The sequence below is a fragment of the Dipodomys merriami genome, unplaced genomic scaffold (assembly GCF_024711535.1).
Source record: "Dipodomys merriami isolate MVZ:Mamm:240054 unplaced genomic scaffold, mDipMer1.0.p SCAF_286, whole genome shotgun sequence".
NCBI lineage: Eukaryota > Metazoa > Chordata > Mammalia > Rodentia > Heteromyidae > Dipodomys > Dipodomys merriami.
In genome coordinates, this window is record NW_027204337.1 from 359,359 (window position 1) to 431,447 (window position 72,089).

A 72,089-nucleotide genomic window follows, 5' to 3' on the forward strand; every position below is an offset into this window, starting at 1 on the left:
CCACAACACCAGCAGTGCTCCAGAAGAACAAGGGGATGATAATGGAAGAGACAGAGACAAGGCTAATGATGAATCTCTCTTTATTTCAGCAACAACCTTAGCTATAGACACTTTCTATATCTGTCCAGTGATTGCATCGCTTTATTCTAGGACTCAACCTGGCAACAACTGCAGATTATATGCATCCTTCCTCATTCTACTTCAACCTTTGTCCACCAAACTCCTACAGGTAAGGCCCCAGGCCCAGAAGCTAAAAGGAACACTCCCAGAATCAATCAGTTAAGTGTCTGTAAATACCTGATCCTATGGTTTGAACTCTGGGCCTGAGCACTAACCCTGAGCTCTTTCCCCCAAGTTGAGCTCTCCAGAACTTGAGCCACAAGGTCACTTCCATTTTTCTGGTGGTTAATTGGAGTTAGAGCTCATGAACTCTCCTGCCAAAGATGGCTTTAGACTAGCATCTTCAGATCTCAGCCGCCTGAGTACCTAGGATTACAGGCATGAGCTACTGGCACCCAGCTGCAAATACCTTTTTAAACTGAGAGGAGAGATATTCAAATTTTTAAGGCAAAACAGAGACATAATTTATGTTCAGAGGAACATACACTTTGAATAAAAACAAAATCAATAACCATGGAGTCTTATAACATCAATTACATTAATAAACTAAGAATTAAAAAGCCAAATTATCTAATGCTCCTAATACAATTCTATGTTTTGGTTGATCTCACAATGTTTCAGGAGGTAAATGGATTTTACAAGAGGAAACTCACCTTAGTTTCCCACAGTTGGGAGAGAAATGTCCCCAAGCAACCAAGCACACTTAGGACCAAGTCTCTGGTACCAGTCCAAACCCTGTAACAAGCCCACTTCCTCTAGTTGAATGCATGGTATTATGGGAATTGTAGTTTTTATTGGGGCACAGATCCTTTGAAAGTGTGGAGGGGGGCTAGGGTAAGGCATTTGAGTCTCCTTGGCTGCCACTGTTGGTGTTTTTAGTTTGCAAATTCGGGTTTCTTTCCTTTTACCTTGCTGCTGGAAGAGCTCTGAAGTACAGCTTTGCACTCCATAGTCAGAGCCAAAAGGAAGAAGCCCAGTGCCTCTTCTTCATAAGCACTTGGGAGCTGTAACTTGAAGCAATCTGATTTGGGAGCCAGAGTCTGCCCTTAGCATCTTTCCCTAGTCTGGGGTGGATGATATTTTATGGGCTCTTGGGTTTGTGCTGCCATTAGCACTTGTTCCTCCAGCTGTCAGAAATTGGCTCACAAACCTCTGGTCCTGTAGACATGGAGAGTCAGGAGTTGTGCGTTTATACTCCTGAACCTAGAGATTCTGGTACTGACCCATGTGACTTCATAAACTTGCTTTTTGTGTATTGAAGCCTATGAATAGTAAATATTCCTTGAAAAAATGTCTTATATAAACACATTGATCCTCTTTTCACCCTGTGCACTTCCTATGGCTTTCAAAATGCTGCTGGCACAGATATACTCCAATGAATGTGTCTGTTTTTAACAAATTACAATTTCTCCACTAATATAATTAGCCTATTTTACATCACTTAAATTGAGAGAGACTGGCTGGGCAGGTGGTTCAGTGGTAGAGTGCTTGCCTTGCATGAATAAGTCCCTGGGTTTGATTCCTCAGAACCACATAAGTAGAAAAAACTCGCAGGGCACTGTGGCTCAAGTGGTAGAGTGCTAGCTTTGAGTTTAGGAGCTGAGGAACAGTTCCCAGGCTCAGAGTTCAGGCCCAATGACAGCCAAAATAAATGAGAGAGACTTTCTATATATGTATTCCAAATCAATTGTTAAAATATAATTTGAATATAATACAATGACCTTGATATATGTGCTTGTCCTGATTCTAGAATTCAAGGTCTGGAAACTGACTATGAAATTATTTGGCTACTTTATTGGAGATAAGTCTCTCAGACACTCTTGTACCCATGACTTCAATTTGTCATCCTTGTAGTGATCCTTTAGGTCCATCCCAGGGGACCAAAAGCAAGCACAGGAGAAAGATTATTATAAGGTTTACTAGAAAGACAGTATTTCCCAGGAGAGGGAGCACATTCATCTGTCTCTTTTCAGGTAGCAACAGGAGCTGGGGGCAGGAAGTTAGGTAGGTGCATGCTCAGGTTGGTGTGGGTAGAGAGAGGGAGTGGTCAGCAGTATGGAGGGAACTCTAGGTCTGGGAGGAGCTCAGGTCTGGGTGGAGATGAGGAGCAAAGGCGGGGATAATATTAACTTTCCTCAGATCTCAGCCTTCTGAGTAGCTAAGATTACAGCCATTAGACATGAGAGCCCAGTTACAATGTCCTCTTTTAAATTCAGATTCTATTCTAATAAAATAATATGAAATAGAAAACTTGAAAATTTTGAGGCAGGATGTTCAGTCACTAATGTGGATGAGGTTGGTCCAAATCCCAAAACAAACAGCAAATACCCCACCATGAAATTTGTAACACTCCTCCACTTAAGTATTGTGAATGTGAACACTTAGACTATAATAAATTCACTTTAAGTTTTTCAAAGTAAGAAAACATTCTTGTGATGTAGGAAAACCCATTACTAATGTGCAAAACCTGCTTTTAAAGGATTCATATGGTCTTTCCTATCAAAAACTACCTCACTGAAGTAAACAGAATAGATTTTCTCTTTTTGTAAATGGCACTGCAAAGTTTATGTATTTTATGTTATCAATTACCATTGTGGGTAAGTGTAAGAAAAACCAGGATGCTGGATAAAAGAATTTCCTGTATACCAACAATTATGAGCAAAAGTACATCCCTATATAAGTTGTTTCTTTTAAATTTTATGGATCTACATTTTGGGGTGTATTTTCTGTTAATATTGTTTAGTAACACATAAGACTTCACTCTTATGTGGATTTGTCTTTAGTGGAGACTTTAATGCTCTCCTTGATTCAGGAATGTTTCTTCTCCCATAAGAAGGCTTTATGCTTTTCCAGTCCACTATCATGTTCTGACCAGAAACTTCGAGGGTAAAATCACACAGGTTCTTTTCTGACTCTCTCATTTGGCTTCTCTCCAAGCCATGGCTCCAGAATCTTTACTCATTGTCAAAAGCAAGAAAGAATGAAAGGATCTCTGATGAGATTCTTTTATTTCTCACTCTGTTTGACATTCCATGTTATGAATCTAACTGTGTCCAAAATTGAAAAACAGAAAGAAAAAAAAAAGATTCAGCTTTAGGAATATGTTTCTAAAAAAGCTAAGGATGGCTTGTAGATTTAGTAGATGATCAAATCTTGCCTTCTAAGATAAGTGCAGATTTGCTTTAGTGTGTTTCTCATTTTTTAATGTGAGGACAAAGTTACTTCACTTTTTTGTGCTTCAATGACACCTAGGAGGTAAGTTCTCATGGAAGGTAAAGGTTGGCTAGAATCCGGTCAGGCATCACATCCACAAAAATAACATTAGACTATCGTAATAAAGTTTTAATGGATTTGCTGAAAAAGTGTGTTCAAACATAATTTTGACTGCTGTACAGGACTGAGTGTGTTATAAGTAGTTCAATTAATCTCTGAAAATACTTTTGGACTTCTTTGTGGTATTTGTCTTTCTTGAAACTTAGTCCTTATTTGATGGCATTTATAGAAATCTTTATTTTTCTCTAAGTTACGTACAAGTGTAGAAGTGCTGGACCATATTTCTATGTAATTCTATATTCAGTTCTTTTTAGGACTTTTTGTCCCATCTTTGATAGCTTTACATACCTGAGAGAAATGCACCAAGTTCACATTGTTGTCACATCTCTCCTAGCTTTTGTTAGACTTTGGAAGGATTTTTGTTGTTTTGTTTAAAACTATGGCCACATTAACATGTATAAAATGGTTATTTTATTGTACTTTTGATTTGAATTTTCTCATGATTGTTGATACTTTTATATTTTAATCTTCACAATAAATTTTTTAAAAATGCAAAAACAAGAGAAACACAGAGTAAGTTCTCCAGTGGATGTAGGTAGCAGTTGCTGCAGGGAGGGTGAGCAGACATAATAAAGGCGAGGAATATGGTTTTATAAAAGTGTATTTGTGTGTGTGCGTGTGTGTCTATGTGTGCGTTTGTGTGTTGTGTTTATCAATGAAACTTGCTGACATTGGGTTTTTTGTTTCATTTGCTCGTTTCATCTTGTTTTTGTTGTTCTTGTTTGACATTCCTGGGGTTAAAACTCAGGGCTTGAAAACTGTTCCTGAATTTCATTATGCTGAGGGTTACCACTCTACCATTTCAGCTACAGCACCAGTGATTTTAGGGGTATTTGGGGGCTGTTCTTGTTTATTAGCTACTGAGATATCAAACTTAGTATTCCATGCATGCTAGGCAAGCACTTTATCACTCGCCCACATTGCCAGCCCCAACCACACTGTTTTAAGAATGGAGGCAGGGCTGGGAGTGTGGCTCAGTGGTAGAGTGCTTGCCTTGCATACATGAGGCACTGGGTTCCATTCCTCAGCACCACATAAGCAGAAAATTCATTGTGACTTATCACCAATTAAATGCCAGAAAACTACAAGTGACAGTATGGCTAGAAGTGGTAGCCTGCCAGCCTTTAGTGAAAAGATTAGGGAATATACCAGACCCTCCCTTAGTTTAAACCCCACAGCTAACAATTGAAAGAAAAAAGAAACAATCCCAAACAAACAAAAACCTAATTACTTGCTCATTGCCTTTGTTTTACTTTTCTTTGTAGTTATAACAAAATACTTCCTGTCATTCCATTTTCTACATTCTTCCTTTCACTTTTAGGGGTTGAACCTTTGGACATGCACATGGAAAGTGGATACTACATACCAACCTATTCTTTCTTCTTTTAACATAAAAAGTGTGCTTATAGGACAGGGAAGGTAGCTAAGTAGTACAGTGCTTGCATCCCAGGAATGAGGAACTGGTTCCTCAGGTTCTCATACACAGAAAAAGCCAGAAGTGGTGCTGTGGCTCAAGTGGTAGAATGCTACCCTTAAGCAAAAGCAGCTCAGGGACAGCACCTGACCCCTGAGTTCAAGCCTAAAGACCAGCAAAAAAAAAAAAAAAAAAAAGTCTACTCATTTAAATTAGTCAGTGCTTCCTCTGGAATTTAAACGACAAACTTACAAGTGACATAACTTCACTTTCAATAGTATAGTCCTCCTTTCCAGAGAGTTCAGGGACCGCACACAGAAGAGACCTTAGGCCTCTGCTGTCATTTGTAAACTAGCTGTTGTACAACATTAAGCATCAACACATACATTTCTATTCTTATTATTTTGAACACAATGGGATTTGTAAGGGTAGGTAAAAATAAGTGAAGGAAGCCCTTCCTTTTCACCTATTTGTTGTGATAGTAATGGATCTATTTTGCTGTGCACCTAAGTCCCACACTTGTCATTGAAGTTCTCTCTGGGCTGGGAAGGTGGCTCAGTGGTAGAGCGCTTGCCTTGTATGTCTGAGGTACTGGGTTCGATTCCTCAGCACCACATAAGCAAAAAGAAAAAAGCCAGAAGTGGCGCTGTGGCTCAAGTGGAAGAGTGCTAGCCTTGAGCTGAACAGCTGAGGGGCAGCACCCAGGTTCAGAGTTCAGGTCTCATGACCGGACGCCCCCCCCCCACAAAAACATGGCAATCTAAGTTCTGGGGCTGGGAAGGTGGCTCAGTGGTACAGTGCTTGCCTTGCATGCAAAAGGCCCTGGGATCGATTCCTCAGCACCACATAAGAAAAAAGCTGGAAGTGGTGCTGTGGCTGAAGTGGTAGAGTGCTAGCCTTGAGCTGAAGAGCTGAGGGACAGCGCCCAGGCCCAGAGTTCAGACTCCACGACCGGACCCAAAAATAAATAAATAAATAAATGAAGTTCTCGCTGAACTACTTTTCAATTTCTTTTCTTCTTAGGACACACACATTCACACACATCCTGAAGAATATTTCCTAGTTCATCTAACAATGTTTTACTACCAATTCTCTAGTCCACAAGTAATTGTATCATCTACATAGGACAAGACTATTACATTAGGCCACTGACTTCTCTTACAGGTCCCTGTGTCAACAGTCAGCCCTGCAGGAAACACGTGTACACCTTGGCCCATGCTGCAGGTGCCATGCTGTGCTGGTGGTGGACTGATGGGGAGCACATACCCTGCTCTGGGCTTCTTACTCCTGTCCCAAGGGGCTTGCCAGGTTTGCCTATTGCATGAAGACTTTGGCACTGTCCTCCTCTCCTCACCTGGCTCATACCAAACTTTTCTTTTGTGTACCTTCCATTTTGAGTTCTGGCATAGACCATGAGCCCAACCAACTTCCACCACATCAGATGAAGTCTCCACATCAAACTTTTGGTAACAAACATTTAAGTTAGAATGCACATATAAAATTTTGGCTGGGTTTGGTTCAGACCCCATATACAAGTGAGGCAAAGATGGTTGGCTGTGGATGCTCCAGGTAGTCATCTACTCAAAGTACTGAGACCTCTATAACAGGGACTTCAAACAATGGTGTAAGTGATCCAGGAAAATGAAAGAGAGAATTTTAAAAGAATTTCTTAATTCAAATTCATTGCGGGAACAGAAAAAATGTATACTTAATGTTAAGCTAATTATGGGAGGAAAAATTACCTAGAGCTGGACAAACATAAAGATATAAGTGTTCCAGGTAACACAAGGGGGCCTTTGTTGGTCACTGGGAGTCTAGTGAAAATCCTATGATAGCCTTGTTCAGTACCCACTGTGCTCAGTATCCCAGCTTCTGCCCCTTCCAATCATTCTAAGGTGCATCATTCCAGGTTAACCTGAGGAAGAAACAAGGGTTCACCTAACATTGGTGTCAAGAGTGCTTGGGAATTGGAGGTTGTTGGTTAAATACTTAGATCCCTGGAGAGCAGACTCTTCAGGGTCCTGACTGAATCATATTAACTGCCCCTGCTGATGATATCAGAATTTTCTCTAAAATAAATAGGACTTTATTTGTTTTCTTTATCCAGTAACATTCACTGAATGGCTATTGAAAATAATCTAATTTAGAGCTGAAATCTTCATACAAAAGCAGAATTCTTCTAAAGCCTAATTTTGAAAAGGGCTACAGGATGAACTGTGTGGTAGGACCCTTGACATTCTGAAAACTTTTGTAACTTAACCCACTCTTAGTGATTGTGTGTATGGTGAATTGACACTTCTCTTCTGAACATAGCTTTTAGAATGAGCTGAAACTAGATATCCTGTCAATCACCCGTGGGAGTGGCCTTGAAATAAAGTGCAATCAGAAAGGGAAAAACAACAAAAATGCTTAAAAACATCTGAACAGCTCAAACTGAAATGCGTATTTCTCCTACATCTATGTGCACACAGCACAAGACCACAGCCTTCTCGTTCAAATATATTGGTATTCTGGGACCTTAAATCATCACCACTTGATTCCTTCTTTTCTTATATTACTGTTTCAAGTATACTGAAATATTTGGCCACATTTTCTATGTTGAGATCTCTCTTTGAAGGACTCATTCTGTACTTTACAAACATGGACCACATTGTCCTGCATAGTAACTTGAACTTCTGCAAGGACCTATGGACTAGACAGAAACATAAAGGTATGTGCATGTGCATTCACATGAAAAAAGATACGAAACTATTCGTGACAATCTACCATTACCCTGGCTTATAAGATATTTCAATATCAACTTCAATTGAGGACAATGACTATACCCTATGGAAGAGTTTATGCTTATACAAGACTGGTAAATTTTCTGCACGAGGGCCAAAAACCCATTTTAGAAAATATCTTCTCTGGCCTTGGAGTGCTTTCTATTCAGGGCCTGGGTACTGTCCCTGAGCTTTGGTAATAAAGGGACAAAATTGTTGACAGTCTATCAACTTCATTCACAGCACTACTTGTGGGAAATTTGGTGATAATTGGCCATAACACTTTCACAGCAATTCCTACCTAGTTTGCTTTTCAATTGTGATCTTTAAACCTCATACCCTTGAGCAACTAAGAATTCCAATGTGAAGTACCAGTGCCCTGTTAGATCAGGAGATCTTACTTACTTGATCCAAGCAGGACTCATGGTGTCCACTTAACAGGATATAAAATTCATAACATCATATAGCCCTATGCAAAGGTCCTTTTGCAATCACTTAGTAAAGGACTGTTTACCTATCATTGGGTAAACCACATCCATATTCTTCCACTAAATATTTGGAAGAATGTATTGGTTACACGTATTTTATTATGGCTCCTCAGGTTGAATTCAGGGGCAAAAATTTGTGAGGCTTCCTTTACCTTCTATACCAGATGCCCTTTTGTATCACTGATTTTTCACCTTAGGGTTTTGCTTCTCTGCCTGGGCCTTTCAACACACTAATTTTATAATTACATATCACAAGTAGCAAATAAGATAGGCACATATGACCAGAGCCATGCTTTTATTGGCTAAGATACCATTTTCATGAAGCATTTCCATGGGATGGCCTACAAATACTATCTAATTTCAGCTTCCTGAATAGCAAGGATTCAACACATGAGGGAGTGTAATTGCTCATTTTTAATTGCTAGTCTTAAATTAAAAGAAGGAAAGGGTATTTTACGAATTCAGTGAGCATTTAGTCCTTTAAATTCTGAGTTCAAGCAAAGTGTTGGCCAAATGATAACAGAAATAATAAAAAAATTAATTAAATAAGTTATCATCAGGCATACTTTGAATGAATGTGGCACAATGGTTCGTAATTTGAGCTATATAACAAGCCTAGGTAGGACTCTGATCTGTGAACCATCCCTTTTCAGAAAGTATCCAGTCTGTAAACATGGGAGAATGAACTATTTCCAAATGGATGTGGTGTGTGTGTGTGTGTGTGTGTGTGTGCACGCGCGTGTGTGTGTGTGCACGCGCGTGTGTGTGTGTGGTACAAGTAGGAAGGCCAAGGGCACAGGTGCCTCCCAATACCCCTATTTTTTTAAACTAGGCCTCTGTAGATAAGCAGAAGGGTTGGGCTGGGAAGGTGGCTTAGTGTTAGAGCACTTGTCTTGCATGCACGAGGCCCTGTGTTTGATTCCCCAGCACCACATAAGCAAAAAGAAAAAAAAGCTGGAAATGGCACTGTGGCTCAAGTGGTGGAGTTCTAGCCTTGAGCCGAAGAGCTGAGGGACAGCACCCAGGCCTAGAGTTCAGGCCCCACAACTGGACCCCGCCCCCCAAAAAAAGGAGAAGGGTAAACAATGTGAGGGAAGGGGTTAAAGAGCAACTACTTAAATCTTGCAATGTGAACTCCTCTGTTCTTATCTTATAAATAGAATCATAGGCAGGATTAAAGGATTCTATTTTTATTGTGAAAATACCATAAAGAGTAGTTATTATTTTTGAACAATTGAAATAAATACAGAAATTATTGAAGCCACAGGAAGCCTGAGCTGAAGCACTGAAGCAAACTTCCTGTTACCAGAGAGAGATTTCTTCAGAACAGCCCACAGGGCTCATGCTTTGATTCCTAGCTTTTATGGAGGCCAAGATGAGACAATCTACTTTGAAGCCAGTTCAGGCTGGCTTCAACTCAGGTCCTAAGTTCAACAACTTATATTGGCACAAAAACATTCCTTCATGAAAGTGTGAAAGTAGAGCTCTTCATGTAACCAAACAGCTCTGGACATATCTAGAATGACTGGCATTTAAAGGATCTGGAGTCTTGGTCTAGGTTTACTAATTAAGCACTTTCTGATATAACAGATATTTTTTTCTATAGACCTCCAGTATATCTTTAATTACATAACTATACAGTGGCATCTATCTTAGCTCTAGAAATTCTAAATTTAGGTCAACCTTTGTGTTTCTGTAAAAGAAGACAGTATATTTGTTGGAAGCCACATTTTGGAAGATGGAATACTGGAGTCTATTACACAGTTAGATGTCTGCAAGCAGCCTGTTGTAACAAAGACTTGCAGTCCACAAATACACTTAGATAACTTGGAAACAGGACAGAAAGGGGAAAAAAGGATAAAAACAACACCAAGAAACCAATCAGCACCAAGAGAGTGCTGAATTGGGACACTATGATGACCAGAGACAAGCCAGGAGACAGGACAAAGGACATGATTACAGAGACATGTGGCATGGCATCTGGTGCCACTGCTGGTCCAGCCTAAATAGGGCCTAAGCAGGAGACAGCACTACAGGAAATTCCCAGTCCCAGGCACTGGACTATCAGTTTGAGTAACATATCAGCCAAATGCCCATGCCTGCAGCAGGGATCCAGCCACACCCATCATTTGAGAGGCAAGTGATGGATGGGGCATTTCCTTCCCCCTGCATGAAAAAAAGATGCCAGACCCCACCATCTACCATGTGGCCAATAGGGCACCATCCACACCTGACCTCATTACTTAATATTACTGAATTATTAAATCAATTTATAAAATATTACATCCTCTTTATCATTTTGTAAACAGTTCAAGAATTTGCTTTTCATAAAAGCCATTTTTCTTGCGCCGGAGCTCTGAAAGAATAATGCTCACATTCACCAAAAATTAAACATTCTTCTTTTGTTCTCATGTTCTTGCCTCCTAACATAACAGTCTTTACTCATCTATTGTACCCATAACCATGTTGCAGATGATCTGAATCCAGTCCAGAATGGCCAGAGCTAATATTTCTAAGAAGAGTTTTTTAAATTACCCTGACACAAAATTCCTTAGTATAAAAGACACAAGTTAATAACTTCAATCTCTGAATTACTCATTGAGACTGGTTGTTTCTACATGCTTTGGATAATATTGAATGACACCATACCCACTCAACACAATGACAGGATGAGGAATGTTGGCTCAAAGAGAGCTGAAGAGTGAAGAATGATTTCCCATCACACCTAGCTTACCTCTGCCATGAAGGATTTCTCTGTATAATTTACAGAGGTTTTCTGACAAAGATTTTCCTACATTGGGTTTCTTCCCGGGGTGAATGTTCTAATACTCGCTGAAGGTTGGCTTCTTGTTGAAATACTTCCTCCCATGTGTATATTTGCAGAGAGTCTGTCATGTGTCCAGGTCTCGGATACTTGTCCAGATGTGACTTCTGGCAAAATGTTTTTTATACTCATAATTTCTTTCCTGTCTATGCTCTTACATATGCTGAGGACTCAGTTCTGATTGAAAGTCATTTCACATATATTCTATGCACTACTTTCTTTTCTCCTATGTGAGTCAGTTCTCTGATGAACAGGAGGTATTCCTTTCTGATCAAAGGATTTCCAAATTTGTAATAGTTTTAAGATTACTCCATTGTGTATGTCCTATGAACTTGGATCCATGAATACTTCGTAAAGAACTTTCCACATTCGTTACATTTGTATTTTCTCGCCTGTGTCTGTTTCCTGATGCAAAGTGAGTTAGGACTTTTCTTGAAAACCTTTCCATTTATTTTTCCTACATAAAAATTTCCCTCCTCTTTCTGTGTGAGGGTGTGTGTGTGTCTGTGTGTCTGTGTTTTGTGTGTTCTGTGATGAACCCTGAGCTATGTGTCTTGTAGTTCGAGGACTCCATATCTGCTATATCATAAGGTCTCTATCCTCTATTGGTTCTTTATTGCAATTTCAATTTTCTTACAGATCAAAGACTTTCCCATTTGGTACAATCCTAAGTTATGTCATTTGTGTGAATCAACTTATGTGTATTAACCTGTGACCTCCAGGTCTTTCAACACTGGAACACTGGTTGCATTCATAAGGTTTCTCTCCTTGTGTTCTGTGATGGATATTAAGGTGTGCCTTCTAGGTGAAAGAATTTCCATACCTGCTACCTACATAACATTTCTCTCTGGTGGGTTTTTTCTGATGGAAAGAAAGTTATATGTTCTGGGTGAAAGACTTTCCACATAGGTTACAATCATAAAATTTCTATCCTGTGTGTGCTCTCTGGTGGACAGCAAGGTGTACCTTCTGGCTGAAAATCTTTCCACACATATGACATTCATAAGGTTTCTTTCCTGTGTGTTTTCTGATGGACAGTGAGGTTTGACTTCCAGGTGAAAGACTTTCCACACATGTTACATTCATAAAGTTTCTCTCCTGTGTGTTCTCTGGTGGCCAGTAAGATAGTACTTTTTGGTGTAAGACTTTCCACACATGTTACATTCAAAATGTTTCTCCTTTGTGTGTGTTCTCTGGTGAACAGTAAGGTTTGATTGGGTGAAAGACTTTCGACACTCATTACATTCATAAGGTTTCTCTCTAGTATGTGTTCTCAGGTGGACAGTAAGGTGTACCTTCTTGGCAAAAGACTTTCCACACATGTTACATTCATAAGGTTTCTCTCCTGTGTGTGTTCTGTGGTGGCTAGTAAGATATGACTTGCAGGAGAAAGACTTTCCACAAATGTTACATTCAAAAGGTTTCTCTTTTGTGTGTGTTCTCTGGTGAACAGTAAGCTTTGATTTGTGGATGAAAGACTTTCCACACATGTTACATTCATAAGGTTTCTTTCTTGTGTGTGTTATCTGATGGACAGTGAGATTTGACTTCCAGGTGAAGGACTTTCCACACATGTTACATTCATAAATTTTCTCTCCTGTGTGTGTTCTCTGGTGGCTAGGAAGATATGACTTTCTCGTGAAAGATTTTCCACAAATGTTACATTCAAAAGGTTTCTCTTTTGTGTGTGTTCTCTGGTGGCCAGTAAGCTTTGATTTCTGGGTGAAAGTCTTTTGACACATGTTACACTCATTAGGTTTCTCTCCTGTGTGTGTTCTCTAAGGGACAACAGCGTGTGTCTTCTCAGTGAAAACCTGTTCACTCTCTTTTCATTCTTCAACTACAGAAGACACATGAGGACTATATGCAGCACACATCTTACCAGGTTCACTGAAAACACCCATGTTCTGACAGCCAGTGACCTTTTCTATCCTCATCCCTATGGAGTTCCCATTATACTTAATCAGTTCTGACTTCTGTATGGAGCTCAAATGAAAACTTCTTATAAGTCTCACTTTTTCCTCCCCTGGGCTACTAGTCATGACTGCTACTTCAGATAGATATTCATTTTGACTTTCCTGACAGGTTCTAATCACATCCTCCAATTCTGGGACATCTAAAATGAATAATAGATAAATAGACAAAAACATAAATGAGATCCATAGATTCCTTAATGTAAAGATATTTCCTCACATTTCGTTGCAAGATTTTCAAATACGAAAGCATTGCTTTATGCAGAATATATACATTTCTCTGCAATGTAGTAATTAAGAAAGTAGTACTGACATTTTACAATGCAAAATAGCGTTTTTCTGTATTTCAGAGTTTTATATTTTTCTCCAGGAAATATTGACTCATATTATTCATCTACGTACTCTTTTTTTTTTTTTTTTTTTTTGGGTCGGGTCGTGGAGCCTGAACTCTGGGCCTGGGCGCTGTCCCTCAGCTCCTCAGCCCAAGGCTAGCGCTCTACCACTTGAGCCACAGCGCCACTTCCGGCTTTTTTCTTATGTGGTGCTGAGGAATCGAACCCAGGGCCTTGAGCATGCAAGGCAAGCGCTCTACCACTGAGCCACCTTCCCAGCCCCCATCTACGTACTCTTAATGCTTCCATTCTGAATCTCCCTCTAAGCCCAGCACCACTGATAAGAAATTGTCCCAATCAGAGGATAGCAGCCCTAGCATACTTCTATTTTCTTCCTACCTGCATGATACTAGTTTAATAGAAAATGAGATCTTCTTTCTACATTTCTTATTGTCTTTTTCTCTTTAAGAATGACTTCTCTACAAACAAAGAGAATTGCTAACAATTACTAAACTGTTATACCAAATTCAGTTTGTCTCCATGAGAATTCTGGATTGACAATTCCTTGAGACAAAGGATCACCTAGTTCTTTGCCATACATGACTGAGGGGCACTAGGAATACTATTGCTCTGTACAGCTCAAGGCAAACAGAAAAACTGGGCTCTGGACCCATCATCACCATTCAAGATGCTTTAACTTACCTGTGAAATTCTCTTCTGAGCCAACTCTTATCCATGGTTCTGCACCTTGTTCCAGCTTCACAATCAATTTAGGTTTAGGAAGACAGTGCCCTGTGAATATGAAATAGTGGAGAACTATTGCTCTTGCTGTGTCATCATTAATGTAAGGTGGTAGACATCCTGTTCACAAGGTTGCTCCTAAATCTGGTTTCTCAATTGTTTTATTTTTTGGGTGGTGGGTTCTGTTGTGGGGCCTGAACTCTGAATCTGGGAACTGTCTCTCACCTCCTAAGCTCAAGGCTAGCACTCTAACACATGAGCCAGAATGCCAATTCTGGCTTTTTTTTTCTGCTTTTTTGGTGCTGAGGAATTGAACACAGGGCCACAAGCATGCAAGGCAAGCGCTCTACCACTGAGCCACCTTACCAACTGATGGTTTCTCAATTCTTAACAGCTCCATGGTGGACTTTCCCCCAGCTTTGGTTTTTTTTTTTTTTTTTTTTTTTTTTTTTTTTTTTTTGCCAATGTGTGGCTTGAACTCAGCTATTTTGCTCAAATCTAGCATTCTACTAGTTTCTGTCTTGGCTACATTTCTAGTTTTTGAATGGTTAGAGATAAGAGTCTCATGTTCATGTTTCTACAGTTGCTGGCTACAAATCAAAATCTTCAGATTTCAGCCTCCAGGGTATCTAGGATTCCAAGCTTGAAGCAATGTAACCTATGTCAGGTTTGGCTTACAAATATACACTTTCACACTTTCCATTACTGATTTCCAGATCATACTGAGAGTAGTAATGTATATTCTATCTAGACTGTAGATCCACCTATAATAATGACCCCAAGTCTTGGAAGTCAGTTTCCTGTTAGTGGATCATAGTTTAGAACTTTTGTCCAACTACTGATTTGCCTTCTTAAAGAATGAGAATAAACGACTTGGAAGGTGGCTCAGTCATAGAGCACTCACCTTGCATTCCTGAGGCCCTGGGTTTGATTTCTCAGCACCACATAAGCAAAAAAAAAGCCAGAAGTGGCGCTGTGGCTCAAGTGGTAGAGCATTAGCCTTGAGCTGAAGAGCTGAGGGACAGTGCCCAGGCCCAGAGTTCAGGCCCTATGAAGGGACCAAATAACAACAACAAAAAGAATGAGAATAAAATTAGCTCTTGAGTTACATACAATGCAGTTGAAGTTTCCTTTCAAAAGAAATAGCATGTCCCATGGAGTGGAATCCTTTTTTTCTTAGAAAATTTAATGGTCCAAAACTTTACACCCATAACCCTACATTTAGGAGGTGAGATCAGAAGAGGCAGGCTTGAAACCAACCTGGGCACAGAAACCCAGAATATACCCCATAACAAAAGCCAAATGGCTCATGCAGTAGCATGAAAGGCAAACAACACCAAGATCCCAGACCTGAATTTGGCTGGCTTTTATACTAGCAGTTCTTTACCTGAGAATGGACTGGAATCTTATACCTAACTAACATAAACAGTCAAATGTCTACTAAAATGAAAACACTTGATCTTCCAAATAAAAGTGACCTTTGCTCACCCAAGGACATGAGGTTGCTATAGGTCTCCAGCATTACATCTCTATGAAGGGTCCTCTGACCAGGATCCAGATCCTGCCACTCCTTCCAGGTGAAGTACACAGCCACATCATCAAATGACATCAGCTTCTGTAATGGCACATTTCCATCAAGAAATTAGACCTTGGTCATGAGAATTCCAATCTGAAACTCATTATACTACAGGTATGCTTTTGTCTTACATAAAATGTTTGCAGCTTGCTGTGTTATCTATTCACTGGGAAAATTAAATAGCAAATTAGAAATATTTGACAATACATAAAGCTGGCCATTAAAATACACAGATTTGCAGGGCCCTGGTGGCTTATGCCTGTAATCCTAGCTATTGAGGAGGCTGAGGTCTGAGGATCAAAGTTCAAGGCCGGCCCAGGCAGGAAAGTCCATGAGACACTTATCTCCAATAAACAACCAGAAAACTGAAAGTAGCACTATGACTTAAGTGGTAGAGCACTTACCTTGATGTGAAGAGCTGAGGGACAACAACTAGGCCCAGAATTCAAGCCAAAAGACCAATAAAAAGTTACAGATTCCCTAATGCATACAAACAAATTTCTGCTGGTAGCAATAGATAAAAATTCTAAGGATAGGGGCTGGGAAGGTGGCTCAATGGTAGAGTGCTTGTCTTGCATGCATGAGGCCCTGGGTTTGATTCCTCATCACCACATAAGCAGAAAAAGCCAGAAGTGGGGCCAAGACTCAAGTGGTAGAGTGCTAGCCTTGAGCTGAAAAGCTGAGGGACAGTGCCAAGGCCCAGAGTTCAGGCCCCCACGACAACATTAAGTCTAAGGTGGTGTCTAAAAAATTATGTTTTCTGTACAACTCATTATGCTGAAAAATGGACTTTACAACTTTGGTGGGGAGGACCTGGGCGGAGGGGTGGGGGGGGAGGATACGAAGGTATCTGAAGTAGAAACAAAGCAGGAGGCTACAATGCTTGATAAGAAATGTGCTCGTTATGTTACCCATGTAATTGTAATCCCTCTGTACAGTATTTTCACAATAAAAACGTATTTAAAAAATTTATATTATCATGTTTGATAAAATTTTACTACATATCAGGGTAACAATGAATTAAACAAATATTTTTTCTACATTTACATTTACTGCTTCACCATAAATCCTATTTAGACCTTCTATTAACAAGTACTCTCATAAGCAAGCATAACACATTCAGGATATCACAAGGGATACAAAACATATAAGATTACTAAATTAATGAGAAGCAGTGTCCACATGAATGTTAAAAAACAGTAACGGTACTCCAGAAAGTAGCTAATGATTTATTGGGCCCTTATAAGATTTGATTTAGTTATCACATAAAAACATCCTAGGTTAACCATGTTTGGTTTAAATACTAAATAGTGAAATGTGGTCATAGATACCCTGACACTTTGTTCCTATGTAAAAAAGAACTGCTACCATGAACTTTTGTAAACTTTGCCTACATTCTACAATACAAAATATAGGTAGGAGGGGAATAAAATGTTCCCTAACAAGATTTTCATTTTAATAGGCCTTCACAGAAGGTGGAGGCAAATTTATACAGGCTCAAGGAACACTCAAGATGACAAAAATGATAAATACTTATACTGGCAGTGAATGAAAATATTTAAAAGTAGTGGTATGGAAAAACAAAACAGTACCACAACAAATTAAGTAAGACCAAAGATAACAGAATCAGGTGAAATCAAATTTTCTTGTAGTTTATCAACTAGGAGAAGGACGTACTTTTCTGTAAGGAACTCTGAAGTTGAGCTGAAGGGGAAAAGGTTTTAGAGGTTGGAATTCCAGCCTGACAGCATTGAGAGCACTGAGAGCTGGCTGCAGAAGGCTTAAAAGAGAATTCTGGAGAGGGGTAAGAGACTGGAGTGCAGGCCTTTTCCTTACTGTTGGAAAGATAGCATCTGAAAATGAGCTGCTGTTCACCTTGAAGGCTAGATAAGGTGAATTTCATGTCTGCATTTTCTCTGGGTAGCAGTCTTCTGTCTCAGGAGAATAAGGAAACATGCACCCCTCAAAAACTGTTGTGGCTCTGATTGTAATATTAATATAGATATTTCAATTTTGCATGTTATCAATGGTAATCTTCACTGTGTGAACTCAAGGTACTATGCTAGCTTGCTGGGAACCAGAGACCAAGTGCCAGAGAGGCTTCAGAACCCTGGTTTCCCCTAAGTCTATCTGTTTATGTTTTTGTGTTTCTCTAATTTTCCTTGTTTCTGGAATCTTGTAGAACTCTCTAGGCAACAATTTTCCTATACTGTGGGTAAGAAAAATGTCAATCCTAAGAGCCATGTCAGCAAAGTAAAACTAATCACTAAGAAAAACTAGTTCCTAGATAGATCATTGAAGAAAAGAAAAAACTGAGAGACATATGGAGGAAAGAGAGAATGAGAAAAGTAAGAAAAAATGATAAAAGATAGATACAAAGAGAAAGAGAAAAATAACCAATACAAGTGAGTAGAAAATCAAATGTAGAGAGAGATTGTAGAGGAAAGAAGTCTTGTGAGAATACTTTAGAAAACAACAAGATTTTGTAAAAAGACCATAACGTTTAGCAACAAATATAGCCTAAGCTTCAAGTAAGACCAAGACCATGAAGTAGTCCAACAAGTATATATGGAGAGTAATTTAAGTACATATAGGTTAATCATTCCTTAAGAAAACACAAAGGTGCGTATGACCACACTATTTCAGCAATTCGAGGAATGTTTCATTGAGATAGTTTAATGTTAATCATAAGGATGAGATCTCGTTGCAATCTACCCTTCACCTTCCATGAGATGTAACCTGCTCTGTGTCACTATATCACGTAACAGGTATGACTACATGTTATGACAAGATGAACCTAGACATTCTGAAGCCAATCTGAAATCAACTTAGAAAGAATATAACTATTCAATCTGCTAAGCCTACAAGTAATCTTTATCTCCTAATCTATAAGCCATCTTTATCTGATTTATGAATATGTTCCTGAGGCTGAATCTGTGTGGTTGGTATTGTTTTTAATTCTTAGACATCTTTAGGTTCATATAATGGAATGGAAAACAAATGAGAAATAAAAAAACACTCACCAGAGATCCATTCATTCTGTCTTGCTGCTGACAATGAACAGAAGACTCTGGAAGCATGACTGGGATATAAGGCAAATGACATATTCAGAAATGAATCTGTGAGATTTTGGGTCCAGAATTTTCTCTTGCAAACATGAAAAATGGGCAGCAAAACCATAAAGCTGTCTTATAAGAGAAGAATCTTTAATGTCTCAGACAGAGAATTAAAGTATCTAATAAACACAAATCCAGTCCATTTCCTGGTAGATAGCTATTATTAAACCAACTAATTTCTATGTTTATGTACACATTAAATTCAAAAAATTGAATGTTCCCAAAAACTATTGAATAATTGAAAGCAAAAACATATCACATTTCCACTAAAAGTATTTATTACTGAATATACTCGTGGATGTAGGAACTGATTTTTTTAATATAAAGGTATCCTAGGAATCCATTGGAATCAGTGTTCTACCTCATTCATTTACATATTTAAACACCTGGGAAAGCATGTGTGATGGAACTCAGTAGTTTTCACAAAAGTTAGAGAAAAAAATGTATAAAGAATATATTTCTTGTGTTATATTTCAATAGTGATTGTCAAGTGGCACATTTCACTGTACCCATAGCACACCTATGCAATGATTTGCAATTTGCCATTTCACATGCTTTGGCCAAAGGAACATGAGTAAAGATGAGGTAAACCCAGGTTTGAGAAGTCCCTAATGCTCATTTCCCTAAACAGTCTTGGGAAGAACCTTGGCCATCCTAAAGATACAACATAAAATACTCCATATAGGAGTGACACACCTGAAGATAAGAAACACTTACAAAGCATACAACCTTGAGTACGACATATTACCTCACATTTTCTTCAGTGATTTTTCTTTTAAGGCCAAATGTCCCTGACCAACCCTTTCTGCACTACCAGGCACAACCAAACAATAAGAGCTAGCATTAGCAAATCCTTACATGGGACATTTAACATAAGTTTACATGATGACATACTAAAAATCATAGTGGTAACAGGCTGAGTAAATTAGCAAGAAGAGGATTAGGGATTACAACATGAATAGATACTTTCAATCATAACAATTACCTCACCATCCCAAACCACAGCCTCAGGTACCCTCTCATAACTATGCTCTGGCTTATTCCTCAATACAGCGCATCACAATTCCTGGAAATTAGTTCAAATCTTCAAACAACACAAAGTAATTGAGAGTGGTGTAGGAAAGAGTACCACCTGAATCTGGTGCTCAGGGAAGTAGCAACAATTTTTGCATAAGGCAAAGGAAGCTAGCATCTTCTCCTTCCTGTGCTTTTCTGCTTCTTCCCTTTAGGGCTTCTCAGAATTGACAAGGTCTGTCCATTTAAGATGGAGATTCCTATTCATAGGGTGCTCTGCTTCAAACATTGCTAGGCTACATTCCTAAAAATACAGGACCAGAACTCCCTACTCCAATATCCCATGTACAACTGTCTCTAGAAACAGTGTCAAATACAAACACGTGTGAACTCAAGCCAGGAGATTAAAAACTCAAGAGAGCTGGGCGCAGGGCTCCTGGCTCCCACCTATGGAAGGCCAAACTGTACTTCAGGGCACTTCCAGCAGCAAGGCAAAGGAATAGAATCCGGAAGAGGCAGACTTAAAACGCAGGTGGTGGGCGAGGAGACGCATGCGCAAAAGCATCTTCTGCCCCACCTCCACCCTCCAAAAAACAAAAACAACCCAGGACTTTCAAAGAAAATATCCTCCATGGAGACTACAATTCCCACAATGCTTGGTGCCACCCTGCTACATACCTGGGAACAAGTGTGATCTTGTGCATTGGGACTTTTCTCTGCCTTCTGTGGAAGTTAAGCTCAGTTTCTTCTTGAAAACCACTGTTTCCTCTTGAAATACATAAGACCAACCAGAAAATGGATATATATGGAGAGAACTGGATACATTGGATTTTTGATTCTTAGTTCTAATAATGAACTTGAGGTAATGAGAGTGTGTTGCTTATACCTTTCTGTTTATTCAATGCCTACCTTCTGCTGAATGTAAATTATATCTCTGTTTTGTTTTAATTATTTTTAATATATCCCCTCTTACTTTACAAAGATGTTGCCAGGCGCCGGTGGCTCACGGTTCAAAGCCAGCCTGGGCAGGAGAGACCATGAGACTCTTATCTCCAATAAACCACTAGAAAACCGGAAGTGGTGCTGTAGCTCAAGTGGTAGAGCACTCACGTTGAGATGAAGAGCTGAGGGACAAGCACCCAGGCCCAGAGTTCAAGCCCCACAACCGACAAGAAAAACAAAACAAAACAAAGCAAAAATATTCCCAACCACTAAACTTATACCTGTGTCATTTCCCATTGCTGTAATGAAAACACTGGCATAAAATAGTGAGATTGTTAGGTAAATATGCAGTATAATACTTCTGGTGATTTGGATTTCACAAAATCTATCAATTAATTTTCCAGAAACTTCCCAATTCTATCTATTGAATCAAATGAGTTTTTGTTTTTTTCTAAATTTTGCATTTCATTTAAGGATTTTATGTTTTGTTTTGTTGTTGGTCCTGTGGCTTGAACTCAGAGCTTGGGCACTGTCTGTGAGCATTTGCTGAACTCTATGTGCATTTCCTTTAAAACTTTGTTGAAGTAACTAGTGAAAAGTTTCCTCACAGGGATTCTTATGAACATGGCACATCACCTCCATTTCCATTCAAAGAGATAGTGGTTTAGGGTGTCAGGAATGAATGCAGGAGGGATAGAAGAGTGAAGTTTAGGCAAGGCTATGTTGATGTGAAGCTTAATCACTTGCAAACCAGGCTGCTTTTGTCTTTTCATTTTGCATGTGAAAATCTCTTTAGACTTCTTACCTCGTCTCTGATCCTAACAGTTCCTCTCAGTAGCTTTAGGCTACATATCTAAGGGACCTCAGACTTGTCTTCTCAGACCTTATCCACTAAACTGTGGAATAAATCTTTTGTCTCCTGCAGCAATGCCATCAGAGCACAAGCAAGGCTCTGAGAGCCAATGGGATGATAATTAAGGAGACAGAGAGATGGCTGATGACACAGTTCTGCTATATTTCTCAAATGCTTGAGTAATATTGGTCTAGACCCACTGTGCCCAAAAGTGCAAACAGCACACATCTTTCCTCATTCTGTTTCAATACATCTTTTCCACCCAAGCCTCCTGTCAGTTAAAGCCCCAGGACAAAAAGCTAGAACACCCACTTCCTCAAACAAATAAAGGGCAAGTACTTGCAGCCCTGAGGGTGGGAGTCAATGGCCCTGAAGCCTTTGCTCACAATTTGTCTTCTCCTGGCAGGCACCCCAGAGTCTACAAGAGTCTCCCTCTCTCTTATCAAAGAACCTACCCTTGTCTCTTACATGTTTATTGTGATTTTTTGTAATCCCTTCCATAAAAAATAATTGGGAAAGACTGGATTGGAAACTTTCACATTTGATTTTAGTGTATGGGTTCTCCATGTCTCTATTGTGGACCATAACTGTTCCTCATGAAAATGGGAATCAAAGAGCATATTTGAATGTATAGACTTCAACTTAAAAGCACCTCTAACAATATAAACAAAAAATAATTTCATTCTTTAAAACTAAATTCCTGGGAAGTGGCACTGTGGCTCAAGTGGTAGAGTGCTCGCCTTGAGCTGAAGAGCTGAGGGACAAGTGCTCAGGCCCAGAGTTCAAGCCCCACAACCAAAAAAAAAAAAAAATTCCTCCCTAAAACTAAATTCCTGTGAGACATAGAGATAAAACTGGGGTGCTTCCAAGAGTACCTATGAAATGTTGTTTTCTTTTCTTTTCTTTTCTTTTCTTTTTCTGTTAGTCATGGGGCCTGAACTCTGGGCCTAGGTACTGTTCCTCGGCTCTTCAGCTCAAGGCTAATGCTCTACCACTTAAGCCACAGTGCCACTTCTGGCTTATTCTGCTTATGTGGTGCTGAAGAATGGAACACAGGGCCTCATGCATGCAAGGCAAGCACTCTACCACTGAACCACCTTCCCATCCCTGAAATATGGTTTTCATTGTTCAAGCATACATTTGTGATGAATTTCTTTATTCTTTTATCCTTTTGTTTTGTTTTGTTTTGGGTCATACCACTTAAACTGTGAGCATGGGAACAATCCCTTAGCCCCTCAGCTCAAGTCAAGTGCTCTACATTGTGAGCTAAAGCACCAATTCCGGTTTTCTGGTTTTTATTGGAGATAAGTGTCTCACAGACATTGCTGCCCTGGCTGACTTTGGATGCAATCCTCAGGTTTCAGTCTTTTGAAGAGCTAGGATTAAAGACATGAGGTACCAGCACCTAGCTTGCATTTCTTTTCTTTTATGTCCCAGCCTTGGGGCTTGAACTCAGTGCCTGGACACTGTCCCTAAAGTTTTGCTCAAAACTAGCACCCTAGTACTGGAGCCACAATTTCACATTTGGCTTTTTCTATGTATGTGGTACTGAGGACTTGAACCAGGGCTTCATGCAGGTTAAGTAAGCACTCTACCACTGTTTCAGGACAGCCACAACACCAACATTGCTCTGGAAGGACAATGGGATGATAATGGAACAGACTGAGAGAAGGACAATGATGAATCTCTCTTTATTCCAGCAATAACCTTAGCTATAGGCACTTTCTAGATCTGTCCAGTGCTTGCATCACATTTTTGAAGCACTTCCTGTGCCAACAAGTGCAGACCATATGCATCCTTCCTCATTCTATTTCAACCAAGAACAATTCAAAAATAATGTACAAAGTAAATTCTATTTAAACTAGTATAATAAACATAATACTTAGAAATAAATGTTTCAAAAATGTAACCAAGAACAATGACAACTATGGGACACAGCTAGTCCAGGAAGCACCCATTTTTACCTGATCCTTATGTCTTGCTTCTCAGTAACTTACTTTTAACTTTTACAGAAAGAAAGCATTATTTTTACTTCATATTTTATAGGTGTTCCAATGTTGCCGTCTATTCATCCAAAAGTGCCTCACAATCTCCATTTTCATGAGGAAAAGCTCAGGTCCACTAAAAGAGGGATGGAAAACCCTTACACTGGAGGAATGAATATCAGGCATGAAAATTTCCTACACAATCCTTCCAAATCATGATGTGTGGAAAGGATCATCAACAATCACAACAACCCCTTAAGAGACAAGCTTAGAATGTCTGATATGAGGGAGGGAGGCAAAAGATTTATTCCATAGTGTAATGGATACAGTCTGGGAAGACAAGTCTGAGGACCCCTAGATATGTGGCCTAGACATGCTGACAGGAGCTTCTAGGTTCAGAGAAGAGGTAGAAAATCAAAACAAAATAGGATATGCAAAACAGAAAAGTAAAAACAGACTGGTTTGGAGCAAGTAATCAAGCTTCACATAAACATAGACCTGCCCTGAACTCTACCTCCTCCCACATTCATCCTGATCTACCTAGACAACCATTTCTTTGAAGAGTCTTGGAGGAGGAGTACCATTTTCTAAGAAACCCCTGAGAGGAAAATTTTCACTAATCCCCTGAATCAATTAATAAAAGAAAGGCAAGTACAGCACAGCAAATGCTCACAGACAGTGCCCAAGCTCTGAGTTCAAGCCACAGGACCAACAACAAAATGAGGGATAAACTTTATAAGGAAAGGCAAATTTCAGACACAAATAACCAAAAACTCCGTAAAATTTCATAGATGGAATTTGGGAGTTTCTGGGAAAGAAATGAGTAGAATTTGACAAATCAATTTAATTCAAAGATTATGAAGTATATCTGTCTGTAAATTCTGTTATTTTATTCCAGTATATATATTAGAGCAGGGGAAGATGATGCCAGAATCAATCAGTTTACTGTCTCCAAGTATTTTTTTTTTTTTTGGTTGATCTTGTGGCTGGATCCCAGCCTGAGCACTGTCCCTGCGTTTTTCAGCTCAAAGTGAGCTCTCTACCACTTGAGCCACAAGGCCACTTCCATTTTTTTGGTAGTTAGTTGGAGATAGGATTTATGAACTTTCCTGCCCAGGTTGGCTTTGAACTGGGATCATCATATCTCAGCTTCTTGAGTACCTAGGATTACAGGCATGAGCCATTGGCACCCAGCTGCAAATACCTTTGTAAAGTAAGAGTAGAGATATTCAAAACTTTAAGGAAAAACAGAGACATAATTTACATTCAGCAGAATGTACTGTTTGAACAAAAACAAAAATAAAAACTACGTAGTTTCATAACCTCAATTATATTAAAAGAACTAAGAATTAAAAAACCAAAATATGCAATGCTCCTAATACATTTGTGTTTTTAATTGGTCTCATAATATTTATGTTGGTAAACTGAATTTTCAAGAAGAAACTCACCTAAGTTCCCGCAGCTGGAAGAGAAAGGTTCCCATTCATCCTTGCACACTGAGGATCAAATGTCTTCTGCCAGTCAAAACCCTGTAACAAGCCCACTTCCTCTAGGTGAATTGTGCATCGCATTCTGGGAATTGTAGTTTCCTGAATGTGGGCGGGGAGGGTGGGGAGGAGTATTCGGAGTAGGGGGGGGGGAAGAGGCGCCAATGCCACCTTGCCCACTGTTGGTGTTTTTAGTTTGCAAATTCAGCTTTCTTTTCTTTTGCCTTGCTGCTGGAAGTGCTCTGAAGTACAGGTTTGCACTCCATAGTCAGAGCCAAGAGGTAGAAGCCCAGCTTCTCTTTTTCAGGGGAACTTGGGAGCTGAAACTTGAAGCAATCTGAGGCTCCTAGCCAGATTCTGCCCTTCCCATCTTTCCCTGGTCTTGGGTTGATGATATTTTAGGGCTCATGGGTTTGTGCTGCCATTAGCAATTGTTCCTACAGGTGCCAGAAAGTGGCTACAAACCTCTGATTTTCGAGACAAGGAGAGTCAGGAGTTGTGCGTTTATACTCCTGACCCTAGAGATTCTGGTACTCACCCATGTGATTTTATAAACTTGCTTTTTGTGAATTGAAGCCAATGAATGGTAAACATTCCTTGAAAATGTCTTATATAAACCATACTGATCCTCTTTTCATTATCTGAATTTCCTATGGATTTTGAAACTTTCAAAATGCTGCTGGCACAGATATACTCCAATTGATGTGTCTGTTCTGACAAATTACAATTTCTCCACTAATATATTTAGCCTATTTTACATCACTTAAAATGAGAGAGACTGGCTGGGCAGTTGGTTCAGTGGTAAAGTGCTTGACTTGCTTGAATGAAGCCCTGGGTTTGAGAGCTCAGAAGGAAAAAGCCAGAAACAGCCAACAGTGTACTGTGGCTCAAGTAGTAGAGTGATAGCTTTGAGCTGCAGGTCAGAGGGACAGTGCCCAGGCTCAGAGTTCAGGCCCCACAAAGACAAAAAAAATGAGAGAGGTTTCCTATACATCTACACCAAAAGCAATTGTTAAAATATGATAATTGTTAAATATAACAAATGTTAAAATATGTTAAAATTTGAATACAATACAATGCCCTTGATATGTGTCTGCCTGTCCTGATTCTTGAACTCAAGGTCTGGAAACTGACCTTGAAATTATTTGGTTCAATGATAATGTTCTGCCTCTTAAGCCGCATTTGCACTTCCCACTACTTTGGTATTTTATAGGACATAAGACTCTCAGACTTTCTTATCACCCTGGCTTAAATCAGTGAACCTTGTAGGGTGTCTTCATGTCCATCACAGGGGACCACAAGCAGGCACGGGAGAAAGATTATTATAAGGTTTATTAGAAGGACCATATTTCCCAGGACAGGGAGCACAAGCATTTGTCCCTCTTCAGGTTGCAACACAATCTGAGGGGCAGGAAGTGAGTTAAGTACATGCTCAGGTGTGTCTGAGATGAGAGGGAGTGGCCAGCTGTAGGGAGGGAACTCTAGGTCTGGGAGGAGCTCAGGTCTGGGTGGAGCTGAGCACTAAAGGTTGGGATAATACTAACTTTCCTCAGATCTCAGCATTCTGAATACCATAGATTGCAGCTATTAGACATGATAGCCCAGTTACAATGCTCTTTTTTAAATTCAGATTATATTCTAATGCAATAATATGAAATAGAAAACTTGATAATTTTAAGGCAGAATGTTCAGTCACTAATGTGTATGAGGACAGTCCAAATCCCAAAAGACAGAAAATGCCCCCACCTTGAAATCTGTAACACTCCTGATCTTAAGTATTGTGAATGTGAACACTTAGTCTATAATAAATTGTTTTAAGTTTTTCAAAGTAAGAAAACATTCTTGTGACAGAAAACCCCAGTAGTAATGTGCAAGTATTGCTTTTAAAGGATTCATAGTGTCTTTCTGAGCAAAAACAACCTCAATGATGTATACAGAATAGATTTTCACTTTTTGTATATGTCACTGTAAAGGTGATGTATTTTATATTAACAATTACCATTCTACATAATTGTAAAAACTACATCACTACTCGATAACAGAATATCCTGTGTAATCAACCAATAAGTACAAGCAAAAGCACATCGGGATATAATTGGTTGGTTTTAATTTTGATGGATCTACATTTTGGGGTGTATTTTCTGTTAATGTTGTTTAGTAACACATAAGACTTCAATTTACTAGTGCCTTGGCTGGGGATGGTTGACTGGGATTTTGTCACTCCTCTGACCAGCATTTTATGTTGCATCTTTATTAGGCCCTGTATCTCCAGCAGAATGGACATGATTCTTAATATGACTACTTAGGAAAGTGAGGGAATTCTCAATGTGTGTTTATATCATCATTACTGAGGTACCTTTGGCGAAAGCAGGTTCAAACTCAAATTGCAAGTCATTGTACAAGGTATGCTAATTATTTGCATAAAGGATAATGTGCCATATGACAACCATTACTGAAATATTATAAAACAAAAAAATATGTGTTGTATATATTTTATCTCTATAACTTTGTGTGAAAATACTGTTCATAACATACATGTGTTTGAATATGTAAATAAATGAGGTAGAGTACAAATAATCAATGGAATCCTAAGATACCTTTACCTTAATAGAAAAATAGTTTATATATCCCTAGATGTATTTCAGTGGTAATTACTTTTAGTGAACAGGTGGCATGTTTTCCTTTTTTGGGTTCAATTTTTCAACAATCTTTTGTAGGAGCTTTAGTTTTATTTTCTGTTTTTTTGGGAGGTGCGGGGGTCTGGTGGTGGGGCCTGAACTCTGGGCCTGGGCCCTGTACCTTAGCTCTTCAGCTGAAGCCTAGCGCTCTACTACTTGAGCCACAGTGCCACTTGCAGCTTTTTTCTTTTTGCTTATGTGGTGCTGAGGAATTGAACCCAGGGCCTCAGGCATTCAAGGCAAGTGCTCTACCACTGAACCAACTTCCCAGCCCCCTTGCATATGTCTTTAGTGGACACTTTAATGCTCTTCTTAAGACAGGAATGATTCTTCTCCCATAGGAAGGCTTTTCCAGCCCACATATCATGTTTTGAGCAGGAACATCTAGGGTAAAATCTCACAGGTTCTTTTCTGACTCCCTTATTTGCCTTCACTCCTAGCCATGGTTCCAGAATCTTTATTCATTGTCAACAGCAAGAAAGAATGAAAGGATCTCTAGTGAGATTCTTTTCTTTCTCACTTTGTTTGACATTCCATTTTATGAATCTAAGGGTGTCCAAGATTGAAGAAAAGAAAAGAAAAGAAAAAAGAATCAGCTTCAGGAACATGTTTCTAAAAATGCTAAAGATGTAGCTGGACACCAGTGGCTCACACCTGTAATCCTAGCTACTAGGAGGCTGGGAGCTGAGGATCAGGGTTCAGAGCCAGCCCAGGCAGGAAAGTCTGTGAGACTGTTATCTCCAATAAACCACTAGAAAAGCAGAAGTGGTGCTGTGGCTCAAGCTATAGAGCGCTCCCCTTGAGCTGAAGAGCACAGGGACAGAACCAAAGCCCAGAGCTGAAGCCCCAGGACCGACAAAAAAAAAAAGAAGCTGAAGATGGCTTGGAGATTTAGCAGATTATAAAATCTGTCATTCTAAGTTAAGTGCAGATTTGCTTCAATTTGTTTCTACTTTTTCTAGTGTGAGAGAAAGTTGTCCCACTAGTTATGTGATTTAGTGACACCAAGGAGATGACTTCTCATAGAAGGTGAAGGATGGCTAGCAACTGCTCAGACATCACATCCTCATATGTAATATTAAACTATCCTAATGAAATTTTACTGGATTTGCTGAAATAGTGTGGTCAAACATAACTTCAAATATTCTACAGGACTGAGTGAGCTATAAGTACTTCAATTAATCTCTGTAAATACTCTTGGACTGCTTTGTGCTCTTTGTTTTACTTGAAACTTAGGCTGAGCTTGATGGTATTTATAGAAATCTCTGTTGTTCTCTATGGTGTTCTCATAGGAGTTCTCTTTCCTATTTTCCCAATTCATTCTATTTTTCATGTTTATTAGCTTTTTTTCTTTCTTTTGTATTACATTTATTTATTGTGAAAATACCATAAAGGGAGGTTACAATTACATGGGCAACATAGTGAGTACATTTCTTATCATGCATTGTTGCCTCCTCCTTTGTTTCCCTTTACCATCCTTCTTTCTTCTTTTTTTTTTTTTTTTCAGTTGTAGGTCTGGAACTCTGGGCCTCGTCGTTATACTTAAACTCTGCAGCTCAAGGCTAGTTCTCTACCAGTGGTGCCACATTGCCACTTCCAGGTATCTAGTGGTTAATTGGAGATAAGAGTCTCACAGATGGTCCTGCCTGGGCTGGCTTTGAACCTCTATGCTCAGATCTCAGCCTCCTGAATAGCTAGGATTACATGCATGAGCCACCAAAATGTGAATTCACTAGCTTTATTTCTCTCTTCTCTTGTTGTCTATTTTTCTCTGTCTCTTTTTCTCTTTCATTCTCTCTGCTTCTCTTTCCTCCACTTGTCTCTTAATTTTTCTTTTCTTCAAATGTTTTATCTGGGAAGTAGCTTCTCTTACTGATCAGTTTTCTTTTGGTGACATGGCTCTTAGATTTGACATTTTTGTTATTCATTATACAGGAAAATTGTTGCTAAACATAAAATAATTTGAGTTTCCAGATTCTATTATCTTTCTCTGGTTTAATCTCATTTGATGTGGTTCCTGCAGTTTTCCTTTTACTTCTTGCTCTGCTTGAATATTTGCATTCACTGATATTATAACATAGAAGCTTGTTGTGAAAATAAACATACAGTGACTATGGTTTTGGTATTGGAAATATCACTAATGGAAAATTCTGACATACATTTGCTAAGCAGTAAACTTTAATCTCAGGAACTTCAATACTAAATAGCATGTGTGGCAATGTATCCTTGGGAATCTAGTGGAAGAAATGGTTCAGGAATATGTGACACACTTGAGCAATAGTGAAATCATCTGCAAAACCTACACAGATTATAATAATTTGTATTTTTGTCCATGTGTGTTTGTTATTAATGCTATTTGTAGTGTGTATTTCCAACTAAACACTGTTTGAGCATGTGTTCAAACACTTTCAGTTTGTTTATTATTTTAGTAGGTAAAATAGATATGTTTGTCACCCATATGTCTTCACAGAATCCAAAATTTGATTTTTCCATGTTTCTTTGGAAGATAGGTCTAGCTATGTAGTCCAGCAAGCTCTTTTTTGTTAAATAAGTTTATTTATTGTGAAAATACCATACAGAGGGGTTACACTTACATGAGCAAGATAATGAGTACATTTCTTATTAAGCATTGTTGCCTTCTCCTTTGTTTTTCCCCTACCATCCCGGCCCTCCCATCTCCTGGACTACACTCCCCCACCCACCTCCAAGCAAGCTCTTCATCTTTTTATGTAGCCTAGGCTGGCAAATAATCTTTCTTGAGTTTCCCAAGTCCAGGGAGAATAGTTGTGTTTCAGACTGTGTGTGGCTACATTAGCCATTCTTATGTGTACAGTTCATTGATAAAACACTGGGCCACACTGTTGTGAAGCCATTCCATCCATCCAGCTACAACACTTTTCATCTTCCATCTGTGAAGCTATTTGATCATTGAATAGGCAGCCCCTGTTCCTCTCTATCCCAGTCTCTGGAATCATCCTACATTTGGGCTCCACAAGTTTGTTGATCCTTGGAAGCTCAGTAAGGGAAATTATACCATGGCTGCTCCTTTATGATTGGTGTGTTTTATTTAGCTTATTTTACTTAAAGTTCATCCCTGCCATAAAATGTAGTAAAGTTTTCTCCTTTGAACACATTTATTGTTTTACATGCTTCAATGTTTTGCTTATTGTGAGTAGATTTTGAGAAGTGATTCTCCAAGCATTTGTTGTACTCCCTGCTTTATCTGCTGTTGCACACAAGCATAGAAATGCTGGACCATATTCCTATATAATTCTATATTTAGTTCTTTTTAGGACTCTTCCTACCATCTTTGATAGATTGTTTGTTTGTTTGTTTGTTAGGTCGATCAAGGGGCTTGAACTCCGGGCCTGAGCCATACTCCCTCAGCTCTTTAGCTCATATCTAGCGCTCTACCACTGGAGCCACAGCACCACTCCTGGTTTTCTGGTGGTTTTATTGGAGATAAGAGTTTCACGGATTTTCCTGCCCATGCTGGCTTTGAACCATGATCCTCAAATCTCAGCCTTCTGAGTAGATATGTTTACAGGTGTGAACCACAGGTACCTGGCTTCATCTTTGATATTTTTATATACATGACAGAAATGCACCAAGGTTCACATCCTTTTCACATCTTTCCTAGCTTTTTTGAGACTTTGGGAGTATTTTTGTTGTTTTTATTTAAAACTATGTCCATACTAGCATGTATCAAATGTTATTTTATTGGGATTTTGATTTGAATTTTTCTCATGACTACTGATATTAAACTAATTTTATATTTTAATGTACTACATGTGTATATCGTTTTTAGAAAAATCTCTTCAATCTTTTTCCAACTTTAAAATTAGATTTTGTTGTCTGGGTTACTTGAAGGATTTTCTTTATATTTTCTAATTCATATTGGTTAGCAATCCATTTAGAGATATATGCAAATATTTCTCACATACATGCTTTTTTCCCTTTATTGGTAGTGTTTTTCAATATACAAGGTTTTCATTTGTATTTATTTATTAGTTATTTATTTATATATTGTAGGTCATGGGGCTTGAACTCTGGGCCTGAACACTGTCCCTCAGCTCTTAAATTCAAGACTAGCACTCTACCACTTTGACCACAGCACCACTTCTGGTTTTCTGGTGACTTACTGGAAGTAAGAATTTCACAGCTATACCTGCTCAGGCTGACTTTGAGACCCGATCTTCAGGTCTCACCCTCTTGAGTACCTAATATTACAGGTGTGATCCACCAGAGACTCACATTGTTTGTTTGTTTCTTTGTTTTTTCCAAGAGGTAGTTTTGGAGTTTTATTTATGGGATTACTGTCAAATCTTGCTTTTTTTTTTTTCTTTTCTTTTCTGTTTTCTCAGCAGTGAGTCCTGAACTATAGGCCTGGGTGCTGTCACTCAGCTCTTCAGCTCATGGTGAGTACATTACAGATTGAACCAAAGGAACATTTCCAACATTTTGCTTATGTGGTACTGAGGAATTAAACCCAGGGCCTTATGCATGATAAGCACGCGCTCTACCATTGAGCAATCTTCCCAGACCAGTTATTGTCAAATCTGCTGCCATGAAACTTTCCTCCCCATCTCTCTTCTCTTCTTTTCCCTTTTCCTCTTTTCCCCTCCACTCCACTACTCTCTTGTCCTCTCTTCTTCCTTCTTTTTCCTGACCTTTTGCTTCCCTTCTCTCCCTCCTCCACTCATCTTCTTTTCCCTTTATATCTGAGATGAAGACTTGCTAGTATCACTACAGTTAGGTTTCTAACTTAGAAACACAGTAATAAACATACCTCATGGTTTTCTTGAGCTACTTTTGGAGCTTGAACTGCAGGTCTCATAGTCAGTCAACTTCCTCACTCACTGTTGGCATTATCAATTGAGCTATACCTCTAACCTGTTCATTATCTGCTTAGTTTGAGTTGTCTATCCAGGCTGGCTTGCAGACCTCAGTTTCCTCCTTAGTAGCTAGGCTAAAATGACAGTCTGAGCAAGAAGTACTTGCCTTGATTTTTCTTACTTCAACATTTAACATTAATACTTAATTGGCTACTACAATGAAATAGTTTGTTGTTTCTGGTTTATGTAGAGTTATTTTGCAACCTAAACTGAAATAGTTTATCTTTCAAATTAAGTGTTGTATTGTTTTTCTAACAACTGTACCTGTTCTACCTGTGGTAGATTTTCTTCACTAAGCAGATCGTTTATGCTGGAGGTATTGTTTTATAATTAATGTAATTTAATCTTATTATGGAGGTGATGTATAGAGAGATATGTCATGAGTGAGGTAAAAAATACCCTTCGTTTCATACAGTGTCTTCCATGCCTTCATTCTCTCCCAATCTCTCCTTCTTATCTCTACTCTTGACTTGTATATTTTATTTCATCACCCTATTTCCCTTACAATCTATGACTCTGCCACACCCACCAGAAGATATACATGTGATTACATGGTGGGTTTTTTTCTGATGGGCAGAAAGGTGTATGTTCTGGGTGAAAGAATTTCCACATAGGTTACATTCATAAAATTTCTCTCCTGTGTGTGCTCTCTGGTGGACAGTAAGGTGTAGCTTCTAGCTGAAAATCTTTCCACACATATGACATTCATAAGGTTTCTTTCATGTGTGTTTTCTGATGGACAGTGAAGTTTTACTTCCAGGTGAAAGCCTTTCCACACATGTTACATTAATAAGGTTTCTCTCTTGTGTGTGTTGTCTGGTGGCAAATAAGGTATGACTTCTTGGTGAAAGACTTTCCATAAGTGTTACATTCATAAGGTTTCTCTCCTGTGTGTGTGTTCTCTATGGCGAGTAAGCTTTGATTTCAGGATGAAACACTTTCCACACAGGTTACATTCATAAGGTCTCTCTCCTGTGTCTGTTCTCTGGTGGCTAGTAAGATATGCCTTGCAGGTGAAAGACTTTCCACAAATGTTACATTCAAAAGGTTTCTCTTTTGTGTGTGTTCTCTGGTGGACAGTAAGGTATGCCATCCTGGCGAAAGACTTTCCACACAGGTTACATTCATAAGGTCTCTCTCCTGTGTGTGTTGTCTGGTGTCTAGTAAGATATGCCTTGCAGGTGAAAGACTTTCCACACACGTTACATTCAAAAGGTTTCTTTCCTGTGTGTGTTATCTGATGGACAGTGAGGGTTGACTTCCAAGTAAAGGACTTTCCACACAAGTTACATTTATAAATTTTCTCTCCTGTGTGTGTTCTCTGGTGGATAGTAAGATATCCCTTGTGGGTGAAAAACTTTCTGCAAATCTTACATTCAAAAGGTTTCTCTTTTGTGTGTGTTCTCTGGTGGACAGTAAGCTTTGATTTCTTGGTGAAAGACTTTCCACACATGGTACATTCATAAGGTTTCTTTCCTGTGTGTGTTATCTGATGGACAGTGAGATTTGACTTCCAGGAGAAGGACTTTCCACATAAGTTACATTCATAAGGTTTCTTTCCAGTGTGTGTTCTCTGATGTCTAGTAAGATATGGCTTGCAGATGAAAGATTTTCCACAAATGTTGCATTGAAAAGGTTTCTCTTTTGTGTGTGTTCTCTGGTGGACAGTAAGATTTGATTTCTGGGTGAAAGACTTTCGACACACGTTATATTCATGAGGTTTCTCTCTTGTGTGTGTTCTCTGAGGGACAACAGGGTGTGTCTTCTCAGTGAAAGACTTTTCACATTGTTTATATTCTTCAACTACAGAAGACACATGAGGACTATGGGCAGCACACATCTTACCAGGTTCACTGAAAACACCCATTTTCTGACAGCCAGTGACCTTTTCTATCCTCATCCCTATGGAGTTCCCATTATTCTTAATCAGTTCTGACTTCTGTATGGAGCTCAAATGAAAACTTTTTATAAGTCTCACTTTTTCCTCCCCTGGGTTACTATTCATAACTGCTACTTCAGAGAGATATTTATTGTGACTTTCCTGACAGGTCCTAATCACATCCTCCATTACTGGGACATCTAAAATGAATAATAGAAAAATAGACAAAAACATAAATGAGACCCACAAATTCCTTACGATAACGATATTTCCTCACATTCTGTTACTAGATTTTCAAATATCAAAGCATTGCTTTATGCAGAATATATACTTTTCTCTGCAATGTAGTAATAAAGAAAGTAGTACTGACATTTTACAATGCAAAATAATGTTTTTCTGTATTTCAGATTATTATATGTTGTCCCAGGAAATATTTCCTGAAATTATTCATCTCCATACTCTTAATGCTTCCATTCTGAATCTCCCTCTATGCCCAGCACCACTGATAAGAAATTGTCCCCATCAGAGGATAGCAGCCCTAGCATACTCCTATTTTCCTCCTACCTGCATAATACTAGTTTAAAAGAAAATGAGACCTCCTTTCTACATTTCTTATTCTCTTTTTCTCTTTATGAATGACTTCTCTACAGAAAAACGGAATTGCTAACACTACCTACACTGGCACACCAAATTCAGTTTGTCTCCATGAGAATTCTGGATTGACAATTCCTTGAGACAAAGGATCACCTAGTTCTCTGCCACACATGACTCAGGGGCACTAGGAATATTACTGCTCGGTACCGCTGAATATAAACAGACCCACTGGGCTCTGGATCCATCATCACCATTCAAGATGCTTTAACTCACCTGTAAAATTCTTGTCTGAGCCTTCTCTTATCCATGGTTCTGCACCTTGCTCCAGCTTCACAATCAATTCAGGTTTAGGAACACAGTGCCCTGTGAATAAGAAATAGTGGAGAACAATTGCTCTTGCTGGGTCATCATTAATGTAAGGTCACAGACATCCTGTTCACAAGGTTGCTCCTAAATCTGGTATCTCAATTGTTTTTGTGGGGTCCGTCGAGTTGTGAGGCCTGAACTCTGGGCCTGGGAGCTGTCTCTCAGCTCTTAAGCACAAGGCTAGCACTCTATCACTTGAGCCACAACACCAATTCTAGCTTTATTTCCCTGCTTATGTGGTGCTGTGATATCGAACACAGAGCCTCAAGCATGCAAGGCAATCACTCTACCCCTGAGCCATCTTCCCAGCCCATGGTTTCTTTATTCTTAATAACTCCATGGTGGCGTTTCCCCCAGCTTTGAGTTTATTGTGTCCATTGTGTGGCTTGAACTCAGCTCTTTTGCTCAAAGCTAGCATTCTACCTGTTTGAGTCTTGCCTACGATTCTAGTTTTTGAATGGTTACTTGGAGATAAGAGTTTCATGGTCACTTTTCCACAGTTGCTGGCTTCAAACCAAAATCTTCAGATTTCAGCCTCCAGAGTATCTAGAATTCCAATCTTGATGCACTAAACTCTGTGTCAAGTTTGGCTTACAAATACACACGTTCACCTACTGATTTCCAGATCATACTGTCAGTAGTAATGTATATTCTATCTAGACTGTAGATCCACCTATAATAATTACCCCCAGTCTGGGAAGTCAGTCTCCTATTATTGGATCATACTTTAGAACTTTTGTACAACTATTGATTAGAAATGTTAAAGATTGAGAATAAAATTAGCTCTTGAGTTACATATAATGAAGTTGAAGTTTCCCTTACAAAGAAATGACACTTCCCATGGACTGGAATCTTTTTTAGTATTTTTGTTTGTTTGTTTGTTTGTTTTAGAAAATGATATGGTTCAAAGGCTTATAACTTTAATCCTTCATTGACGAGGTGAGATCAGAAGTGGCAGGCTTGAAACCAACCTGAGCATGGAAACCCAGAATATACCCCAAAACAAAAGCCAAAATGGAGTTGTGGTTCATGCTGTAGTGCAAAAGGCAAAAAACACCAAGCACCCAGAACTGAATTTGGCTGGCTTTTATACTAGCAGTTTTTTACCTGGGAGTGGACTGGAAGATTATACCTAAATAACATAAACAGTCAAATGTCTACTAAAAATAAAAGCACTTGATCTTCCAAATAAAAGTGACCTTTGCTCACCCAAGGACATTAGGTTGCTATAGGTCTCCAGCATTACTTCTCTATAAAGGTTTCTCTGTCCAGTATTCAGATCCTGCCACTCCATCCAGGTGAAGTACACAGCCACATCATCAAATGACATCAACTTCTGTAATGGCACATTTCCATCAAGAAATTAGACCTAGGTCATGAGAATTCCAATCTGCAGGTATGCTTTTGTCTTACATAAAATGTTTGCAGCTTGCTGTGTTATCTATTCACTGGGAAAATTAAATAGCAAATTAGAAATATTGGACAATATATAAACCTGGTCATTAAAACACACAGATTGGCAGGGCACTGGTGGCTTATCCTCCTAGTTATTCAGGAGGCTGAGGTCTGAGGATCTAGGTTCAAGGCCAGCCCAGGCAGGAAAGTCCATGAGACACTTATCTCCAGTAAACCACCAGAAAACTGAAAGTAGCACTGTGACTCAAGTGGGAGAGCATTCACTTTGACCTGAAGAGCTGAGGGATAACAACCAGGCCCAGAATTCAAGCCCCAAGACCAATAAAAAATTACAGTTTCCCTAATGCATGCAAACACATTTCTGCTGCTAGCAATAGAGACAAGGTAAAAACTCTAAGGAGACAATAATCTGGCATGACAACAATAAGTCTAAGGAGGTGTCTGAAAAATTATATTATCATTTTTTGATAAAATTTTAGTACATATAAGGGTAACAATGAATTAAACAAATATTTTTTCTGCATTTACATATACTGCTTCACCCTAAATCCTATTTAGACTTTCTATTAACAGGTACTCTCATCAGCAAGCAGAACACATTCAGGATATGACATGGAATACAGAACATAGAACATTACTAGACCTATGAGAAGCAGTGTCCACATAAATATTAAAAAATACTAACAATACTCCAGAAAGTAGCTAATGATTTATTTTTCCCATATAAGATTTAATTGAGTTCACACATAAAAATATCCTAGGTTAACCATGTTTGGTTTAAATACTAAATATTGAAAAGTGGTCACAGATACCCTGATATTTACATCCTATGTAAAAAAAGAACTGCTACCATGAGGTTTTGTAAACTTTGCCTACATTCTACAATACAAAATATATGTGGGAGGGGAATAAAATATTCTTTACAATATTTTCATTTTAATAGGCTTCATGGAAGGTGGAGGAAAATGTATACAAGCTCAAGGAATACTCAATATGACAAAAATGATGAATATGAACAAATGCTCCAATGTGTCACATATTCCTGAGTCATTTCTCCTGTAGATCTCTAAGGATATATTTCCACTTGTGTTAGTTAATCGCAAAATTCCTCAGAGATCCAAATCAATTCCTGAGAAATCATCCGTGAGATTTTGCAACAAGTGATATTTCTAACAAAGAAAACCTTGTCACTGTATTTTTTTTTTTTTATCAAAACCAGTTCCTATCCTATACTGGCAGTGAATTAAAATATTCAAAAGTAGTGGGAAGGAAAGACAAAATAGAATACCACATCAAATGAAGTTAGACCAAAGGTAACAGAATCAGGAGAAAACTGATTTTCTTGTAGTTTATAAGCTGGGCGAAGGAAATACTTTTCTGTGGGGAACTCTGAGGTTGAGCCAAGGGGGAAAAGGTTTGAGAGGTTGGAATTCGAGCCTGACCTCAATGAGAACACTGAGAGCTGGCCACAGAAGGGTTAAAAGAGAATTCCAGAGAGGATTAACAGACTGGAGGGCAGGCCTTTTCCTTACTGTTGGAAAGATAGCATCTGAAACTGAGCTGCTGTTCACCTTCAAGGCTAGGTAAGGTGAACTTCATGTCTGCATTTTATCTGGGAGCCAGTCTTCTGTCTCAGGAGATTAGGAAACATGTTTTCCTCACAACCTATTGTGGCTCTGATTGTACTATTAATATAGATACTTCATTTTTGCATGTTATCAATGGTAATCTTCCCTGTGTGCACTCAAGGAACTATGCTTGCTTGCTGGCACCAAGGGACCAAGTGCAGGAGAGCCTTGGAACCCTGGTTTTCCCTGTCTATCTGTTTATGTTTTTGTGATTTTCTAAGTTTGTTTCTGGAATCCTGTAGAACTCTTTAGGGAACAATTTTCCTATACAATGGGTAAGAAAAATGTCAATCCTAAGAGACATGTCAGCAAAGTAAAACTGATCACTAAGAAAAAATAGTTCCCAGATAGATCATTTGAAGAAAAGAAACAACTGAGACACATATGGAGGAAAGAGGGAATGAGAAATGTAAGAAAAAAATGATAGAAAGATAGATACAAAGAGAGAGAAAGAGAAAAATAACCAACACTAGTGAGTAGAAAATCAAAAATAGACAGATAAAATAGAGGAAAGAAATTTTGTGAGGATACTTTAGAAAACAAACAGGAATTTGTAGAAAGACCATAAAGTTTAGCAACAAATATAGACTAAGTTTCAAGTAAGACCAAGACCATGAAGTCGTCCAAGTACTATATATGGAGAGTAATTTAAGTACATATAGGTTAATCATTCCTTAAGAACACATGAAGGTATGTATGACCACACTATTTCAGCAATTCCAGGAAAATTTCATTGAAATAGTTTAATGTTGCTCATGAGGATGTGATCTGTTTGCAAGCTATCCTTCACCTTCCATGAGAAGAAACTTGCTCAGTGTCATTACATCACATAACAGATTTGATTACATTTTATGACAACATGAAACCTAGACATTCTGAAGCCAATCTGCATTCAACTTAGAAAGAATACAACCATTTAATCTGCTAAACCTACAAGCAATCTTAATCTGATAATCTATAAGTCATATGAATATGTTCCTGAGGCTGAATCTGTGTGGTTGGAATTGTTTTAAATTCTTGAACATCTTTAGGTTCATATAATGGAATAAAACCAAATGAGAAATAAAAAAACAACTCACCAGAGATCCATTCATTTTGTCTTGCTGCTGACAATGAGCAGAAGATTCTGGAAGCATGGCTGGGATACAAGACAAATGATGTATTCAGAAATGAATCTGTGAGACTTTCAGCCCAGAATTTCCTCTTGCAACATAATACATGGGCTAGAAAACGGCAAAGACTTCTTATAAGAGAAGAGTCTTTAATGTCTCAGGCAGAGGATTAAAGTCTACAATAAATACAAATCCAGTCCATTTCCTGGTACATAGATATTATTAAACCAACTAATTTCTATGTTTATGTACATACTACATTTATAAAAGTGAATGTTCAAACAAAAAATATTGAATAACTGAAAGAAAAAACATATCACATTTCCACTGAAACTATTTATTACTGAATATACTTCGGGATGTATGAACTGCTTTTTTTAATGCAAAGGTATCCTAGGAATCCAATGGAATTTGTTTTCTACCTCATTCCTTTACATATTTAAACATCATGGAAAGCATGTATGATGTAACTCAGTAGTTTTCACCCAAAGTTACAGAGGAAACTATGTACAGAATATATTTCTTGTGTTATACTATTTCAATAATGGTTGTCCAATGGTACATTTCACTGTATCCATTGCAAACATATGCAATGATTTGCAATTTGCCATTTACATGCTTTGGCCAAAGGAACATGAGTAAAGATGAGGTAAACCCAGGTTTGAGAAGTCCCTAATGTTCATTTTCCTAAACAGTCATGGGAAGATCCTTGACCATCCTAAAGATACAACATAAAATACTCCATATAGGAGTGACACACCTGAAGATAAGCATAACCTACAAAACACACAACCTTGAGTAAGACATATTACCTCAAGTTTTCTTCTGTGATTTTTCATTTAAGGCCACATGTCCCCGACCAACACTTTCTGAACTACGAGGCACAGCCAACACATTAGAGCTAGCATTAACAAATCCATAGATGGGACATTTAAGATAAGTTTCAATGAATACATACTAAAAATTATAGTGGTAACCCAGGCTGAATAAATTAGCAAGAAGAGGATTAGGGATTACTACATGAATAGATATTTTCAGTCATAACAATTACCCCAGCTTCCCAAACCACAGCCTCAGGTACCCTCTGATAACTAGCCTCTGGGTTATTCCTCAAGCCAGCTCATCACAACTCCTAGAAATTAGCTTAAATCTTGCAACAACACAAAGTGAGAGTGGTGTAGGAAAGAGTACCACGTGAATCTGGTGCTTAGGGAAGTAGCAACAATTTTTGCATAAGGCAAGGGAAGCTAGCAGCATCTTCCCCTTCCTGTGCTTTTCTGCTTCTTTCCTTTAGGGCTTCTCAGAATTGAAAAGGTCTGTCCATTTAGGAAGGAGATTCTTATTCATAGGGTGCTCTGCTTCAAACATTGCTAGGCTTCATTCCTAAAAATACAGGACCAGCACTCACTACTCCAATATCCCATGTACAACTGTCTCTCGAAACAGGATGGTGAACAAACATCTGTGAACTCAAGCCAGGAGATTAAAACCTCAAGCCAAAAAGATTAAAATATCTCTAGCAGAAACAACACAGAAGCCCTAAATACAACTTCCATGTAAGAGGACTCAAGGCAGGCACACACCTCACAATTTCACTAGAATTCTTCCTGTACTCCTCTTCCACCTGGGCAAAGCAAATAAAGTCACATGCATTAATAGAAGAATCCCTTGGTCTTGGAGTACAAATGCACAGCTCTTGGGCTTGCCTTGTTTGCAGAATCACCAAGCTTGCTCTCAGACATTTGGGAACCAGGTTCTTGCAGCTCAGGGCCCAGAAGCTAATGGCAGCACAAACTTCTGAACCTCATGCAAATTATCAATCCCAGACTGGAGAAAAGCGTGCAGGGGAAAGCGGGTGCTTTGGCTCAAGTGTAAAGCTCTACTATCGAGCTGACAAGCTCAGGAACATTGCTTGCAGGCGCAGAGTTCAAGCCCCACCAAGGACCAAAAAAATAGAACCAGAAAAAGAAACCCATGGAGGACAGACTCCAGCAGCAATCCCACAGTTCCTACCTGACATCAGTTCCAAAGCCTGAGATTCCTTCAAGTTACAGCTCCCAAGCTCCACTGCACAGAGCTGGGTGCCTGCCTCCTGGCTTCCACCTATGGAAGGCCGAACTTTACTTCAGGGCACTTCCAGCAGCAAGACAAAGAAAAAGAACCCAGAAGGGGCAGACTTAAAACGCCCAAGGTCGGCGGGGAGACGCATGCGCAAAAGGATCTCTGCGCCACTTCCGCCCTCCAAAAACAAAAACAACTCAGGACTTTCAAACCAAAAGCCTTCCAGCGAGACTACAATTCCCATAATGCTCGGCGCCACCTTGCTTCACCTCTGCTCAGAAGAGTGCTTGAATGCATTGGGACTTTTCTCTCCCTGCTATGGGAGCTAAGGTGAGTTTCTTCTTCAAAACCACTGTTTCCTTCGTGAAATATTGTAAGACCAACCAGAAAATGGATATACATGGGGAGAATTAGATGCATTGACTTTTTGGTACTTAGTTCTAATAATGAAATTGAGGTTATGAGACTGTTTCTCATACCTGTCTTTTTGTTCTATGCCTGTGTTCTGCTGAGTGTAAATTATATCTCTGTTTTGCTTTACATTGTTTAATACCTCCCCTCTCATCTTACAAACGTACTCATAGACACTGAACTTATAACCGGTCATTTTCCATTAGTGTAATTTACACACTGGCATAGAATAAGAAGATGGTTATGTGGATATGCATCATAATCCTTGTGTTGATTTAAATTTTGCAAAATCAAACAATTACTTTTTCCAGAAAATCCCCAACTCTATCTATTAAATGAAAATGAGTTTTTAGCTGTTTCTAAATTTTGCTTTTCATTTAAGGGTTTTATGTTTTTTCTTTTTCTGTTCATCCTGAGGCTTCAACTCAGAGCTTGGTCACTGTCTGTGAGCATTTGCTGTGCTCTACTTGGATTTCCTTTAATAATTTCTTCAGGTAACTAGTGAAAAGTTTCTTCACAGGGATTCTTAAGAGCATGGCACATTTCCCTGATTTTCCTACAAAGAGAGTGGTTTGGGGGTCAGAATGAATGCAGGTGAGTAGAAGAGTGAAGTTTAGGCTAGGCTATGTTGATGTGAATCTTAAACATTTACAAACCAGTCTTTTCATTTTGTATGTGAAAATCTCTTTAGAATTCTTACCTCTTCTCTGATCCTAAAACTTCCTCTCAGTAGCTTTAGGCTACATATCTAGGGGACCTCTGACTTGTCTTCTCAGACCTTATCCATTAAGCTGTGGAATAAATCTTTGCCTTCTGCCACAGTCGTACAGAGCACAAGTAAGACTTCTGTGGGCCAATGGGATAATAATTAAGGAGACAGAGAGATGGCTGATGGCACAATTCTGCTATATTTCTCAAATGCTTGTGTAATATTGGTCTAAGCCCACTGTGCCAAAAAGTGCAAACAGCACACACCTTTCCTCATTCTACTTCAATCTATCTTTTCCACCAAAGCCTCCCTTCACTTAAAGCCCCAGGCCAAACAGCTACAACACACACTTCCTCAAACCAAGAAAGGGCAAGGACTTGCAACCTTGATGGTAAGCATACTACCACTGCTTGGGCCAGCCACAACACCAGCAGTGCTCCAGAAGAACGAGGGGATGATAATGGAAGAGACAGAGACCAGGCCAATGATGAATCTCTCTTTATTTCTGCAATATCCTTAGCTATAGACACTTTCTATATCTGTCCAGTTCTTCCATCACATTGTTCTAGGACTCAATGTGGCAACAACTGCAGATCATGTGCATCCTTCCTCATTCTAGTTCAACCTTTGTCCACCAAACTCCTACAGGTAAGGCCCCAGGCCCAGAAGCTAAAAGGAACACTCCCTCCTATGAAAATGGCAAGTACTTACAGCCCTGAAGGTTGCAGTCCATGGTTGTGGAGCTTTTGCTCACACCTTGACAGTCCTTGCACCTCTGAGTCTGCAACAAGTCCTCCTTTTTATTTTGTAAATTGAGCAAGTGTCTATCAGCTTGAGCCTAGAAAATGCAGCAGATCATACATCTCAATAAGAATGGAAGAAAAAGGAATACGAAAACAAGAAACAGGAAAATGCCTAAGAAATGGAAAAAGGAGTGCTATTTCCCAGGTTGAATCCCTGCAGATAATGGAGAACTGATGCAGCTAAGTCTGCAGGGTGTGCTACCTATAGGGTGGAGTGACCAATATCAGATTTCTGACCCTGTAACTGCCTAATGTCTAACCTTAATTTATCAAAGGAGGGCTGGGAAGGTGGCTCAGTGTGGCTCAGTGGTAGAACCCTTGCATTGCATGCATGAGGTCCTGAGTTCGATTCCTCAGCACCACATAAGCAAAAAGAAAAAAGCAAGAATGGCACTGTCGCCCGCTAGCCTTGCAGCACCCAGGCCCAGAGTTCAGGCCCTATGACCAGATCCTCCCCCCCAAAATATTATCAAAGGTCCGGATTCCTCAAATATGACACTTGATATTGGCCTATATCATACTGAAGGATAACACAGACGTACTAACCATTCGCATGTCACATCATTTTAAACTGGGTCTTTAGCACATCTACTTGATTATCAATATACATCATTGCTGTTTCCAAATCATAAAACATATCACAATCTTATCCAAGCCCACCTGCATCCCAGGGCACCAGAAACATATCAAGCCAAACTATTAACATATTGTGTTGTATATATGGTTTGGATAAGGTTCACAGCAGAAGCAGTAGCACTAGCAAGAACATTTAGGGTAGCAAAAGTGCTGGCAACCAATATTCCAGAAAATCTGCAGCAATGGCTAAGAGCCTATAAACCTCAATAGAAAACAGAGACCCAAATTTATCATACCATAATGGTTATATCAACTGAACAAGCAACATAAGTTAAGGTGATTGCATAGTAATCTCAGAGTTTTATGCAGTTAGTGAGAACACAATTGCTCCTGCTAGAGGCATCAAAAACTACCCCACCCTTGAAAACTGTACCTAGCTCTACTATCAGCATGTATGGATACATAACACAACATTGCACAGTAACTGATACAAAACCATGAAACAGGACACGTCTCTGATACAGAGGTATGGGATAGAGACAGGCATTAGTCCAAAAGGCCTCAGCAGCAACCAGTTGCAGATGTCAGGGTGAGCTTGTCAAAACAGGCTGACAAACATGGGGGCCAGCAAGGTACCACTGATCACGTCACGCCTTGAGCCCAGTTATGCAGTGCATACTGGGAGACTTCCACCAGTACAACAGTAGACAAGATGTGAAATCCACAGGCTCTCCATAATCCACATGCCCTCCATGGTGGTGCATCATCACAACCACAGGAATCTCCAGGCCTAGTAGAACCCATGAGGGGTGCACCACATCTCCTGCCGAAGGAATTCTAGAAGTATTATGCATGAGCTCCATGTTTTCCATTCCTTCACCTTTTCCTCCAGAGAACGTCAGAACCATAATCTATCCCTGAATACCATACTATACTTGTACCTTCTACCTCAGCATCTGGAACAGTCAATCATTGAGATGAATGAAGGAAGAGGATATAATATTTGTATAACAAATAATGAGACTTACTCTGTGAACACTGAAGAATTCAAAAATAATGTAGGAAGTAAATTCTATTTCTACTAGTACAATGAACATAATACTTAGAAATGAATGTTTGAAAAATGTACCCTTGAACAATGAAAACTATGTGACACAGCTAGTCTAGGAAGCACCCATTTATACTGGATCCTTATCTCCTTGCCTCTCAGAAACTTACTTTTAACTTTTACAGAAAGAAAGAATTATTTTTACTTCATATTTTATAGGTGCTCCAAAGTTGACATCTATACATCCAAATGTGCCTCATAATCTCCATTTTCATGAGGAATAGCTCAGGTCCACTAAAAGAGGCATGGAGAACCCATGCACTGGAGGACTGAATATCAGCCATGAATATTTCCTACACAATCCTTCCCAATCATGATGTGGGGAAAGGATCATCAACAATCACAACAAATACTTAAGAGAAAAGCTTGGGATGTCTGATATGAGGGAGGGAAGCAAAAGGTTTATTCCACAGTGTAATGGATACAGTTGGGAAAACAAGTCTGAGGACCCGCAGGTGGCAGAAACTTCTAGGATCAGAGAACCATTAGAAAATCAAAACAACAGGATATGCAAAACAGAAAACTAAAAACAGACTGGTTTGGATCAAGTTATCAAGCTTCACATGAACATAGACCTACCCTGTACTCTATCTCCACCCACATTCACCCTGATCACCCTAGACAACCATTTTTGAAAGAGTCTTGGAGGAGGAGTACCATTTTCTAAGAAACCCCTGGGAGGAAACTTTTCACTAGTTTCCTGAAGCAATTAAGAAAAGAAAGGCAAGTAGAGCACAGCAAATGCTCACAGACAGTGCCCATGCTCTGAGTTCAAGCCACAGGACCAAGGACAAAAGGAGGGAAAAAATATTAAAGGAAAGGAAAATTTCATATGCAAAGAACCAAAAACTCCTTAAAATTTCATAGAGGGAATTTGGGAGTTTCTGGAAAAATAATGGGTAGAGTTTGACCAATCTATTTAATTCTAAGATTATAAAGTACGTCTACCTTAAAATTCTGCTATTTTATTCATATATATATATATATATTAGAGAAGGGGGAAATGATCCCAGAATCAATCAGCTCAGTGTATGTAAATACCCGATCTTGTGGCTTGAACTCTGGACCTGAGCTGTATCCGTGAGCTGTTCTGCTGAAGGTGAGCTCTACACCACCTGAACCACAAGACCACTTTTGTATTTTTGGTGGTTAATTGGAGAGAAAGCTCAGGAATGTTCTTGCCCGAGTTGGCTTTGGACCAGCATCCTCAGATCTCAGCATCCTTAGTACATAGGATTACAGGCATGAGCTACTGGCACCCAGCTGCAAATACCCTTTTACAGAGAGAGGGGAGATATTCAAATTTTTAAGGCAAAACAGTGACCTAATTTATATTCAGAAGAACATACTTTTGAACAAAAACAAAATCAATAAGCATGGAGTCTCATAACCTCAATTACATTAATAAAACTAAGAATTAAAAAGCCAAATTATCTAATGATCCTAATACATTTCTTTGTTTTGGTTGATCTCACAATGTTTCAGGAGGTAAACTGATTTTTCAAGAAGAAACTCACCTTAGTTCCCGGAGTTGGGAGAGAAAGGTCCCCATGCATCCATGCACACTTAGGACCAAGTGTCTGGTGCCAGTCCAAACCCTGTAACAAGCCCACTTCCTCTAGTTGAATGCATCGTGTTATGGGAATTGTAGTTTCTATTGAGGCACAGATCCTTTGAAAGAATGGAGGGCTGCCGGGGTAAGGCCCTTGAACCTACTTGGCCACTGTTGGTGTTTTTACTTTGTACAGCTTTGCATTCTATCGCCAGAGCCAAGAGGAAGAAGCCCAGTGTCTCTTCTTCAGAGGAACTTGGGAGCTGTAACTTGAAGCAATCTGAGTCGCCAGCCAAAATCTGCCCTTACCATCTTTCACCAGTCTGAGGTTGATGATATTTTTTGGCCTAATGGAATTGTGCTGCCATTAGCACTTGTTCCTGCAGGTGCAAGAAACTGGCTGAGAATCCTCTGGTTCTCTAGACAAGGAGAGTCTAGAGACTAAACCTAGAGATTCTGGTACTCACCCATGTGGCTTTATCAACTTGGTTTTTGTGCTTTGAAGCCAATGAATGGTAAACATTCCTTGAATATGTCTTATATAAACATAGTGATCTTCTTTTCACCCCCTGCACTTACTATGGTGTTTGAAACTTTCAAAATGCGCCTGGCACAGATATACTCCAATTATTGTGTCCTTTCTTGACAAATTACAATTTCTCCATTAATATAATTAGTCAATTTTACATCACTTAAAATGAGAGAGACTGGCTGGGCAGGTGGTTCAGTGGTAGAGTGCCTGCTTTGCATGAACGAGACCCTGAGTTTGATTCCTCAGAACCACAGAAGCATGAAAAGCTGGCAGTGCACTGTGGCTCAAGTAGTAGAGTGCTAGCTTTTTTTGTTTTGTTTTGTTTTTTTGTTTTTTCTTTTTTTTGGTCGGTCGTGGGGCTTGAACTCTGGGCTTGGGCACTGTCCCTCAGCTCTTCAGCTCAAGGCGAGCGCTCAACCACTTGAGCTACAGCGCCACTTAGAGTGCTAGCTTTGAGTTTAGGAGCTGAGGAACAGTTCCCAGGCTCAGAGTTCAGGCCCCACAACCAACAAAAAAGGAGAGAGACTTCCTATGTATTCCAATTTAATTGTTAAAATATAATTTGAATACAATACAATGACCTTGATATGTGTGTGCTTGTCCTGATACTTGAACTCAAGGTCTGGAAAATGACCATGAAATTATTTGGTTCAATGATAATGTTGTACCACTTAAGCCACACCTCCCCTTCCAGCTACTTTGTCTATTTTATTGGAGATAAGTCTCTCAGACATTCTTTTACCAATGGCTTCATTTTGTGATCCTTGTAGGGATCCATCATGTGCATCCCAGGGGACCACAAGCAGGCACAGGAGAAAGATTATTATAAGGTTTACTAGAAGGACCATATTTCCCAGGAGAGGGAGCCACATGCATGTGTCTGTCTTCAGGTAGCAACAGGAGCTGGGAGCAGGAAGTTAGGTAGGTGCAAGCTCAGGTAGGTGTGGATAGAGGGAGGGAGTGGTCACCAGTATGGAGGGAACTCTAGGTCTGGGAAGAGCTCAAGTCTTGGTGGAGCTGAGGAACAAAGGTGGGGATAATACTAACTTTCCTCAGATCTCAGTCTTCTGAGAAGCTAAGATTACAGCCATTAGACATGAGGGCCCAGTTACAATGTCCTCTTTTAAATTCAGATTATATTCTAATAAAATAAGATGAAATAGAAAACTTGACAATTTTAAGGCAGGTTGTTCAGTCACTAATGTGGATGAGGACAGTGCAAATCCCAAAACACACAAAAATATCCCACTTTGAAATTTGTAACACTCCTCATCTTAAGTATTGTGAATGTGAACACTTAGGCTATAATAAATTAACTTTAAGTTTTTCTCTTCTTTTTTTCAGTCTAGTCGTGGTGCCTGAACTCTGGGCCTGGGTGCTGTCCCTCAGTTCTTCAGCTCAAAGCTAGCCCTCTACTACTTGAGACACAGTACCACTTCCAGCTTTTTCTTTTTGCTTATGTAGTACTGAGGTATCTAACCCAGGGGCTCAGGCGTGCAAGACAAGTGCTTTACCACTGAGCCACCTTCCCAGCTCCACTTTAATTTTTCAAAGAAAGAAAATATTCTTATAATGTAGAAAAACCCAGTACTAATGTGCAAACACTGCTTTTAAAAGATTCATATTGTGTTTCCTATCAAAAACAACCTCACTGAAGTAAACAGAATAAATTTTCGCTTTTTGTAAATGTCACTGCAAAGTTCATGTATTTTATATTAACAATTACTATTGTGGGTAAATGGGAAAAATAACTGAACGCTGGATAATAGAATTTCCTGTGTCATCAACCAACAAGTATAAGCAAAAGCACATACCTATATAAGTTGTGTTTCTTTGCATTTTATGGATCTACATTTTGGGGTGTATTTTCTGTTAATAGTGTTTAGTAACACATAAGGCTTTAGTCTTCTGTGGATTTGTCATTACTGGATACTTTAATGCTCTACTTGATTCAGGAATGTTTCTTCTCCCATAAGAAGGCTTTATGCTTTTCCAGCCCACCTATCATGTTCTGAGCAGGAACTTCTAGGGTAAAATCACACTGGTTCTTTTCTGACTCTCTCATTTGTCTTCTCTCCTAGCCATGGTTCCAGAATCTTTATTCATTGTCAACAGCAAGAAAGAATGGAAGGATCTCTGATGAGATTCTTGTATTTCTCAGTGTTTGACATTCCATTTTATGAACCTGAGGGTGTCCAAGATTGAAGAACAGAAAAAAAAGATTCAGCTTCAGAAACATGTTTCTAAAAAAGCTAAAGATGGCTTGGAGATTTAGCAGATTATCAAAACTTGCCTTCTAAGTTAAGTGCAGGTTTGCTTTAGTTTGTTTCTCATTTTTGAATGTCAGGACAAAGTCATTCCACTTGTTATGTGATTCAATGACACCTAGGAGGTAACTTCTCATGGAAGGTAAAGGTTGGCTAGAAACTGGTCAGACATCACATCCTCATACACAACATTAGACTATCCTAATGAAGTTTTACTGGATTTGCTGAAATAGTGTTGTCAAACATAACTTTGATTGCTATACAGGACTGAGTGTGTTATAAGTACTTCAATTGTCTCTGTAAATACTCTAGGACTGCTTTGTGGTATTTGTCTTTCTTGAAACTTAGGCTGTATTTTTGATGGTATTTATAGAAATCTCTGTTTTTCTCTAAGGTACGTACAAGTGTAGAAGTGCTGGACCATATTTCTATGTAATTGTATATTTAGTTCTTTTTAGGACTCTTTGTGCCATCTTTGATATTTTTACATACCTGAGAGAAATGCATCAAGGTTCACATTGTTGTCACAACTTTCCTAGCTTTTGTTGGAGTTTGGAAGGATTTTTGGTGTTTTGTTTAAAACTATAGCCATACTAACATGTGTAAAATAGTTATTTTATTGTAATTTTGATTTGGATTATTCTCATGACCATTGATACTACTTTTATATTTTAATCAGCTTTTTGTGTATATTCATTTTAGAAAAGTCTCTTCAATCGTTTTCCTATTTTAAAATTAGATTTTGTTGTGTCGGGGTTACTTGTAGGATTTTCTTTATATTTTCTAATTCAGATTTGTTAGGAATCTATTTATAGACATATGCAAATATTTTCTCCTACCATGCTTTTGCTTCTTCGTTGATAGTTCTTTTCATTATACAAGATTTTGATTATGTGCACTTAATCTTGTTTGTTTTTGTTTGTTTATTTTGTATTTATTTTTTAATTTTTACTTATGATTTATTTTCTTGGCTTTGTTTTGTTTTCTTTTTTCGGTCAGTTCTGGGGCCTGAACTCTGGGCCTGGGTGCTATCCCTAAGCTATTCAGCTCAAGACTAGCACTCTACCACTTAAGCCACAGCACCCACTTCCGACTTTTTTTACTTATGTGGTGCTGCGTAATGGAACCCAGGGCCTAATGAATTTGAGGCGAGCATTCTACCACTGAGCCACCTTCCCAACCCTTATTCATTAATTTATTTATTGTCAGTCATGGGGCTTGAAATCTGGGTCTGAGCTTGTGCCTCAGCCCATCAGTTCAAGCCTAGCACTCTACCACTTGGGCCACTGCACCACTTCTGGCTTTCTGGTGTTTCATTGGAGATAAGATTTCACAGGTTTTCCTGCCCAGGCTGGCTTTGAACCATGATCCTCAGATCTGACTCTCCTGAGTAGTTAGGATTACAGGTGTGAGCCACCAGAGCCTGGCATTTGTTTGTTTGTCTCTTTGTTGCATGAGTCACTTTTGGTGTCTTATTTAAGATTTAATGTCAAATCTAATGCCATAAGGATTTCTTCCTCTCGTGTCTTCTCCTCCTCCTCCTTTCCCTTTCCCTCTTTCTCTCCACTACTCTCTTGTCTCCTCTTCTTCCATCTTTTTCCTGACCTTTGGCTTCCCTTCTCTCCCTCCTCCACTCATTTTCTTTTCTCTTTATGTCTGAGATGAAGACTTGCCAGTTTTCACAACAATTAGTTTTCTAATTTAGAAACACATGTAATACACATACCTCAGACTCCACCATAGCTTTCTAGAGCTGCTATTGGAGTTTGAACTCCAGGTCTCACAGACAGTCAGCTTCCTCACTCACTGTTGGCACTATCACTTGAGCCTTACCTCTAACCTGTTCATTAGCTGCTTAATTTGAGTTGTCTATCTAGGCTGGCTTCCAGACCTCATTTTCCTCCTTAATAGTTAAGGTTAAATGACAGTCTTCAGCCAGAAGTGCTGGTCTTGTTTTTTTTTTATTTACCTCAGCATTATGGAGGTGATGCATAGAGATTAATAAATTCTTTTCATACAGTATCTTCCATTCCTTCACTCTCTCCCAATCCCTCCCTCCTGTCTCTATGCTTGAGTTGAATACTATATTCTCATGACCCTATTTCCCTCAAATTCTATGGCTCTGCCACCCCCGCCAGAAGATATTCATGTGAATTCACCTTACATAATTGAAAGCAATTGTTACGATTTTACAACTGACTTAAGACAGTTGCTCCCTTTAATATTCTATACATAATATAGTAATAGCATACATTTGATACAGATCCATTCTAGTTTCCACCTATTTTACTGCTAGATTAGAAAATATATTATTGAATTTTATTGTGTTTATAATATAGATTGTTTTCTCATACTGATTTGTAGACAATTTGTCTTCAGATCTATTCTCAGTGTGTCTGTCTTGGTAAGTATAACATCATAGTGCTTTATAAACAGCATTTAGGTAAAGATAATGCTTTCCACATCTTGTTTGTCTGGTTTTTTAGTCATTAAGTGGAGTATTAGAGGCCGGGCACCAGTGGGTCCCGCCTGTAATCTTACCTACTTAGAAGGCTGAGATATGAGGATCACACTTCAAAGCCAGCATGGGCAGGAAGTCCATGAGACACTTGTTTCCAATAAAGCACTAGAAAACCAGAGGTGTCGCTGTGGCTGAGGGGGTAGAGTACTCACCTTGATCTCAAGAGCTGAGGGATAGTGCCCAAGCCCCAAGTTCAAGCCCCAGGGCCAACAAAATAAAAGTGGAGTACCAGTTCTCCTATCATAATGATAGATTAAAGAAATTATCATTCTTTGGCCTTTTAACCATGTCTTTGTAGACTTTACTTTTCAGCATAAAATTTTTATTATACAGATTTATGATATACCTGTTGTTACCAATGCTCTGTATCTGTGGTAATACAATTTGTGCTGATGTTTATTTCCTCTCATATTATCAGTATTTGTATTTTTTATTATCAGTATTTGTATTTTTCATTATTGATTTTTGCTTAGGGTATCCTTATATTGATTTATTTTGATTTCTTGATAATTAATGTATATCTCCTTGAAAAGCTTATTGAGTTTTATGAGTGTATTTTCTTCTGTTCAAATCAGACAGAACCTGATATATTTACTATTTTTACATTACAATATAAACATGGTTTCATTTAGTAATTACTTTGCTATTTATTATGTTTGTCTCATCTGATACTTCTTTCTTAGTTTGCTTTCATGTAATTTGCTATTTATTATGTTTGTCTCATCTGATACTTCTTTCTTAGTTTGCTTTCATGTAACCTGCACACAGCCTACTATACAGTGCATATCACCTGTTATATAATCTCCAGGCAATCTTCTATACACTGTAAATCACTTCTGATACCTACTACAATTTAAATCCTACTAAATAGTTGTTATACTGCATTGTTATTAGGATAATGCCAGTTTGTTCAAAGGCTGCATGTTTACTATAGGTGGCATATTTTTCAAGTATTTTGGTTCTATGGTTTGTTGAATCTGTGAAACAAACAAATAGGTAAGGCCTAATAAACTGCTATGAAAATGCTAGTACAGGGGCTGCAAGGTGGCTCAGTGGTAGAGTGCTTGCCTTGCATACATGAGGCACTGAGTTCCATTTCTCAGCAACACTTCAGCAGAAAATTCATTGTGACTTATCACCAATTAAATGGCAGAAAACTACAAGTGACATTCTGGCTGGAAGTAGTAGCATGCTAGCCTTTAGTGAAAAGCTTAGGGAATATGCCAGGGCCTCCCTGAGTACAAACCCCACAGCCAACAATTAAAAGGAAAAAGAAACAATCCCAAACAAATAAAAACCTCATTACTTACTCGTGGCCTTTGTTCCTCTTTTTCTTTCTATTTCTAACTGAATACTTCATGTCATTCCATTTTCAACTTTCTTTCTTTCACATTGGGGGTTGAACCTTGGGACTTGCACATGGAAGGTGGATGCTACATACCAACCTATTCTTTCTTCTTTTAACATAAAAAAAGTCGGCTTATAGGACAGGGAAGTTGGCTAAGTGGTACAGTGCTTGCATCCCATGAATGAGGAGCTGGGTTCTATTCCTTAGGTCCCCATACATAGAAAAAGCCAGAAGTGGTGCTGTGGCTCAAGTGGTAGAGTGCTACCCTTATGCAAAAGCAACTCAGGGACAGCACCTGAGCCCTGGAATCAAGCCCAAGGACCTGCAAAACAAAAAGTCTGCACATTTAAATTAGTCAATGCTTCCTTTGCAATGTAAAAGATATTATTTCCAATCACTTTAGATGACTTTCAACAGTATTGTCTTCCTTTCCAGTGAGTGCAGGGGCCACACACAGAACAGACCTTATGCCTCTGCTGTCACTTATAAACTAGCTGTTGTACAACAGTAAGCATCAACACATACATTTCTGCCCTTATTATTTTGAACATAATGGGATTTGTAAGATTAGGTAAAAATTAGTGAAGGAAACCCTTCCTTTTCACTTATTTGTTGTGATTGTAATGGATATATCTTGTTGTACACTCAAGTCCCACACTTGTCATTTGAGTTCTCTCTGAACTACTTTTCAACTTGTTTTCTTCTTAGGACATACACATACACACACATGCTTAAGAATTTTTACTAGGTCATCTAACAATTGTTTTATTACCAAATCTTCTTATCTACAAGCAATTGTATCATCTACCTAGGACAAGACTATTACATTAGGCCACTGACTTCTCTTACAGGTCTCTGTGTCAACAGTCAGCCCTGCAGGAAACACCTGCACACCTTGGCCCATGGTGCAGGTGCCATGCTGTGTTGGTTGTGGACTGATGGGTAGCACATACCTGCTCTGGGCTGCTCATTCCTGTCCCATGGGACTTGCATGGTTTGCTGTTGCATAAAGATTTTGGCACTGCCCTCCTCTCCTCAGCTGGTTCCTTACCAAACTTTTCTTTCCTGTACCTTCCATTTTGAGTTCTGGCATAGACCATGAGCCCAACCAACTTTCACCACACCAGATGAAGTCTCCACATCAAACTTTTGGTAACAAATATTTAAGTTAAAATATACATATAAAGTTTTGGCTGGTTTTGCTCAGACCCCATATAAAAGTAAGGCAAAAGATGGTTGGCTGTGGATGCTCCAGGTACTCATCTACTCAAAGTACTGAGACCTCTGCAATAGGGACTTCATACAAGGGTGTAAGTGATCCAGAAAAATGAAAGAGAATTTTAAAAGAACTTCTCAATTCATTGAGGGAACAGAAAAAATGTACACTTAATGTTAAGCTAATTATGGGAGGAAAAATGACCTAGAGCTGGAAAAACATATAGATATAAGTCCTCAACATAATGCAAGGGGTCCTTGGGTGGTCCCTGAGGGTCTAGTGAAAATCCTATGATAGCTTTATTCAGTTCCCACTGTGCTCAGTATCCCAGCTTCTTTCCCCTTCCAGTCACTCCAGTCATTCCAGGTTAACCTGAGGAAGAAACAAGGTTTCACCTAACATCTTGTTCTCTCATTGGGATCAAGATTGATTGGGAATTGGAGGTTCTTGGTTAAATACTTAGAACTCTGGAGAGCAGACTCTTCAGGGTCCTGACTTTGAATCATATTACCTGCCCCTGCTGATGATATCAGAATTTTCTCTAAAATAAATATGACTTTATTTGTATACTTTATCCAGTAACATTCACTGAATGGCTATTGAAAATAATCTAATTTAGAGTTGAAATCTTCATACAAAGGCAGAACTCTTCTAAAGCCTAATTTTGAAAAGGGCTACAGGATGAACCATATGGTAGGACCCTTGACATTCTGAAAACTTATGTAACTTAACCCACTCTTAGTGATTGTGTCTGGGGTGAATATGTACCTAAGTCATGGTTCACCACTTCTCTTCTGAGGACATAGCTTTTAGAATGAGCTGAAATTAGATATCTTGTCAATCACCCCTGGGAGTGACCTTGAAATAAAGTGCAATCAGAAAGGGAAAAACAACAAAAATGCTTAAACACATCTGAACAGCTCAGATTGAAAAGAGGTTTTCTCCTACATATATGTGCACACAGCACAAGATCACAGTCTTCTCGTTCAAGTATATTGGTATTCTGGGACCTTAAACCATCACTACTTGATACTTCTTTTCTTATGATGCTGTTTCAAGTATACTGAAATATTTGGCCACATTTTATATGTTGAGATCTCTCTTTGAAGGTCTCATTCCACACTTTACAGATGTGCACCACATTGTCCTGCATAGTATCCTGAACCACTACAAGGACTTATGAACCAGTCAGAAACATAAAGGTCTGTGTATGTGGATTCACTTGACAAAAGAAACCAAAATATTCATACAATCTATCATTACCCTGGCTTATAAGACATTTCAATATCAACCACAATTGAGGACAATGACTATACTCTATGGATGACTTTAGGCTTAAACAAGAATGGTAACTTTTTTGCATGAGGGCCTAAAACCTATTTTACAAAATATCTTCCCTGGCCTTGGAGTTCTTTCTACTCCTGTCCCTGAGCTTTGGTAATAAAAGAACAAAAGTGTTGACAGTCTATCAACTTCATTCACAGCACTACTTGTGGGAAATTTAGTGATAATTGGCCAAAACACTTTTACAGCAATTCCTACCTAGTTTGCCTTTCAATTGTGATCTTTAAACCTCATGCTCTTGAGCAAGTAAGAATCCCGATGTGAAGCCCCAGTGCCCTGTTAGATCAGGAGATCTCTATTACTTGATCCAAACAGGACTCATGGTGTCCACATAACAGGATATAAAATTCATAACATCATATAGCCATATGCAAAGGTCCTTTTCCAATCACTTGGTAAAGGACTGTTTACCTATCATTGGGTAAACCACACCCAAATTCTTCCACTAAATATTTGGAAGAATGTATTGGTTACACATATCTTATTATTGGTCCTCAGGTTGAATTCAGGGGCAAAAATTTGTGAGGCTTCCTTTACCTTCTATGCCAGGTGCCCTTTTTGTATCACTGATTTTTCACCTTAGGGTCTTGCTTCTCTGCCTGGGCCTTTCAACACACTAATTTTATAATTACATATCACAAGTAGCAAAAAAGATAGGCACATATACCCAGAGCCATGCTTTTATTGGCTAAGATACCATTTCCATGGAGCTTTTGCATGGGATGGCCTACAAAACTATCTAATTTTAGCTTTCAGAGTAGTTAGGATTCCACACATGAGGGAGTGTAATTGCTCATTTTTAATTGCTGGTCTGAAATTAAAAGAACAAAGGGTACTTTACCAATTCAGTGAGCATTAAGTCCCTTTAATTCTGAATTCAAGCAAAGTGTTGGCCAAATGATAATAACAAAAATAATATAAAACATTAATAAAATATGTTATCATCAGGCATACTTTTAATGAATGTGGTATGTTGGTTCATAATTTGAGGTATATAACAGGCCTAGGTAGGATTCCAGTCTGTGAACCATCCCTTCTCAGAAAGCATACAGTTTGTAAACATGGGAGAATGAGCGATTTCCAAATGGATAGAGAAGAGAGAGAGAGAGAGAGAGAGAGAGAGAGAGAGAGAGAGAGAGAGAGAGAGAGAGAGAGAGAGAGAGAGAGAGAGAGAGAGAGAGAGAGAGAGAGAGAGAGAGTGGTACAAATAGGAAGGCCAAGAGCACAGGTGCCTCCCAATCCCATTTTTTTTACTAGGCCTCTGTAAATAAGCAGAAGGGTATGCCTGCGAAGGTGGCTCAGTGTTAGAGAACTTGCCATGCATGCATGAGGAACTGGGTTGGATTCCCCAGCACCACATAAGCAAAAAGAAAAAGCTTTTATGGAGGCCAAGATGAGAGAATCTCATCTTGAAGCCAGAGTTGGCTTCAACTCAGTTCCTGAGTTCAACACGTCATATTGGCACAAAAACATTCCTTCATGAAAGTGTGAAAGCAGAGCTCTTCAAGTAACCAAAAAGCTCTGGACATATCTAGAATGATTGGCTTATATAGGATCTGGAGACTTGGACTTGGGTTATTAATTAAGCACTTTCTGATGTAACAAACATTTTTTTCTAAATGCTTCCAGGATATCTTTAATTACATAACTATACAGTGGCATCTATCTTGGCTCTAGAAATTCTAATGTTAGGTCAAACTTTGTGTTTCTGTAAAAGAAAACAGTATATTTGTTGGAAGCCACATTATTTTAGATGGAATACTGGAGTCTATTACACAGCTAGCAGTCTGCAAGCAGCCTGTTGTAGCAAAGACTTGCACTCCACAAATACATTTAGACAGCTTGGAAACAGGACAGAAAGGGAGGGAGGGGAATAAAAACAACACCAAGAAACCACTCAGCACCAAGAGAGTGCTGAATTGGGACACTATGATGACCAGAGACAAGCCAGGAGACAGCACACAGGACATGATTACAGAGACATGTGGCATGGCATCTGGTGCCACTGCTGGGCCAGCCTAAATAGGGCCTAAGCAGGAGGCAGGTCTACAGGAAATTCCCAGTCCCAGGCTATCAGTTTGAGTAATATATCAGCCAAATGCCCATGCCTGCTTGCAGGGATCCAGCCACACCCATCAGGTGGGTGGTAAGTGATGGATGGGTCATTTCCTTCCCCCTGCATGAAAACAAGATGCCAGACCCCACCATCTACCATGTGGCCAATAGGGCACCAGCCACACCTGACCTCCTTACTTAATATTATTGAATTAGTAAATCAATTTATAAAATGTTACATCCTCTATATCATTTTGTAAACATTCAAAAATTTTCTTTTTGTAAAAGCCATATTTCTTGAGCTCCACCTCTGAAACAATAATTCTCACATTCACCAATAATTAAACATTCTTCTTTTGAATAGATTATCTCTTCCTTCTTCCTCATTCCTTCCCTTCCTCTTTCCTTCTCTCACTTCCCTACTCCTTCCTTCCTTCCTCTCAGGGTCTAGAAGTGATGCTGTAGCTCAAGTGGCAGATGGTTTTATTTTTTTGTTAACTTCAATTTTTGTGAGAGATTGATCAATATCTTTGTGTGCTTGATTATTTCCCCTAATATTATATCTACTTTGGCCTTCTATGAGATAACATGGGTGTTTTATTATAGGTAACTGGTGTTTTATTATAGCTCACTCAGCAGAACAACTAAATGGGCTAAGAGTGAATCAATCACAAGTTTTTCATCACCAGTGATTAATTAAACAAAAGTGCAAGCAATGAAAACACTTTGGGGTTCTCCCCCAAGACAAAATGCAGAGTTTCTAGTCTTTATTAATCCATCATATTTTTTAAATATATATTTTTTCGTAAAGATACAGTATAGATTGGTTATACCATTATATGAGTTAGGTCATTAATACATTTTCTATTGAGCATTGTTACCCCTCCAAGAAGGACTTTACTACTGTTATGACTTTCTCTAGAAAACCTTTCCATTTTTTCTACATACGATTTTTCTCCTCTTTGTGTGTGAGGGTGTGTGTGTGTGTGTGTGTGTTTTATGTGTTCTGTGATGAACCCTGAGCTGTGTCTTGTAGTTCGAGGACTCCACATCTGCTATATCATAAGGTCTCTATCCTGTATTGGTTCTGTAGTGCAATTTCAATTTTCTTACAGATCAAAGACTTTCCCCATTTGGTACAATCCTAAGTTATTTCATTTGTGTGAAGCAACTTATGTGTGTTAAGCTGTGACCTCCAGGTTTTTCCACATTGGTCGCACTCATAAGGTTTCTCTCCTTGTGTTCTCTGATGGATGTTAAGGTTTGCCTTCCAGGTGAAAGAATTTCCATGTCTGCTACATACATAACATTTCTCTCTGGTGGGTTTTTTTTTCTGATGGACAGAAAGGTGTACGTTCTGGATGAAAGTCTTTCCACATAGGTTACAATCATAAAATTTCTCTCCTGGGGCTGGGAAGGTGGCTCAGTGGTAGAGCACTTGCCTTGCATGCTCGAGGCCCTGGGTTCAATTCCTCAGCACCACATACGAAAAAAGCCGGAAGTGGTGCTATGGCTCAAGTGGTAGAGTGCTAGCCTTGAGCTGAAGAGCTGAGGGACAGCACCCAGGCCCAGAGTTCAGGCCCCACGACCGGACCCAAAAAAAAAAAAATAATAATAATAAAATTTCTCTCCTGTGTGTGCTCTCTGGTGGATAGAACGTTGTAGCTTCTGGCTGAAAATCTTTCCACAAATATGACATTCATAAGGTTTCTTTCCTGTGTGTATTATCTGATGGACATTGATGCTTGACTTCCAAAAGAAGGTCTTTCCATACATGTTAAATTCATAAGGTCTCTCTAATGTGTGTGTTTTCTGGTTCACAGTAAGGTTTCTTTTATGGGTGAAAGACTTTCTACACAAGTTACTTTCATAAGGTTTCTCTCTAGTATGTGTTCTATGGTGGACATTAAGATTTGATTTCTTGATGAAAGATTTCCCACACATCTTACATTCATAAGGTTTCTCTCCTGTCTTGTGTTCTCTGGTGCAAAGTAAGGTATGCCTTGCAGGAGAAAGACTTTCCACAAATGTAACATTCAAAAGGTTTCTCTTTTGTGTGTGTTCTCTGGTGGCGATAAAGGTTTGATTTCTCGGTGAAAGACTTTCGACACACGTTACATTCCTAAGGTTTGTCTCTAGTATGTGTTCTCTGGTGGTGACTAAGGTTTGATTTCTTGGTGAAAGACTTTCCACAGTTGTTACATTCATAAGGTTTCTCTCCTGTGTGCGTTCTCTGGTGCACAATAAGATATGCTGTCCAGGAGAAAGACTTTCCACAAATGTTACATTCAAAAGGTTTCTCTTTTGTGTGTGTTCTCTGGTGGCGAGTAAGGTGTGTCTTCCAGGTGAAAGACTTTCCACACTTGTTACATTCATAAGGTTTCTCTCCTGTGTGTGTTCTCTGGTGTCTAGTAACCTATTCCTTCCAGGAGAAAGACTTTCCACAAATGTTACATTCAAAAGGTTTCTCTTTTGTGTGTGTTCTCTGGTGAACAGTAAGCTTTGATTTATGGATGAAAGACTTTCCACAAATATTACATTCATAAGATTTCTCTCTAGTATGTGTTCTCTGATGGAGAGTAAGCTTTGATTTCTGGGTGAAAGACTTTCCACACTTGTTACATTCATAAGGTTTCTCTCCTGTGTGTGTTCTCTGAGGGACAATAGGATATGTCTTCTTAGTGAAAGACTTTTCACACTGTTTACATTTGTCAACTACAGAAGACACATGAGCACTATATGCAGCACACATCTTACCGTGTTCGCTGAAAATACCCATGCTCTGACAGCCAGTGACCTTTTCTATCCTTATCCCTAAGGAGTTCGCATTATTCTTAATCAGTTCTGACTTCTGTATGGAACTCAAATGAAAACTTCTTATAAGTCTCACTTTTCCCTCCCCTTAGTTACTATTCAGGATTGCTACTTCAGAGAGATACTTCTTGTGACTTTCCTGGCAGGTGGTAATCACATCCTCCATTTCTGGGGCATCTAAAATGAATAATAGAAAAATAGACAAAAACATAAATGAGACCCACAAATTCCTTACTATAACGATATTTCCTCAAATTCTGTTACTAGATTTTCAAATATCAAAGCATTGCTTTATGCAGACTATATACTTTTCTCTGCAATGTAGTAATTAAGAAAGTAGTACTGACATTTTACAATGGAAAATAATGTTTTTCTGTATTTCAGATTTTTATATTTTTCTCAAGGAAATATTTACTCAAATTATTCATCTCCGTACTCTTAATGCTTCCATTCTGAATCTCCCTCTATGCCCAGCACCACTGATAAGAAATTGCCCTGCTCCTATTTTCCTCCTACCTGCAAAATACTAGTTTAAAATAAAATGAGATTTCCTTACTACATTTCTTATTGTCTTCTTCACTTTATGAATAACTTCTCTACAGATAGAGAGAATTGCTAACATTTCCTGCACTGGAACATCAAATTCAGTTTATCTCCAAAAGAATTCTGGATTGACAATTCCTTGAGACAAAGGATCACCTAGTTTTCTTCCATACATGACTCAGGGCACTAGGAATACTATTGCTCTGTACAGTTCAAGATAAACAGACCCACTGGGCTCTGGACCCAACATCACTATTCAAGATGCTTTAACTCACATGTGAAATTCTCTTCTGAGCCTTCTCTCATCCATGGTTCTGCACCTTGCTCCAGCTTCACAATCAATATAGGTTTAGGAACACAGTGCCCTGTGAATAAGAAATAGTGTAGAACTATTGCTCTTGCTGGGTCATCATTAATGTAATGTTGCAGATATCCTGTTCACTGGGTTGCTCCTAAATCTGCTTTCTCAATTGTTTTATTTTTTGTTGGTGCGATCGGTTTTGGGGCCTGAACTCTGAGCCTGGGAGCTGTATCACACCTCCTAAGCTCAAGGCTAGCACTCTATCACTTGAGCCACAACACCAATTCTGTCTTTTTTTTTCTCCTTTTTTGGTGCTGAGGAATCGAACACAGTGCCACAAGCATGCAATCACGGGGTGAACCACTGAGCCACCTTCCCAGCCCATGGTTTCTCAATTCTTAACAGCTCCATGGTGTACTTTCCCCCAGCTTTGGGTTTATTTTGCCAATGTGTGGCTTGAACTCAGCTCTTTTGCTCAAATCTAGCATTCTACTAGTTTGTGTCTTGGCTACATTTCTAGTTTTTGAATGGTTAATTGGAGATAAGAGTATCATGTTCATTTTTCTACAGTTGCTGGCTTCAAACCAAAATCTTCAGATTTCAGCCTACAGAGTATCTAGGATTCCAAGCTTGAAGCAATGCAACCTATGTCAGGTTTGACTTACAAATACACACTTTCACACTTTCAACTACTGACTTCCAGATAATACTGACAGTAGTAATGTATATTCTATCTAGACTGTAGATCCACCTATAATAATCACCCCAAGTCTGGGAAGTCAGTTTCCTGTTAGTGGATCATAGTTTAGAACTTTTGTCCAACTACTAATTTGCCTTCTTAAAAAATGAGAATAAAATTAGCTCTTGAGTTACATATAATGAAGTTGAAGTTTCCCTTAGAAAGAAATGACACTTCTCATGGACTGGAATCCTTTTTTTTTTTCAACAAAATGTAATGGTCCAAAGGCTTACACATGTAACCCTACATTTAGGAGGTATGATCAGAAGAGGCAGGCTTGAAACCATCCTGGGCATCCAAATTAAGAATATATCCCAAAATAAAATCCAAAATGGAGTTGTGTCTCAAGCAGTAGTGTGAAAGGCAAACAACATCAAGCTCCCCAACCTGAATTTGGCTGGCTTTTATACTAGAAGTTTTTTACCTGGGAATGGACTGGAATCTTATACATAGATAGCATAAACAGTCAAATGTCTACTAAAATAAAAGCACTTGATCTTCCAAATAAAAGTGACCTTTGCTCACCCAAGGACATTAGGTTGCTATAGGTCTCCAGCATTCCCTCGTCCCGACAGAACCCGGTCCGCGGCAGAAATAGGCTGCATAAATTAGCAAGAAGAGTAGGGATTTGTACATAAATTAATACTTTCAGTCAAAATAATTGCCCAATCATCCCAAACCACTGCCTCAGGTAACCTGTGATAACTACGCTCTGGTTTATTCCTCAATCCATCACATCACAACTCCAAGAAATTAGTTTAAATGTTTCAACAGCAAAAAGTAATTGAGAGTGGTGTAGGAAAGAATACCAGGTGAATCTGGGACTCAGGGAAGTGGCAACAATTTTTGCATAAGGCAAGGGAAGCTAGCAACATCTTCCCCTTCCTGTGCTTTTCTGCTTCTGCTCTATATGGCTACCCAGAATTGACAAGGTCTGTCATTTAGGATGGAGATTCCTATTCATAGGGTGTTCTGCTTCAAACATTGCTAGGCTTCATTCCTAAACATACAAGCCCAGTACTCACTACTCCAATATCCCATGTACAACTGTCTCTAGAAACAGGATCGTGTACAAATGCTTGGGAACTCAAGCCAGGAAAATAAAAAATCAAGCCAAATAGATTAAAACACTCTAAGATAAACAACACAGAAGCCACAAATACAACTGCAGTGTAAGAGGACTCAGGCAGGCACACACCTCACAATTTCACTAGAATTCTCCTGTACTACTCCTCCACCTGGGCAAAGCAAATAAAGTCACATGAGTTAATAGAAGAATCCCTTGGTCTTGGAGTACAAATGCACAGCTCTTGGGCTCTCCTAGTCTGGACAATCACCCAGCTTGCTCTCAGACATTTGGGAACCAGGTTCTTGCATCTGAAGGCCCAGAGGCTAATGGCAGCACAAACTCCTGAACCTCAAGCAAATTATCAACCCCAGACTGGAGAAAAGCGTGGAGAGGGAAGTAGGCACTTTGGCTCAAGTATAAAGCTCTCCCTCTGAGCTGAGGAGCTCAGGAATGCTGCTTGCAGGCCCAGAGTTCACGCCCCACCAAACAAACAGAAACAGAAAAAGAAACAGAAACCCATGGAGGGGAGACTACGGCAGCAATCGCACAGTTCCTACCTGACATCAGTTCCAAAGCCTGAGATTCTTTCAAGTTACAGCACCCAAGCTCCACTGCACAGAGCTGGGCCTCGGCCTCCTGGCTAACACCTATGGAAGGACAAACTGTACTTCAGGGCACTTCCAGCAGCAAGACAAATAAAAGAATCCAGAAGAGGCAAACTTAACACGCCTATGGTGGGCGGGGAGACGCTTGCGCAAAAGCATCTCCTGTCCCACCTCCCCCCTCCAAAAGACAAAAACAAACCAGGACTTTCAAAGAAAATATCCTCCATGGAGACTACAATTCCCACAATGCTCGGTGCCACCCTGCTACATACCTGGGAACAAGTGGCTTGTGTGCATTGGGACTTTTCTCTGCCTTCTGTGGGAGTTAAGCTCAGTTTCTTCTTGAAAACCACTGTTTCCTCTTGAAATACATAAGACCACCCAGAAAATGGATATATATGGGGAGAATTGGCTACACTGGCTTTTTGGGTCTTAGTTCTAATAATGAACTTGAGGTTATGAGACGGCGTTGCTTATACCTTTGTGTTTATTCAATGCCTGCCTTCTGCTGAATGTAAATTATATCTCTGTTTTGTCTTAAATTTTTTAATACATCCCCTCTTACTTTACAAAGGTATTCACAGCCACTAAACTTATACCTGGGTCATTTCCCATTGCTGTAATGTATATACTGGCATAAAATAGTGAGCTTGTTAGGTAAATGTACAGCATAATACTTCTGGTGATTTGGATTTCACAAAATCTAACAATTAATTTTCCAGAAACTCCCCAATTCTATATATTAAATCAAATGAGATTTTATTATTTTCCTGAATTTTGCATTTCATTTAAGGATTTTATGTTTTGTTATGTTGTTGGTCCTGTGGCTTGACCTCACAACCCCCGCACTGTCTGTGACCATTTGCTGTGCTCTATTTGCATTTCCTTTATAAATTTCTTCAGGTAACTAGTGAAAAGTTCCCACACAGCGATTCTTATGAACCTGGCACATCACCTCCATTTACCTTCAAAGAGATAGTGGTTAGGGGGGTCAGGGATGAATGCAGGAGATATAGAAGAGTGAAGTTTAGGCTAGGCTATGTTGATGTGAAGCTTAATCACTTGCAAACCAGTCTGCTTTTGTCTTTTCAATTTGCATGTGAAAATTTCTTTAGAATTCTTACCTCTTCTCTGATCTTAACAGTTCCTCTCAGTAGCTTTAGGCTACATATCTAAGGGATCTCAGACTTGTCTTCTCAGACCTTATCCATTAAAATGTGCAATAAGTCATTTGTCTCCTGCCACAATGACATCAGAGCACAAGCAAGGCTCTGAGAGCCAATGGGATGATAATTAAGGAGACAGAGAGATGGCTGATGACACAGTTCTGCTATATTTCTCAAATGCTTGAGTAATATTGGTCTAGACCCACTGTGCCCAAAAGTGCAAACAGCACACATCTTTCCTCATTCTATTTCAATACATCTTTTCCACCCAAGCCTCCTGTCAGTTAAAGCCCCAGGCCAAAACCTAGAACACACACTTCCTCAAACCAATAAAGGGCAAGGACTTGCAGCCCTGAGGGTGGGAGTCAATGGCCCTGAAGCTTTTGCTCACATTTTGTCTTCTCCTGGCAGGCACCCCAGGGTCTACAACAGTCTCCATCTCTCTTATCAAAGAACCTACCCTTGTCTCTTACATGTTTATTGTGATTTTTTGTAATCCCTTCCATAAAAAATAATTGGGAAAGACTGGATTGGAAACTTTCACGTTTGATTTTAGTGTATGGGTTCTCCATGTCTCTATTGTGGACCAGAACTATTCCTCATGAAAATGGGAATCAAAGAGCATATTTGAATGTATAGACTTCAACTTAAAAGCACCTCTAACAATATAAACAAAAAGTAATTTCATTCTTTAAAACTAAATTGCTGGGAAGTGGCACTGTGGCTCAAGTGGTAGAACGCTCGCCTTGAGCTGAAGAGCTGAGGGACAAGTGCTCAGGCCCAGAGTTCAAGCCCCACAACCAAAAAAAAAAAAAAAATTCCTCCCTAAAACTAAATTCCTGTGAGACAAAGAGATAAAACTGGGGTGCTTCCAAGAGTACCTATGAAATGTAGTTTTCTTTTCTTTTCTTTTCTTTTCTCTTTCTGTTAGTCATGGGGCCTGAAGTCTGTGCCTAGGTACTGTTCCTCGGCTCTTCAGCTCAAGGCTAGTGCTCTACCACTTAAGCCACAGTGCCACTTCTGGCTTATTCTGCTTATGTGGTGCTGAAGAATGGAACACAGGGCCTCATGCATGCAAGGAAAGCACTCTACCATTGAACCATCTTCCCATCCCTGAAATATGGTTTTCATTGTTCAAGCATACATTTGTGATGAATTTCTTTATTCCTTTTTCCTTTTGTTTTGTTTTGTTTTGGGTCATGCCACTTAAACTGTGAGCCTAGGAACCATCCCTTAGTCCCTCAGCTCAAGTCAAGTGCTCTACATTGTGAGCTAAAGCACCAATTCTGGTTTTCTGGTTTTTATTGGAGATAAGTGTCACACAGACATAGCTGCCCTGGCTGACTTTGGATGCAATCCTCAGGTTTCAGCCTTTTGAAGAGCTAGGATTAAAGACATGAGGTACCAGCACCTAGCTTGCATTTCTTTTCTTTTATGTCCCAGCCTTGGGGCTTGAACTCAGTGCCTGGACACTGTCCCTAAAGTTTTGCTCAAAACTAGCACCCTACTCCTGGAGCCACAATTTCACATTTGGCTTTTTCTATGTATGTGGTACTGAGGACTTGAACCAGGGCTTCATGCAGGTTAAGTAAGCACTTTACCACTGTTTCAGGACAGCCACAACACCAACAGTGCTCTGGAAGGACAATGGGATGATAATGGAACAGACTGAGAGAAGGACAATGATGAATCTCTCTTTATTCCAGCAATAACCTTAGCTATAGGCACTTTCTAGATCTGTCCAGTGCTTGCATCACATTTTTGAAGGACTCACTGTGCGAACAAGTGTAGACCATATGCATCCTTCCTCATTCTATTTCAACCAAGAACAATTCAAAATTAATGTACGAAGTAAATTCTATTTAAACTAGTATAATAAACATAATACTTAGAAATAAATGTTTCAAAAATGTAACCAAGAACAATGACAACTATGGGACACAGCTAGTCCAGGAAGCACCCATTTTTACCTGATCCTTATGTCTTGCTTCTCAGTAACTTTCTTTTAACTTTTACAGAAAGAAAGCATTATTTTTACTTCATATTTTATAGGTGTTCGCCGTCTATTCATCCAAAAGTGCCTCACAATCTCCATTTTCATGAGGAAAAGCTCAGGTCCACTAAAAGAGGGATGGAAAACCCTTACAGTGGAGGAATGAATATTAGGCATGAAAATTTCCTACACAATCCTTCCAAATCATGATGTGTGGAAAGGATCATCAACAATCACAATAACCCCTTAAGAGACAAGCTTAGAATGTCTGATATGAGGGAGGGAGGCAAAAGATTTATTCCATAGTGTAATGGATACAGTCTGGGAAGACAAGTCTGAGGACCCCTAGATATGTGGCCTAGACATGCTGACAGGAGCTTCTAGGTTCAGAGAAGAGGTAGAAAATCAAAACAAAATAGGATATGCAAAACAGAAAAGTAAAAACAGACTGGTTTGGAGCAAGTAATCAAGCTTCACATAAACATAGACCTGCCCTGAACTCTACCTCCTCCCACATTCATCCTGATCTACCTAGACAACCATTTCTTTGAAGAGTCTTGGAGGAGGAGTACCATTTTCTAAGAAACCCCTGAGAGGAAAATTTTCACTAATCCCCTGAATCAATTAATAAAAGAAAGGCAAGTACAGCACAGCAAATGCTCACAGACAGTGCCCAAGCTCTGAGTTCAAGCCACAGGACCAACAACAAAATGAGGGATAAACTTTATAAGGAAAGGCAAATTTCAGACACAAATAACCAAAAACTCCGTAAAATTTCATAGATGGAATTTGGGAGTTTCTGGGAAAGTAATGAGTAGAATTTGACAAATCAATTTAATTAAAAGATTATGAAGTATATCTGTCTGTAAATTCTATTATTTTATTCCAGTATAAATATTAGAGCAGGGGAAGATGATGCCAGAATCAATCAGTTTACTGTCTCCAAGTATTTTTTTTTTTTTTTGGTGGATCTTGTGGCTTGATCCCAGCCTGAGCACTATCCCTGCGTTTTTCAGCTCAAAGTGAGCTCTCTATCACTTGAGCCACAAGGCCACTTCCATTTTTTTGGTAGTTAGTTGGAGATAGGATTTATGAACTTTCCTGCCCAGGTTGGCTTTGAACTGGGATCCTCATATCTCAGCTTCTTGAGTGCCTAGGATTACAGGCATGAGCCATTGGCACCCAGCTGCAAATACCTTTGTAAAGTAAGAGTAGAGATATTCAAAACGTTAGGGAAAAACAGAGACATAATTTACATTCAGCACAATGTACTGTTTGAACAAAAACAAAAATAAAACCTACGTAATTTCATAACCTCAATTATATTAAAAGAACTAAGAAATAAAAAACCAAAATATACAATGCTCCTAATACATTTGTGTTTTTAATTGGTCTCATAATATTTATGTTGGTAAACTGAATTTTCAAGAAGAAACTCACCTAAGTTCCCGCAGCTGGGAGAGAAAGGTTCCCATGCATCCTTGCACACTTAGGATCAAATGTCTTGTGCCAGTCAAAACCCTGTAACAAGCCGACTTCCTCTAGGTGAATTGTGCATCGCATTCTGGGAATTGTAGTTTCTTGTGTGTGGGTGGGGGAGAGAGGGGAGGAGTAATCAGAGTAGGTGGGGGAGGGGGGGGAAGAGGCGCCAATGCCACCTTGCCCAAAGTTGTTTTTAGTTTGTAAATTAGGGTTTCTTTTCTTTTGCCTTTCTGCTGGAAGTGCTCTGAAGTACAGCTTTGCACTCCATAGTCAGAGCCAAGAGGTAGAAGCCCAGTTTCTCTTTTTCAGGGGAACTTGGGAGCTGAAACTTGAAGCAATGTGAGGCTCCTAGCCAGATTCTGCCCTTCCCATCTTTCCCCGGTCTCGGGTGGATGATATTTTAGGGCTCATGGGTTTGTGCTGCCATTAGCAATTGTTCCTACAGGTGCCAGAAAGTGGCTACAAACCTCTGATTTTCGAGACAAGGAGAGTCAGGAGTTGTGCGTTTATACTCCTGACCCTAGAGATTCTGGTACTCACCCATGTGATTTTATAAACTTGCTTTTTGTGAATTGAAGCCAATGAATGGTAAACATTCCTTGAAAATGTCTTATATAAACCATACTGATCCTCTTTTCATTATCTGAATTTCCTATGGATTTTGAAACTTTCTAAATGCTGCTAGCACAGATATACTCCAATTGATGTGTCTGTTCTGACAAATTACAATTTCTCCACTAATATATTTAGCCTATTTTACATCACTTAAAATGAGAGAGACTGGCTGGGCAGTTGGTTCAGTGGTAAAGTGCTTGACTTGCTTGAATGAAGCCCTGGGTTTGAGAGCTCAGAAGGAAAAAGCCAGAAACAGCCAACAGTGTACTGTGGCTCAAGTAGTAGAGTGATAGCTTTGAGCTGAAGGTCAGAAGGACAGTGCCCAGGCTCAGAGTTCAGGCCTCACAAAGACAAAAAAAATGAGAGAGGTTTCCTATACATCTACACCAAAAGCAATTGTTAAAATATGATAATTATTAAATATAACAAATGTTAAAAATATGTTAAAATTTGAATACAATACAATGCCCTTGATATGTGTCTGCCTGTCCTGATTCTTGAACTCAAGGTCTGGAAACTGACCTTGAAATTATTTGGTTCAATGATAATGTTCTGCCTCTTAAGCCGCATTTGCACTTCCCACTACTTTGGTATTTTATAGGACATAAGACTCTCAGACTTTCTTATCACCCTGGCTTAAATCAGTGATCCTTGTAGGGTTTCTTCATGTCCATCACAGGGGACCACAAGCAGGCACGGGAGAAAGATTATTATAAGGTTTATTAGAAGGACCATATTTCCCAGGACAGGGAGCACAAGCATTTGTCCCTCTTCAGGTTGCAACACAATCTGAGGGGCAGGAAGTGAGTTAAGTACATGCTCAGGTGTGTCTGAGATGAGAGGGAGTGGCCAGCTGTAGGGAGGGAACTCTAGGTCTGGGAGGAGCTCAGGTCTGGGTGGAGCTGAGCACTAAAGGTTGGGATAATACTAACTTTCCTCAGATCTCAGCATTCTGAATACCATAGATTGCAGCTATTAGACATGATAGCCCAGTTACAATGCTCTTTTTTAAATTCAGATTATATTCTAATGAAATAATATGAAATAGAAAACTTGATAATTTTAAGGCAGAATGTTCAGTCACTAATGTGTATGAGGACAGTCCAAATCCAAAAGACAGAAAATGCCCCCACCTTGAAATCTGTAACACTCCTGATCTTAAGTATTGTGAATGTGAACACTTAGTCTATAATAAATTTTTTTAAGTTTTTCAAAGTAAGAAAACATTCTTGTGACAGAAAAACCCAGTAGTAATGTGCAAGTATTGCTTTTAAAGGATTCATAGTGTCTTTCTGAGCAAAAACAACCTCAATGATGTATACAGAATAGATTTTCACTTTTTGTATATGTCACTGTAAAGGTGATGTATTTTATATTAACAATTACCATTCTACATAATTGTAAAAACTACATCACTACTCGATAACAGAATATCCTGTGTAATCAACCAATAAGTACAAGCAAAAGCACATCGGGATATAATTGGTTGGTTTTAATTTTGATGGATCTACATTTTGGGGTGTATTTTCTGTTAATGTTGTTTAGTAACACATAAGACTTCAATTTACTAGTGCCTTGGCTGGGGATGGTTGACTGGGATTTTGTCACTCCTCTGACCAGCATTTTATGTTGCATCTTTATTAGGCCCTGTATCTCCAGCAGAATGGACATGATTCTTAATATGACTACTTAGGAAAATGAGGGACTTCTCAATGTGTGTTTATATCATCATTACTGAGGTACCTTGGGCGAAAGCAGGTTCAAACTCAAATTGCAAGTCATTGTACAAGGTATGCTAATTATTTGCATAAAGGATAATGTGCCATATGACAACCATTACTGAAATATTATAAAACAAAAAAATATGTGTTGTATATATTTTATCTCTATAACTTTGTGTGAAAATACTGTTCATAACATACATGTGTTTGAATATGTAAATAAATGAGGTAGAGTACAAATAATCAATGGAATCCTAAGATACCTTTACCTTAATAGAAAAATAGTTTATATATCCCTAGATGTATTTCAGTGGTAATTACTTTTAGTGAACAGGTGGCATGTTTTCCTTTTTTGGGTTCAATTTTTCAACAATCTTTTGTAGGAGCTTTAGTTTTATTTTCTGTTTTTTTGGGAGGTGCGGGGGTCTGGTGGTGGGGCCTGAACTCTGGGCCTGGGCCCTGTACCTTAGCTCTTCAGCTGAAGCCTAGCGCTCTACTACTTGAGCCACAGTGCCACTTGCAGCTTTTTTCTTTTTGCTTATGTGGTGCTGAGGAATTGAACCCAGGGCCTCAGGCATTCAAGGCAAGTGCTCTACCACTGAACCAACTTCCCAGCCCCCTTGCATATGTCTTTAGTGGACACTTTAATGCTCTTCTTAAGACAGGAATGATTCTTCTCCCATAGGAAGGCTTTTCCAGCCCACATATCATGTTTTGAGCAGGAACATCTAGGGTAAAATCTCACAGTTTCTTTTCTGACTCCCTTATTTGCCTTCACTCCTAGCCATGGTTCCAGAATCTTTATTCATTGTCAACAGCAAGAAAGAATGAAAGGATCTCTAGTGAGATTCTTTTCTTTCTCACTTTGTTTGACATTCCATTTTATGAATCTAAGGGTGTCCAAGATTGAAGAAAAGAAAAGAAAAGAAAAAAGAATCAGCTTCAGGAACATGTTTCTAAAAATGCTAAAGATGTAGGTGGACACCAGTGGCTCACACCTGTAATCCTAG

The 72,089-nt window shown here is 39.1% G+C and overlaps 1 long non-coding RNA gene and 1 pseudogene across 1 annotated transcript; both read right to left on the reverse strand.

Annotated features, from left to right (window-relative positions):
* Nucleotides 1-12,023: 12,023 nt before the first annotated feature.
* LOC138838629 (zinc finger protein 268-like) lies at nucleotides 12,024-34,433 on the reverse strand (annotated as a pseudogene).
* Nucleotides 34,434-60,938: 26,505 nt separating this feature from the next.
* LOC138838643 (uncharacterized) lies at nucleotides 60,939-64,144 on the reverse strand. Its single transcript, XR_011375692.1, has 4 exons — nucleotides 64,055-64,144; nucleotides 62,954-63,027; nucleotides 61,664-61,753; nucleotides 60,939-61,022 (listed from the first exon to the last, which is right to left on the reverse strand). It is a non-coding gene; the product is annotated as an uncharacterized lncRNA (long non-coding RNA).
* Nucleotides 64,145-72,089: the final 7,945 nt, after the last annotated feature.